The sequence below is a fragment of the Sciurus carolinensis genome, chromosome 14, assembly GCF_902686445.1.
Source record: "Sciurus carolinensis chromosome 14, mSciCar1.2, whole genome shotgun sequence".
Classification (NCBI taxonomy): domain Eukaryota; kingdom Metazoa; phylum Chordata; class Mammalia; order Rodentia; family Sciuridae; genus Sciurus; species Sciurus carolinensis.
The window spans coordinates 37,660,131-37,731,063 of NC_062226.1; the positions used below are offsets into that span (position 1 = coordinate 37,660,131).

The following is a 70,933-nucleotide window of genomic DNA, read 5'->3' on the forward strand; positions in this document are numbered from 1 at the left end:
ATTTATGTGCTGTTGAGAAAAAAGTGTATTCATTCTTTGTTGGATGGTATATTCTATATATGTCGGTTAAGTCTAAATTGTTGATTGTGTTATTGAGATCTACGGTTTCTTTATTCAATTTTTGTTTGGAAGATCTATCTAGTGGTGAGAGAGGTGTGTTAAAATCGCCTAGTATTATTGTGTTGTGGACTATTTGATTTCTGGAATTGAGAAGGATTTGTTTGACGTACATGGATGAGCCAATGTTTGGGGCATAGGTATTTATGATTGTTATGTCTTGCTGATTTATGCTTCCCTTAAGCAGTATCTAATGTCTTTCTTTATCCCTTCTGACTAGTTTTGTCTTGAAGTCCACATTATCTGAAATGAGGATGGATACTCCAGCTTTTTTGCTGTGTCTGTGTGCATGGTATGTTTTTTCCCATCCTTTCACCTTTAGTCTGTGGGTATCTCTTTCTATGAGATGAGTCTCTTGCAGGCAGCATATTGTTGGATTTTTCTTTTTAATCCAATCTGCCAGTCTATGTCTTTTTATTGATGAGTTCAGGCCATTAACATTCAGGGTTATTATTGTGATATGATTTGTATTCCCAGTCATTTGACTCATTTTTGTTTTTTGACATGATTTGGTTTCTCCTTTATTTGGCTATTCCTTTAGGCTAGTTCCTCCTGTTGCTGATTTGCATCATTGTTTTTCATCTCTTCCTCATGGAATATTTTGCTGAGAATGTTCTGTAATCCTGGCTTTATTTTTGTAAATTCTTTTAGCTTTTGTTTATCATGGAAGGATTTTATTTCATCATCAAATCTGAAAGTAAGTTTTGCTGGGTATAAGATTCTTGGTTGGCATCCGTTTTCTTTCAGGGCTTGGTAAATGTTGTTCCAGACCCTTCTAGCTTTTAGGGTCTGGATTGAAAAATATGCTGACATTCTTATTGGTTTTCCCCTGAATGTAATTTGATTCTTTTCTCTCACAGCCTTTAAAATTCTGTCTTTATTTTGTATGTTAGTTATTTTCATAATAATGTGCCTTGGTGTGGGTCTGTTGTAATTTTGTATATTTGGAGTCCTATAAGCCCCTTGTACCTGGTTTTCCATTTCATTCTTCAGATTTGGGAAATTTTCTGATATTATTTCATTGAATAGATTGTTCATTCCTTTGGTTTGTTTCTCTAAGTCTTCCTCAATCCCAATAATTCTTAAATTTGGTCTTTTCATGATATCCCATAATTCTTGTAGATTCTGTTCATGATTTCTTACCATCTTCTCTGTTTGATCAATTTTGTTTTCAAGATTAAATATTTTGTCTTCAATGTCTGAGGTTCTGTCTTCCAGGTGTTCTATCCTATGGTTATGCTTTCTATGGAGTTTTTAACTTGGTTTATTGTTTCCTTCATTTCAAGGATTTCTCTCTCTTTTTTTTTCAGTATCTCTAACTCTTTATTGAAATGATCTTTTGCTTCCCATATTTGCTCTTTTAACTGTTGATTGGTGTGAGCATTTAATGCCTGTATTTGCTCTTTCATCTCTTCCTTCAATGCCTGCATTTGCTCTTTCATCTCCTCATTTGCTTCCCTGAATGTTTTAATTATGTACATTCTGAACTCCCTTTCTGACATTTCTTCTGCTGTGCTGTCATTGGGTTTTATTGATATAGTATCTAGGTTTGTGGGACATTTTCTTCCCTTGTTTTCTCATATTGATCAGATATCAGTGGGACTCTGAGATATTGCAGATTTCCTCTATTGGCTTATAGTGTACCTGTAGATTTCCAGTATATCACCTCCCAGCTTCAGTAGTCTGAAGCCTTGGAGGAACTTGATAATGCAGTGCTTCTGAAGAAGGCTGCCCCTAGGCTGCTACTGGGTCCAGGGCTGGGGGCTGGTTCTGCGTGGAAATCCTCTCACTGGGCAGGCCTGCTCTGAGAAGCTGGCTGTAGACAGGGCCTGCCACCACTGGAGGGAGCCGGGCTGCTTGGGGAAAGCCTCTTGCTGTCCTGCCTTGGTCCCAGAAGCCACCTGCGGGCCAGGGCCCGCAGCTGGGTTCAGGGCTTGGGGTTTGCTCTGTGTGGAAAAGCTCTCACTGGGCGGGCCTGCTCCAAGAAGCTGGCTGTGGACCCCGCCTGCCGCCGGAGGGAGCAGGGCTGTTTGGGGAAGACTCTCGCTGCCCTGCTCCCAGAAGCTGCCCACTGTCCGGGCCTGCCACCCGGGCCTGCCGCCCGGGCCGAGCTTCACCCGGTGGGAGAGACTCACCCTGCGGTTCTGTGTTGGTCTGAGTCTCTCAATACCTCCCCTTCTTGAATCCTGAGTTCTGGAGCGATGGGAGATGCAGTCACCCTCTAGTTCGCCATCTTGGATCTCCTCCCTTTTTTCAGTTTTTTAGATTGTAAAGTTAAAATGCTGACTTAAGATTTTTCTTGCTTTTTAAAAGAATGTAGGCAATTTCAGTTATTACATTTTCTTATGAGCACTCCTTTCATTGCATCCAATAAATTCTGGTATGTTGTATTTACATTTTCATTTGTATCTGAGTATTTTATAACTTTTCTTGTGATTTTTTTTATTTGATGCATTTGTTATTTTCTGGTATTTTCTTTAATTTCAATATTTTGGTGAATTTACCAAATTCCCTTCTCATATTGTGTTCTAATTTCATTTCATTAGGGTCAGAGAACACTCATTGTATGACTTTAATCCTTTTATTGATACTTGTTTTCTAACTTAATATCTGGTTTAGCTTGGAGAATATTCCATGTGTACTTGAGAAGAATGTGTAGTTTCCTGCAAAGTGGAATGTTGTGTGCATGTCTACTAGATCTAGTTAATTCATAGTGTTGGTCAAGTTTTCTGCTTTATTATTAAACTTCTGCTAGGTTTTCCCATTAATGAAAGTTAAGGTATTGACATCTCCAACTATAATTGTTGAGTTGTTTATTTCTCCCTTCAATTCTGTCAGATTTTGTTTTATATATTTTGGGGCTCTGTTGTTAGATGCATATGTTTATACTTTTTCTATCTTGTTAATGAGTTGACTCCTTTATTATAAAATATCATTTTTAATCTCTTGGAACAATTTTTGTTTTCTGATATTAGTATAGCTACTCTGTGTCTTCCCTTTTACTCTTTAAATAGGTTATCTTTTCCCATCCTTTAACTTTTAACCCATTTGTCTTTAAATCCAGAGTGTGTTTCTTGTATATAGCATATAGTTGTATTATTTATTTTTAATTTATTCATATTTAATGTAGTTACTGACACAGTAAGATTTATGTCAGCCATTTTGCTTTTAGTTTTTCATGTCTCCTTTTTCTCAATTGCTCTCTTACTCTTTTTTGTAATAAATATATTCTGGTATGTCATTTTAATTATCATTTCCTTTCAAATAATTTTTAATTGGTGCCTTAAGGATTACAATTATTTTAATTTATATTAATTTTCTTAATTAGTCCTAATAAGTTTTATCTTTATCTTAACAAACATAGATTAAGAAGCTAGCTTGAACTAATACTAACTCCATTTCAATAGTATATAGAAACTTTGCTCCTATATAGCTCTATTTCCTTTACCCTCCTCTGTTCTCTTTTTGGGCATACAAATTACATCTTTATACATTCCATACCCATCAATACATATTTGTAAATATTATTATATTTAGGTGTCTTTTAAATAATATAGGAGAAAAAGTTACAAATAAAAATACATTTATGCTATCTTTTACTTTTACCTCTATAATTACATTTACCAGTGCTCTTCATTTCTTCATGTAGATTTGAGTTGCTGTCTCGTTTCCTTTATTTCAACATGAAGGACTCCCTTTAGTATTTTTAATAGGGTAGATTTGCTAGCAAATGATTCTTTTAGCTTTTGTTTATCTGGGAATGTTTTGACTTCTTTTGCAGCTTTGATAGATAGTTTTTCTGGGTATAGAATTTCTCCACAATTCTTTGAATATATCATCCAATGCCTTCTGGTTGCCATGGCCTCTGATGACAAATAAGCTATTAATCTTATTGGAGACCCCTTGTATGTGATGAGTCATTTCTTTCTTTCTTTTTTCAGGATTTTCTGTCTTTGTCTTTTGTGTGTGTGTGTACCAGGATTGAACCCAGTAATGCTTAATTGCTAAGGCACATCTCCAGTCCTTTTCATTTTTTATTTTGAGATAGGGTTTCACTAAGTTACTTAGGGCCTTCCTAAGTTGCCAACACTGGCTTTGAACTTCCATTCCTCTTGCTTCAGTCTCCTGAGTCACTGGGATTACAGGTGTGCCTCTTTATGCCCAGCCTGCCTTTTTCTTTTGACAGTTTGATATGCTGTGTCTGGCTGTGGATCTCTTTTTATTTATCCCACTTGGAGTTCATTGAGCTTTTGGGAGTGTGTAAATTAATAAGGTTTTTCACCAACTTGGAAAGTTTTCAGTTTTTATTTCTTCAAATATTTTTGGTCTTTCTCTTTCTCCTCTTTTTCTGAAAATTCCATTATTTGTACATTATTATGTTTGGTAGTGCTCCCTAGGTATTATAGACTGTCTGTTTCTCTTTTCTTTTCCCTTTCTGTTCCTCAAATGGAATAATCTCAATTGACCTATCTTCACATTCAGTTATTTTTGTTATGCCTTCTCCAATTCATTCCTGTGCTATTGTCAAATTTTGCATTTCAGATCCTGTACTTTTCAACTCCAGAGTTTCTGTTTGATGATAAAAAGAATTTTTTTTTGCAGCGTGGATTGCTCCTTATTGATAATCTCTGCTTAGTGAAACATTGTTTTCACATTTTTCTTTAGTTTTTTAGACAATATTCTTCAGTTCTTTGAACAGATTTTAAGTAACTGATTTATAATCTATCTAGTAAGCCCAAGTTCTGGGCTTCCTCTGAGTCACTTTTACTGATTACTTCCCCACCACCCTATGTATATGCATAGGACACGTTTTTGTTTATTTCTTTCAGTTTTTGTTGAAAATGACCTTCTAAATAATATAGTGTGGCATCTATGGAAACCAGAGTCTCTCCTCTCTTCAGGGTTTATTGTTGTTATTGTTTGTTTGTATAATGACTTTCTGAACTAATCCCGTAAAGTCTATATCATTTGTTGTCTAGGGCCAGTGAAGTGTCTGCTGGTTAGCTTAGTGACCAGCCAATGATTGCATAAAGATTTCATTAAAACATTGGAGTGGATGAGTCTCCCATTTCTTGTTGAGGGAGTGTTAATACACAGTATACTTCTGGCACTATTTTAGAGTTACTTGCTGACATGCAGGACACCACAGGCTCCCAGTCACTGTGGAGCACTGAAGACAAAAGAGGGCTGTTACACAGTCCTCAGCTGCTCCCAAGTCCCAAACCTGGGGGAACAGTTATAGAAGCAACAGAGCTAGATCTTCTAGGGTATCCTCTTTTTGTACAGTGAATCCTTGTTGATTATGTCCTGGTTTCTGATTGTTATTCTGCACTAGAGTGTCCCTTTGTTTAATTCAGTGTAATCTCTAATGCCTATCCCCACCCCCTAGTTTAAATCTGGCTAAAGAGTCCCCACTGCTTCCCCAGCCCTCTTAGGCCCACCTTCAATCTTCATTCCCCTTCCTATTTTATCACTCCAGGGTAATGCTTCTGGAGTATCTTTTCCTAGGATCCAGAATGAGGTGCAGTCTCTCTCATCACAGTTTAAACTGAATAACTGCTTCTGCAGAAGTAGGTTGAAAATTTCTGGGTTTTGCTCTCTTTGAGCCAACTATCTTAGGAAGCATTTAGTCTTCTGGCTCCCAGGTGTCTTTTTTTTTTTTTTTTTTTTTTTTTGGTGTAGTGTTGGGAATCAAATCCTGGGTCTCACACATGCTAGGCAAGCACTCTGCCATTTAGCTGCTGAGCTACATTCCCAGATCCCAACTTACAAGTATAACCTGGTCTCCCAGGTCTATGTGCAGTTTTCCATTCTTCCTAGACAATTTCCTACAAGCAATAATTTTTGGAATGAACTAGAGCGTCACCTTTGAAACAGCTTCATATAACATTAGTGGTTTGGGGCCTGCAAGATACAGGAGCCTCTGGCACTGATGGAGCCTAAGGATACCTAAATAGACACATCTCAGCTAAGGAACAAGCTTAGATCCTATAAACATGCTCTAGGTATTTATAGGTTAAAGCAGTGAGGATAGAAGAAAGATTTGATTGGACACCCAAGAAGCTTCCATGTGAAGGGCCTAATAAAGTTTCAGCTAGGGAATGATTCAGGGAAGAGTCTGAGGCATAGATAGAAAAGGGGCCCCAAAGGCATGCAGGAAGTTACCCAGGTTTTAGGGACTGATTCTTAAGAAGAGACAAAAAAAATTAAAAAATTACTTGTCACTCAAGTAACGGGTCATGAAATGACATTAATGTGTTCAGGAGAGAACCTAGACCAGAAGGAACTGGAAAATATCCCGAAGGTTTACTTGGGCAAGAAGATGAGCAAATCTATCAGAGTAGGTTCTTATAGATATATATTGTTCATGGCTTGCTGACAACAATATGCTGTACCTTCTTGATAAGTCCTATAGCTGCTTGGAAACTAGATTTTTGGTACCCTCAGTGAATCAGGAACACTATCTGCATGTCTATCGGAAGTTTTTCTTCCTTGACTCAGGAATTACACACATACTAAAAGTCCAGATGTTATGGTTTTTAGTGTGGAAGAGATAGAGCTTAGCTTTCAAGGTCTTTGAATCCAAAAAACAGTTAAATTGATAGAAATCCTCTCATGGCCCCTTCCCCAGTCTAGCTTTCTTTCTCAGCCACCCTGTTTTAAGCATAGATAAACTGAGGTTGTTTAGCTCCTTGAAAGAAAGTCTTAGGTAGGTTGGGAGATTAACACCATAAAAAACTCATTCCGCACCCTGGCATAGTCCTTTCCCTGTCCCCTCAGCTGTGAGCAAGAAAGTCCAGAGGGCTGGTCATGGGTTCACAGAGAACGCTCAGTTCAAGGAAAAGAAAAGACAAATTTTTTGGTTCATGATACTGGTATCATGGTTAAACTTTGTTGGGGATAAGAGAGACAGTCCAGAGTCACCCAAGTCAAACAATAGCATGACATGACCCAAGAGATGAGAGTGGAGTTGCATCCCAGCAGACTGCAGCCATGGAGGAGCAGTGCCCACAGGTGGAGGTCAGAGAGGAGAGGGTCTGAAGGGGCTCACCACATCTTTTCAGAGTTTCCTCTTTAGGAGAAGGATATGGAGACTTAGGAATTCTTTCAAGGGACAAAGATGCAAGGGAGAAATGAAGTCCAAGGAGATTTCCAAGGTTCCTAAGCCATAATTGGAAGATGTCCTGGAGACAGTGAGCTGGATGTGTCTAGTAAACTGAGAGGTCAAAGGACTCCAGCGACCAAAAAATGCCCCTCCCCAAGAGTGCCAGTGGTCCAAAATCCAGAATGGCCGTGCCTTAAAGAGAATATTATTGTCATCCAAAATGAACAAATAATTTTTATAGTTCTGTCATTAGAAAATTACACAAAAAAATCTAAAATATTCAGGGACTTGTGTGAGAAAACTTAATAAAGGGGTTTAAAGAGTAAGCCCATTCCCCTGCCACATCTTCTTTACTATCTTGACTTCTCTACAGCTCTGTGTATATGTGTGTGTATGTGGGTTACACAAATATTAACGGACCAGTAAATCCCACACAGCCTCTAAGTTCAATTTGCAGGTAGAGCTGTAGAGCTGGCCTCAAGGCATTCTCCTCGAGTGCCCCTTACTTCAGATAACCTGATTTCTAGGGTCTCCTAATCCCATTCCCAGTGTTGCTCCATGAAGACATGAAAATTTCCCAGGTCCTGTGTTTCCATATGAGGGTCAGAGGGAGAAGTCTGGCTTAGTGGACCCAGATTCCAAAACTTCAGGCCTCCAGAAAGAGCCAGGACCAGAATGTAGCCTTGAATAAAGAGAAGGACTACCCTAGGAGCCACAGAGCAGAAGAGCATGAAGTAGGGGATGCAGGATTGGGGTGTCCCTGCTCAGGCCAGGGGATTAGGAGACACCCTTGTGAGCAAGACCCCTTGGTTTTCTTCTGCACTATGAGGAACAGCCTGTGGCAAAAATAGTTCATATAAAAGGATGAGGAGCCTTTTTCAGTGACTCTGTCCTGGGATGAAAGGTGAGGCAGCAAGGCCACAGTAAAGCCCAGTCAGTGTCCACTGCTGTGCAGGGCCAGGCTCAGCTGCAGACGACACTGCCTTCATGACACTGGGGACACTGAGCTCAGGAGAACCTAACTGTCCTGGGTCTGATTCTGGGAATGCAGGCATCACACTTGGAGGAAGGACAGTCATAGGAGGAAGTCCAGGCCCAGACAGCTCCTGTGGATGGGCATTCTGCAGCCCCAGGGGTCCTTCCTACCCAGACCCAAGGGAAAGGACAGGGACATCATCACAAAGGTCACTCAGGTTTTGAGAGCCAGAGTTGTCTCAGCAGGAATCAGCAGGTCAGATACCAGAACAGATATCACTAGAAAATTGTGAGGTGCAAGGATCAGCAACTATGATCAGTGCCTCCCATGGGGCCCATGTCCCCAACCCAGGCTCTGCCAGCTCTGGCCAAGGATTCCAGGAACCTCTAGCTACCCTTTCTGTTGCCTGATCTTGGTCTCTGGAGATGTCTCTCTTTTGGTCAGCTACAAAGTTCTCCTCCATCCCCTCCTAGGAAGAAAATTCCTCAAATTCACAGAAATTTTAGACAAGAGAAGAAAATCTATTCAATATCATATTAATATATTTTCAAAAGAGGATGGTCCCTGTTTCTTATGACCAGGGATTTTTTTTTCTTCCCAAATTGTCTGATTCTTCTAATACCTGAGTGGTATCTTCTATCTTTCTTATGTTTGGGTACCTGTTTTAGAAATCCGAAGAGTCTGAGTTTAGAGAAAGGAAGGAATAATCCTCAGCTTTTATCAAGGGCCTGCTTGGGCTTCTCAAAGGTGGCCTGGACCCTGAAGGGAGGTTGACAGTAGCACTGCACACCTGTCCCCATCTCAGGTTAGTTGTTCCTGCTCAGAGGCCATATTTTTAAAATATTTTATTTTTTTCCATAATACTGTCATTACAAAAAAATACAAAAAAAACTACTATAAAAACATTCAGGGGCTTGTCAAAGTGAGAAAACCTAAAGACCCCACCCCAGGACTGGCTAAAGCAGTCTTCTCCCAGCTCCTTCACTATTTGATTTTTATACAACTGTGGGAGTGGGGTGGGGTCACATAGGCATAAAAGGGCTGGAAATTCCCCACACAGCCTCCAAGAAGGATAAGAAATAAGTAGCTTCACATATCATAAAAGTGGGATTTGGAAGTTTGGGGTGGCTAGGCCCTGAGTTCAGAGGTGTGGGGAGAAACATGTGACCCTGAATCTCTTGGTGGGAAATAGCTGCCACCTGACCCCAAAGCTCTTTCCCTTCCTGATGAAGGCTGGGAGATGGGCCCTGCACCACCTCTTAGCTTCATACCTTAGACCCCTCTTCTTCTTTCCCTCTGCCCTTGAACACTCCTCAAAGCAGCTGTAAGGACAGAACTTCCAGCTCTGTGAAGTGTAGCCTGAGCAGCTGTCAGGAGGCTGCTGAGGGCCGGTTCACCTCCCTGTCCCAAATGAAAAGTGTCTTGTGCTCAATGGCCCTGTTCATGGTTTGCAGACTGTCCCTTCCTATCTCCTGTCCTCTCTATCTCCTGGAGAGGCACAGACGCTCAAGGGCTTCATGTGCATGAATATGTGTGTGATAACCTTGGACACTATGGACCTGGGAGTGGGAGAATGAAAGCAGTATCCTTTCTATCCTCTTCCTCCCCCAGCAGGAGGAAACCAAAGGGAAGGGAGAGGAAAGGGATTAGCAAGGCCAAGAGGGGAAAGAGGACATGCTATTTACAGGCATGGACAAGGAATCTACATCTTCAAGTAGCACTCAAGTCACTCTCCAGCCACTGAAGTGGGAACTGGATTCAAAGCTAGTGACATGAAAATTGACCCCTGGCCTGGGCTAGCTCTCCCCACCTCCCTCCCACTCCCCCAAAGCAGCCCAGCTCTGAAAGGGGTCAGGAATAGGAACATTTTCCTGAAAACCAGTGGTTTTTTTGCATTTTAGAAAAAGTTGCCAGTGTCCAGTGGACATCAAGCTGGGTGCACATCGGGTGGGGTGAGTGTGGGGTATTGCTGTGGTAGACTCTGAACTAGCTGGGGCAGAGCCTAGGAACAGGGTAGGTGCTGCTTCAGGATCTGTCGTGTCTGTGGTGTTAATCTGTCTGGGAAACGAACTTTGAATTCCACAATGAGGTCTCCCCGCTGAGTGGGCACCTTGGGGAAGGGAAGGCCTTCCCCACGGAGTCTCTTCACGGTGCCTGGCTTGATGACATCATTACAGGGCAAAGGGATCACTCGGCCATCAATGGTGGGAATGTTCACGGTGCAGCCACACAGTGCCTGGGGAAAACAGAGAATGAGGAAAAGGTGGGGCAAAGTTCATGGGAAGGGAGGAGAAAGACTGAAATGGGGGAAGAAGGTGTGACATGCCAGGAAGGTAGGGAATGTTTTCTGTCACCCACACAACACACGCACACGTGCGCGCACGTGCGCGCGCACACACACACACACACACACACACACACACACACAAAACCTGAGCAGGTCCCACCTCTTTGAGGCTGATCAGGGCACTGTAGAGCACATTGGTGCCATCTCGGCGGAAATGTGCATGGGGCTTGTCTTTGAGTACGAAGACAATGTCAGCAGGGATGTTGTCAGGAGTGGCATCACCCTCTTTGGGGAAGGTGATCTTGGTGCCTTCCTTCCAGCCACGCTTGATGACGATGTGCAGGATTTTATCCTCAGTGCGTACAGTTCGCCCATCAGGGTTGAGGCGCCGTCTAGTGATCTTCATGCGTTTGGTGGAGCCATGGTAGATCTCTTCCAGGGACACCCGCAGCTCATGCACCACAGGTGGGTCCTGCACCTTGCGCCGGGGGTATAGTGGTTCTGGGGCTCTCCTTGGACCCCTACTAAGCCCATTGAAGCCAAAACGACCAAAGGCACCAAATGGGTCCTCATCTTCATCCACATCCATGTCATCTGGATCAAAGCCACTAAAGGGCCGAGTGGAGCGGCTGCTGGCAAAGAAGATATCGAAGGGGTTGGAGCCACCAAAGAAGGAGGCAAAGGTGGCATGGGGGTCCCCATGAAAGGTGTAGTGAAAGGAGCCACTGGAGCCACCTGACGTACCACTGCCGGTCTTCAGGCCTAGAGGGGAGGAGAAGTTAGGGGCATTGTGGCCCATCCTGGCCCCACACCAGTCACTTCCCTCTGCCCTCAACTCCCAGTTCTTGGGCCTAGAGAAAGAAGCAACCTTTAACTCTGAGAGGATCAGGCTAACAGTAAGAAAAACTTCTGGCAAGATTAATTTCTACTCTTAATTATGTATTTAAGAATAATGTACATCTTGAGGTTCGAAGAGGCTGGATTACCCATTAGATGAAAAAGTCAGAACTAGGGGACTTAGAGGATGGACTTTCAATTCTGTCACCTTTTCCATGTACTCGTGGCCCAGAAATGTCTCACAAAGCCTTGAGTGGCTGGTCTGGTATCACATTACAAGTCATACCTGACTCCCAGACCCCTGCTTATCTCCAAAGACAACAGCAAGAGGCAATCAGACAGGATTTGACCACATAGGGGGTTAATAAGTGACCTGCCCCAGATGAGTTGGGGAGACAATCTGGGAGGAAACCCTAGTAATTAGCTTCTAGTAATGCTTCCTCTTTCCTTGACTCATGCCAAATGGGAAATTAGAAAGACTCAAAAACACAGGAATGATTTTTCTACAAGTTTTCAAATATTTTATTCTTAAACCCTGCTCATAGTGTTGCATAGCTCCAGGGAATGTCATTCACACAGTGCAGACACAGACTACAATGGGAATGAAGCTCCTGGAGTTATGCAACATCAAGCCCTAGACCCCACACCTAATGTAGACCAACCACCATGCATGAATGGCTGGCATCTTGCAGGCTGTGACCCCAGGTGCTCTCTCTTGAATCATGTCCTATCTAGGATTCAGAGTCCTGGATGGCACCTTCGTGGGTGTGGTGGTGATGGTTATGGAGGTCCTGGGAGCTGTGTGGAGGGGATTAACATTGAGAGCTCATCCAGAATATGTAGACTCCGGGGTGGGGCCCAAGCTAGAGGAAGGGTTCCTTCTCTTTGAAGTCTTTTATCTAGAATTTCAATTGGTCATGGAGGCCTGAGCCTAAATTAGCCTCATTTCCTGGGACCACAAGGATAGATTTGGGTTTCATTAGAGGGGCCAGGTGGCAGGCAGTTCAGGTACTTGCAGTAGCCACCCCTTCACTTCTCTGTCGAGATTTAGGATCTGTTCTTTCCTCCTATTGAGGAGCTATCAAGCAAGTTCAAAAAGCTTGGCAGAACTCAGTGAGAGAGGGAGGTTGAACTGATGACAGCAGGAGGGGGTAATTCTTCCTGCGGGATTCCTCCTTTACCACCACCACTCCCTTTTCAAACTAGGAACAACTTGTCCCAACCCAGAGCTGCACATAGAGTCTGTGTGCACAATTGTTCTGGATGGCTCTTGCGGAGGGGGCAGAGTGGACAAAAATACAGTCAACATTTCCAAGGCTGCCTCTCCTTTCCCAGGCCCTCATGTAGCCTTAGGGGTCCTTGGGATGAAAATCTGCACCAGAACCTGGTGTCTGGGCTGATTCTGAGCATTACTCTGCACTTAGGCTTGGGCATGCTGGTGGTGGTGGTGGGGTGAAGTTCAGGGTAGCTCTCCCAACTCCCGCCTGCTTCCTAAACAAAGGTGAGGCTGAGTGGAGGAATGCATGCAATTCCGAGACAGGTCACATGGTGGCATGGTGTCTGCACAGCTTCCCTCTTTCCCACCCCTACCATTCCCATCCCTCCACCCCGGAGGGATGGGAATGCTGGGGAGAAGGCTGGGGACTCCAAGAGATAGCTGGTGAATTTGGGAGTTTGTAAATCTAGGAGGCAAGCAGAAAAGATAGAGGGAAGTAGAAGCATGGAGAATGAGAAGAGGGGGTTGGAAGGACTGGGGCACACAAGAGGGTAAGGGTAGAGAGGAATGGAACACAAAGCAAGGAGAATGGAAAAAGAAAAAAAGAACATTCCTTTGAGTTCCTGCTTTGTATCAGGTACAGTACATACCATTAGCCCATTTCATTTTGAAGATAGGGTGGGGAGGGTGAAGAGGAGGAGAATGTGAAAGAAAGGTGGGGAAGAATGATAGTTCCTCCCAGGAAGGAGAGTCCTCAGCTGTGACAATGTCTCTTAATATAGCCTGACAGGTGCCTGTGGCTGGCGGGTGGCAGGCAGCCCTGAGGGGCAGGCCCAGAATTAGCAGCTACATCATGCTCGTGGGATGTGCTGGGAGGGGCCACCCTCTCAGAGCCTTTATTTGGGCCTTTCCTGCCACCCGCCCTGTGCTTGGCCACCAGCTGCCCCTGGGAGGGGGTGAGATGCCAGTAAGCAGTTCCCCTTCCACCCTTGGATCCCTGCCACTTCCTCTGGGAGGTGAAGCTCCATTTCTGTTCTCCTGGCCTAAAGTGGGCTGGGGTGGGGGAAGGGAAGGGGACAACCATTTCTACTCAGGGCTCTGGTGGTTAATCCCCAGGCTGCTTAAGGGCCAGACTTTTATGCTGATGAATGTAAATGCTCTGTCCTCAGAGAGCCACAGGCACCCTTTCCCTCACCATTCTCATCAGCCAATGAAGCAGCAGGGACTTCAGGCAGGACTAATAAGGCTGGGAAGGAAAGAGGGAGGGGGGAGGCCTCTGGCTCCTGCTTCAGACCTCTCTAAGGCCTGAACTAGAGTAGGGTAGAGAGAGGCAGTAAACTGAGACTAGGTAGTGAGTGGTCTCTTCTCTCCCTTGGGTGTCAGTATTAGGAATACTTGCCACCTTCACCCCTGCTCAGTTCTTTGCTATTAGAGCCAATTCACTCAAACACAGGGGTCCCTGTTGGGCTGCAGTGCAGCCCTCTTACCTTCCTCCCCGTACTGGTCATAGAGGCTCCGTTTCTTAGGGTCACTCAGCACATCATAGGCTTCTGCAATCTCCTTAAACTTCTCTTCAGCATTGGGTTCTTTGTTCTTGTCTGGGTGGTACTTCAAGGCCATCTTCCTATAGGCTTTCTTGATCTCATCCTCGTTGGCCCCAGATGGGATCCCAAGAATCTTATAATAATCTTTTCCCATTACAGCCACTGGACCGGCACTGGTCTCCTTATTTCTGAAAGAAACCCAGGGCCAGTCCTTGGTGCCTTTCTTCTCCACTCCTCAGCCCTGTTCTTAATGATCCTGCAATTCCTAAATGACTCCCTGTGTGACCTTCAGTAGTAGGTCATGCCTGTTCTGTGGGTCTCTCTCTCCCCATCTATAAAATGAAAGGTTTAGGCTAGATGATCTCTTCCAGTTTTGACATCCTAGATTCCATGAGTCCTTCCTCAGCTCCTGGATTTTCCAAACAGGAAGCTGAAGGTTATGGCCCACTTCTTAAGGCTCGGCTGAGGCCCAGGCCCTTGGGCTAGACTGAGGACCCCCGAGGTCCTTCTGAGTGAGGTGGCACCGTGGACTGACAGACCACACACAGAAGCTGGCGAAGGTCAGTGCACTGGGTGAGGTCACCTGAGCATCGTGGTCTCCTACGCCACACCTCAGGCACAGTGCCCAGGCTGAGGGCAGCTGGGGCAGTGGCACAGGACCGGGAACAGGCCTAGGTCTTTGGCCAGTTGTCCTGGACAGCCAGGCTGAGTCAGGGTATGGGTGTCTGGAGTATTCTCTGCCACTGAAGACCCCAGGTCTCCCTACCCGTCCCCCAGCCTATGCTAAGTCTCATGTGTGAGTCAGATCACAGGGTGACTCACAGTCTTAGGAAACTGCTGTTTCCAACACCCTCCTTAGCAGGGGGTGGCAATGTCCTTCCCCCAGTGAGGGCAGCAGTTGCCTTTACTCATTTCCCAGTGTCTACACACAAAGCTGTGTGTAAAGACTTGTCTGTGCTGCCTGAACACCAGTGTTTGTGAATAGAAGTGTCTGAGGATAGGGCCTTTTTAAACCTTAGCAGCTAGGAGACAGTTGGGCATTCCCTGAAAGTCCCTCCTTCTCACCTGCCCTTGTGGTTTAGAATCTGGCCCCGTACTAGACCCACACTCTCCTGATAAACCCTTTTATGTGGGGTGCAGGGTCATCTGTTACATGAAGAAGAAACACAGGGCTCTTATTCTTCTACTTGAATCTCCCCTCCCCCCATTCATGCATCTATGTAGGATATGAAGGGAAGGTGCTTTTCTATATCTACAGTTATCTGGGGGAAGGATCAGAAGCCATTCTCTTGCCCTTCCGAAACATGGCCGACCCTGTGCCAAAGCCAGGAGAACCAGAGTCTTTCTAGCAATGTCCTGGGCTGGCAGCCATAGCTGAGACCTGCTTTTCTGACTGCTTCAAAGCAGTGAAGTATACAGGGTGCCTGGCAGGAGTGAGGACTGTGACTTGGTAAGGGGGAGGCCTCCAAGGCCCCAGGTAGGCAGGGACAATGGCCTTAGCTCTTGCCTCCACAAAGCCTACTGAAGGTGGCTGGATTGACTCACGGTGCTGGGAGTCACTTCACTCTGATGAAGAGAAGGCACCATAAAGACGCTCCCCCATTTCCCCACACCAGCATGTCACGTCTGTGGGGGAGACTGGTGTTGGGGGAGGCAGAGAAGAAAGAGCATCTGGGGGAGGGTGGCCATTTTCAGAAGCAGCAGTAAAAGCCGTCTGAGAGGGAGCGGGGTGTGGGGGGGTCTGCCATCTCTACCTCAGCCCACACCTTTCCTCCGGAATTGGGAAGGAACCCCAGAACATCAACAGGGTGCCCCAGAAAACTATAGCAGCTACTAGGCAGAAGGCAAGTCAGAACAGCTCTCCAGTCCACCCACTCTCCTTTTGCTGTCCCTGCGTTACCTTTTCACCCGGCCAGTGTCCTTTCGGGCACCCACCTGCTAGCTTTTACAGACTCATAATTCTCTTGCCTCCACAAACACAGGGCAAACTCTCTCAGAACCTGCCTCTTTTTCCTCCTTCTCCTTTCTACCCTCCCTCACTCCCCCTACCCACAAGCCGCGTGGTACAATGACAAAGAAGCCCCATGGTATGGCATTGCCTTTGATGGAGAAGAATGAGGAGGATTTAATGTAGAGGCAGGAATGAAAAATGGGGAGAAATGGCAAGAGGGCCTCTTGAGGTAATAGGGAGGTCTTGATGGAGGGGGGATAATAGATGACAAATGGAAATGACAGAGGGACAATGGGTTATGAGGGGTGGAGAGCAAAAACTGTAGAGAGTTGTGTTGGAGGAGATGTTTGTGAAAAGGATTTGAGAGAGGATATGAATGATAGGGGCGGAATTCATTCACAGGTGAGAGAGAAGGGGGTTCTTACATGTAATTGAGGATGAGATGAGGAAGCAAAGAGGGGATGGAGGGGTATGGCTGATGTGGAGAATTTGACTTGGTATGGGTATGAGCGCCCTTCTCAGGAGGGACTTACCGAAACTTTACAAACCCATTCAGCGTCCACGCTCGAAGTTTTAAGGGCTCCAGCTGAATTTTAAACATCAAGCTGGCTAAGAAGTCTTCTCCCCAGAAGTGTGGGAAGCTCCGGAAAGCTCCTCGAGCCTGTAGTGGGGGTGCTGCTGGGGGTGGGCAGGAGAGCACTGTGCGCTTAAACATGCCCAGCCAAGCCCCTCACCTCTGATTGCTCCACCGGAGCCTGCTTGGAATGCTGCAGCTCTGGAAGCCACCTCCTCGGATTCTCAGAGGCCCTTGCCCAGCAAGGCCTGTCTGGTGCTGCAGGAGCTGGACCTGATCCCCAGGTGCTGAGAGTGAAGGCGGAGGGTCCACTGGCTACCTGCTGTCAGGTGCAGCAGTGTCTGGCTGATTGTGAATGGCTGTATGGCAGTGTGACAGTGAGGCTGGCAGTGGCAACGTGTGCTTGTGAGTGGTAGTGTATGTACCTGTGACAGGTGTGATAGTGAGGGTCTGAGAGGCAGCGAGCTCCTATCTGGGGAGGACCCAAGTCCAATACCCAAGAACCTACTCAATGAAGTCACTGACGGGGAGTCTCCTCCCCCGCAGATGGGCGGGGAGGGGCGGGGCAGAGCAGAGCCTGGCCAGGACAAAAGGCGCTGCGGGGAGAGGAGGGGAGGGGGTTCCGACCGGCGGAGGAGGGGGTCGGTGATGTCACCCGCGCTGGCTGGCTGGCCTGCTCAGAAACGCCTCTGCCCGATAGAACCCAGTTCGTCCCGACCCGACCCGACCCGACTCTCCCGGCTCAGAAACTGGCTGGCGGGAGAACCAAGCCTAGGGTGCGGACGCCGAGCACCGTGCAGACCCCGAGTTCCCAGTCTCTGCACCCCCACAGAAGAGCCAATGGGCCCTCGGTGTCCCAACCCCCGACACCAAGACCCCTGTCTCCGTGACACCCCACTCCCGGGACCCCTGAGTCCTGGCTCAGCGCCCTCACCGGTGAGGAGCTGCGGGTGCCTCCGCGGTCCGTCACACAGCCGCTGCCCCCTCCCCCGGCTCCGGTTCCGCCGCCTCCACTCGGGACAGGAGTCGCCTGCCCGCCGGCCGCAGACAGCGGGACCGGGAGCCCGCCCCCACGGCTCCGCCTCCGTATCGTCGATTGCGCCGTCTGCCCGTCACTCAGCTAAACCTCTGCTGTGATTGGGCAGCTTTCAACGAGCGGCTCAGTGTTAGCCACCCCTTCTCCGCCCCTGTCACCCGGCCACACGCGCACACATTCCGGGCAGTGATTGGTGTGGGTCTGATTGGTGCCCTCTGGGATCAATCAACCACACCTCTTCGTCATCTCGTCGTGTCATTGGTGAAAAGGATAGAGGGTGACAACTCCACGCGCCCTTTGATTTTATTGGTTCGTCTGTAGGACTCAGACCTCTGCTGGGGGTGCAACTATATTAGTCCAATCTCCGGTTTGAGAAGGTGGGACGTACTGGTCATCGCTCGAATCCCGGGAGAACCTTCTGGAACTCGTGCAACGTCAAAGGCAGCCTTAAAGGAAAACTGCGCCCACCAGTTGGCGGTGGCACTGGGCATTCTTTCCTTTCTCCGTTTAGGCAGGAGGCGGGGGCGGGGGGAGAAAGAATAAAGCACTCTGGGAGGTGTAGTCCCTGGACCAGGGCTAAAAGGTCATCCGAGTTACCTGTCTTCCTTGGAACTGTGAACCGACCGCGACCTGACCTTATTTACTTACTTTTTATTTTATTTTTTTGGTGGTGCTGGGGGTCGAACCCAGGGCCTTGTGCATGCAAGGCAAGCACTTTACCGACTGAGCTATCTTCCCAGCCCCCCTGACCTTATTTAGTTTACTTTACTTGAACCTGGGGTTGACCTGACATGGCCTAACTGAATCTCAAACTTGTAGAGTTTAAGTGCCCTTCTACTCTCTCCTTTTATCAGTAATCTGGCCTTTTGCCCCAGGAATGGCACCTCTTTGATTCTCTTCCCTAGTCCCCTTTCTTCTGTATAGTCCTTTCACCCTCCTTCCCTTCTGAGTAGCTGCTTCTCACCTCCACAGCTCCCTTTTCAGGCTGCTTATAATCAACCTTTCCTTTTACTTCCTTTTTGAGAGTTTCTGAATATTAGCCCCTTTTACTTGCCCCCTTTCTTATCCCTTATCATCTCCTGTCTGTTGTCTGCCCACCCTCTTTTGTCTTGGCCTCTTTCTTTTCCTCTTTTATTCCTTTCTCTCTCTCTCTCTCTCTCTCTCTCTCTCTCTCTCTCTCTCTCTCTCTCTCTCTTTCTCGTCCTATTCTTAATCCTACCTCCATATCCCTATCTCTGGTGGTCTCCCTTATCATAGTTCCCCCTTTACCTTTGATGTCAGTACCCCACGATCCCCTTTCCTAACACCCTCAGACTCTCTCATCTCAGCCCCCCCACATTAAATCATTAAATCTCAGTTCTAGTGTCCCCAATGCTCAGAGCAGGCGGGGCTGCGGAGGCGGTCGCCAGCGGAAGCCGCCGCTCCAGCAGACACGGAGCCTGGCGCCCACGTTACTGTCTCCCAGGCCCATCTGTGCTCGAGAGAGCGGGGGTGGGGAGGGGGTAATCTGGGGGTGAAGAGGGGGAGGGGATTCTTGAGGGGTTCAAGGAAGGGCCTGGGAAGAAGCTCTTATCACTTTCCTGTGTTTTCCAGAGAGAGTTTAGACACCCATGAAATCAAGCAAACTGGATAGAGCTGGAAAAGCAGACTTGGAGTACTTAGGCCACAGAATAGAGAATGAGAGGGGTCTAGGGGTCCTGGGGTCAGGTCTGCAGTATTCTTTCCTGGTCCTTCTTTTTAAGGGGCTCCCAAGTATAAAGGGTATGAGTTTAAAGTAAGAAAGGAAATTAGGGTAAGAAGAGGATGGAGAGGAAGTGGGGTTAGAGAGATGAGGAGGGGGTGGTGAAATGGGGTGATCAGTATGAGATGAGGGAGACATTGTTGAGGTAAGGAGGATGGAAGATGGGGAGGGGAGCTATGGTGGTAGGTTAGGAGGGGAAAGAATGAGGATGGAGAGAGAGGCTGGTTGGATGATGAGGAATAGAGGGAAGGGGATGGCATGAGCAGCATAATGATGGGACAGGGATGTGGGATGAGGCGGAATGAGGAAGGGAAAGGACAGTGAGCAGTGATGAGAGACTGCAAGTGTGACATGGAGATAGACAGAGTAGCATGAGGGAGCCCAGGACTGATGCTGGTTCTTCAGATCTGGGGGCTTTCACTCCCCTTCCCCCTGACTCGTGGGGCCCCAGGCTGTGGGTGGCTCCACTTTTTCCTATTCCAGTTCTGTCTCTTTTGCCTCCCCCAACTTGGTCTATGCCAATATGGAGGCAGAGTTTAGTCAGCAGCTCTTACCTGGCCCCAGCTAATGCTGGACCTTTGGGGTTGCAAGATTGTGCCCTCATGAGTTGACTTGAACTCTGTTATCTGCCTGGATTATTATTGCTGCTCTCTGTCCCATTGTATTGGGCATCTGGGATGTGTGTTAGGAATCAAGGTACATAGTGGCATAGTCTGTAAGAATGTGGGCCCTAGAGTCAGACTATGACTGTGTGAGGCTACTTGCCACATCTGTACCCCATTTTGTCCTTTCTAAATGGAGACTTGCAACAGCAACACTTCACAGCATTGTTGTGAGGGTTAATTAAGGTAATACAAGTAATGTACTCAGTTCTGAGCTTGTAGTTCATGCTCAACCAAGTTAACCATTATTCTGTGATCACAGATATCTGGGTGTGTGAGTGCATCTATAATGTGTGAATCTGGGAGTTATTTGTACTATTGTATTGGTAATTCAATTTGTGAGTGAGAGTATATCTGTATGATTATTTTTATATGGTAGTATATCTAACTCTCTATTCTTTGTTGTAGGTATGTGATTTTGTGTCAGGGTACATATGTGATTAAGTGGCTATGGAGGCATGTCTCCGTGACAAAGAGTGGGTGAAGTATGTGGTTGCCCAGACGCTGACACCACATCTGTCAGTATATGCATGTATCTTTGATCCAAACACCCCCGCTCACCCTCCCTCCTGATGGAGACGTCATAACCCTAGGTGTCCCTCACTTCCTCACCCTGAGGGAACCGGAACATGTGGGCAGGGACGGGGGTGGGTGCCAGTGAGGAGGTGTTTAGACAGGAGCCTATGTTCCCTCCCAGACTGTATATGGGAGGCGGAGCCCCCTATTTTGCATACATTTCAAAGCCTCCAGAGGAAGTGCTCCCCCCCTTTGGTCTGTTCTCAGTTCCCTGTCTTGTCACCATGGCAGCAGTTGCCAGGGGCTGCCATGGTTGCTAAGATCTGGATGTGGGATGCTGCCAAGCACTGTTGCCAGTAGAAACAGAGAATCCTGGGGTTGTGGGGGGAGAAAGAAGACTATTCCCATAGTTGCCTGCTCTGTTTAGTGACAGGATTGGCCCATGGTCCTGCTCTTTCCCCAAATTATGCTTATGATTTATATGTGATAATACACTGGCTGCTGGGGGTTTTATAGGAAGCTGGAACTGGAATTCCATCATTTGAAGAGAAAAGGGCAATTACCATCTTTAAAGTTAGCAAATCCTTAGAAATTAGTGATTGTCTCATTCTGTCCCCATATCCCTCATTCCTCTCCACTGGGAAATCCTTGCTTGAGTTCTCTAGTGACTGGGTGCTTACCCTCTGATGTTTTCACCTGGGAAAAGGAATGCTGCATTGACTCATTACCTTGGATACAGACTGACTCCTTCTTGTAGTCGAGACTCCTAGCACCTCTCCCAATTCGTACTTCGTGCTGACACTGAACCAAAACTTTGGTTCCACACTGAGTTATGGCCTGAGATGCTAACTCTGGTGATAGTTCAGGATGTGAAAGTACCCCAAAACCAGTGTAAGCCTAAGCCCTTTTCCTAGACATGACAAACCTAATTTTGATTCCAGATTACTTGAACTCATCCTTATTGTTATTATGACCCTGTACACTGTACATTGTCTGAGCACTTACTATGGATCTGACTCTCTGGTACTTTCAGGTTCAGAACCTACACAGATGGTTACCATAGGATTTAAGGAGGCTATTTCTTGCTTTGAGATGAGATGGCAGTGCTAGGAATGACCAGCAGAGGGCGTGCAGCATCAGGTTCTAGAGGCAAGCTTCCAAGAGCCCACCTGTGAACTACAGAAAAAAATATAGTTTTCAAGTTTTTGATGCCATGTGGCATGTTCTGTGGGTTCTTAAAGTTATGAACATATTTCCTCCATCTCAGCTGGGCTCAAGTCTGGGCATGTGCCAGAAGTTTCTTAACTGTTGACTGGCATGTCAGGTCTCAGAAGGACTCCATACCTGATAAGGTATCTCACTTCCAATTCAGCGTCTTCTGTTATGTGATTATACAGCTTTGCTGCCCTCCCTGGTATCCAATTATCTTTTGTTTTATTGAGGATAAATCTGCTTTTCTATAGTGTCACCTTTTTTCTTCATTTTTGAGACTACATCATCAACTTTATTGGCCTGCCAGTCATCTGTCAGACATCTGTATCCCTCATGTCTGCCCCTCTCCAGGGCTTGTGTCTTCATGGGTTCCTCCTCTGCTTTGTTCAGCTCCTACCACTAGGTCCATGTTCACTGTCATGGGTTTTAGTTTGTGGTACCTGGCTCTGATCAACTTTTTCCAGGAGTATTGATATAGTGTATAAATGAGTCAGTCTGCCTCCCTTCTCTGACCCTGAACTTCTTTCCATGTAGCTTTAGATTACATTGATTCATTTTTGGTAGCCATCTCATACAGTTCACTTGTACCAAGTTAAGACCACAAGCTCTTATCCCCCTGAGCTGCTAAATGAACTCCTGCCCATCTATACCTATTTTGATTTTGAAAAACTAAAGATACTTAAATATAAAACATTTTGACAAAAATTATGTATTTTAGAGCAATCTTTGAAATCTATGCACTTGATGTTTACTTAAAGGTAGGTCAAAGAAGAAATGAAGGTCCCAGATGGCTTGGCTGTGACTTCAGCACTTTGGACAGAGGCCACTGGCAGTACCCCCAGCTATGTCTGGGACTGTGGGAGGGTGGAAGATGACATTCTTAGAGCTTCAGATGAAGCATAAATCCTTGCTGTTCACTCAGTGCCTTACAATGTTTAAAGCTCTTTCCTATTACCAATCTCACTCCATCCTCAACTCAACTACCAGCTCAGGAGGCAGACAGCAGGGATTATTTTCTGGATTTTTACAGATGAGGAAACAGGTACAGCAAGGTCAAACTCCAAACAACCCTTGGAAAGGGTGGTGGGGTAGAGACAGCACACTAATTACTCATGTTTAGTAAATTTAGCAGCCACTGTTTTCCTTTGGGGGATGAATTTCCCTAGGGATCGAAGAGTGCATTTGAGTTGGATCTGGACAAGGTGGGTAGAGGTTTGTGTGGAGCAAGTGGCAGCTGGTAGGAGGAACAGTCCTTGGAGGGGCCTAAATCTCCAGCCAGGGTTGCAGGACTGAGGATGGGGAAACCTTGTTCTGGTCCACAGAGACCCAATATTTATGCCTTTTTTTCTGCCCTGATGTTCAGCTTCACTGTCTGGAAACAAAGAAAAGAGGCTTGGTGATGAAAAGAGGTAGGTGATGGTATTAACCTACCTTTGAGTCTGATGAACAATGTTCCCCATGGGAAAACTTCAGGGAGGGAGGAGACATATGGGAGCCCAATGAGTAAGTGGGGTGAGTTGTCCAGGTGGTGAGAAATCTGTGACATGACTACAGCCTGGTTACCTGTTTAGGTCTATTCTCAGGCACAGAAGGGGTGTGTCCTAGCCCACTTTACAGCCATTCCTTTGAGGTGTACTTTGACAGGCAGCACAATAAAGTGGCTAAGAACATGGGCACTGAGAACTGACTACTTGGTTCCTCCACTTCCTAGCTGTGTGACTATGTAAACTTGAGAAATGTAAAGTGTTCATATTACTCATCTGTAACACAAACCTTATAAGATCTGTTGTTGTTTTGTGGTGCTGGGGATGGAACCCAGGGCCTTGAGCTTTCTAGGCAAGCACTGTACCACTAAGCTACACCCTTACCCGCCTCATAGGGTCATTTTGAAGATGAGTGTGAAGTACTTAGGATTCCCCAGTGCATAGTACATACTAAAATGTTAGCAATTACTTGTTCTTGGAGCTTCTGTGGCTTTGGAGGTAGTGTCAGCATCTGGTCCACTACCTAGAGATGCTGAGGAACTGGCTATTCTCACCAGGTAAAGGGATGAATGGGGATTTCATAGTCCTCCAAAGGTCTTCCAAACCTAAGTTTTCCCAATACTATCATATTACTCTAAAACAGTGTATAAAAATGGGGAGGATTCTATCATCCAGGGAGGTCCCAGAAGTTCAGGAGAAAACAGCCAACTAGCTTCCCTACTTTGTAGTTTAGCAGGAACTGGAAGAAGTGTCTAAAACTAGCCCTTAGTGAGGAGGGGGACAATACATTGCAGACAGGCTGGAAGCCTTTATTATCTCTTCTTTGAAAATTCTGACTTTTCCCTTCAGTACTCTCTGTTGCATTTCCCTTCATGTCTATATGTGTGGTGCCCCTATACACACCCATCATTTGATTCTTGGGGAAAGTCAGGGCCAGGAAATCTCTAGAAAGAAAGCCACAGTAGCTCATCTTATCCCCAGAACCAGGAATTGGTCAATGATGGGAAACCACAGAGAAATGGCCTGCCCATTTCCAGGTTTCCCAAACAACAGGAATCAGGAAGCCAAAATAGCATCACATTCTTTTTATTATGGTTTCCGCTGTGCCCAGCTTCTAGGAGCTCCTTCTTGGAGTGCTGTGAAGGCTGAGCCATGGGAGGGGCATGCAGCTGTAGATGGGAAGACAGGGCTTGGGAATGTTTCCCCTTAGTTTACTGTCAAGTTACCTTCTGCAGAGAAGTAAATGGGAAAGGCATGAGGGACCACAGGGCATTGGGTCCTCCACTGTTACTCAAGTGCTTTCAGAGATCTCTCTCACAGCCTATGTTTGGCTGGGAGACAGATCATGGACATCCCTAATAGCTGGAAGCTAAGCTTGAAGGCCTTTGTTCACCATGAATATGGGAAGGCCAACCGGTGCTATGCAAACTGAAATGTGATTGAGCTTCTTAATCATTGGTTCAGATGAGACCTGACCCCCTCTCCACGCTGTGGGTCACTGGGGAATGCAGCCCAGAGGGAAACGGTTTTTCCTTAGCTGGTTGGGACTAGTGGAAATTCTGCAACTATATCATTTTCTTTTCTTTTCAAGGTTGGCAAAAATGGTGGCAGCAGGAAAACAACATCAGGGAAAATGCTTAGCCCCACTCCACCCCAGGGTTGAATTGTTGGGAACAGGCATGATGCACAGATAGGGCCCACTCAGGAGATCTCCATTGTCTGGGCTGCAGCCAGGGGCTGAAAGAGACATCCTGGGCAAATTCAAGCTAACTGCCAAGGATCAAGTAGCAATTTTATTCCACTGTAAATACGGAAATACAAAGGAACTTCGGTTACAGATACTGCCAGGATTACCTGAAGTTCTGGCATTGAGAGTGTCCTGCCTTTTAGTGGCAAGTCAGAAGAAGTCATGTGCTGCATAATGACATTTCAACCAACAGTGGACTGCATATGGTCCCATAAGACTATATTGCCTAGTAATGGCATAGCTATCTTGGTTTGTGTAAATACATGCTATGATGTTTACATTTGAAGAAATGACCTAATGACACAGTTCTCAGAATGGATTCCATTGTTAAGCAACACATGACTGTATACACCTGCCTTTCAGCAGGTCTGAAGGGGTCATGCCTGCAGGAATGCTATGGCCTGTGGTCAGTTCTCAGTCCTGCCTAGAGGTTACTCTTGGCTCTGGGGTGGTCATGGCCTGACCTGGGCCCTGCTAGACAGATTATTATGAGTCTTTCTTTTGGTGTTGGGGCTTCCTGGCACCACTCTTTCCAAAGCTGTGATGCCTGCAATGGTTGAAGTTGTGCTTTGGGCTAAGAGGCCTAGGTGCAACCCTGGGGCTCACTTCCCAGTGAGGTACCCTCTTCCCAGGCAGTTTAAATTCTATGCTTTCCATACTGATGAAAGAAATGGGGGAACCCTAAGATTTGGCCATTTAAGCAAAGCGGGGGTGACATCCCAGAGTACCAGGGTCAGAAAGATGGGTAGCCCATTGCTTTGCCTGAGGGTAGAAAGAGGCAATGTATTCATGGTTTCTACTGCAATTGTCCTCAAAGAAAGAGCACTTGAGAGCTGAATCAGTATCTAGGAGTGAGGAAACTGCTCCATCCCTAGGATACCATAGGGGACACTGCTCAAATATTCTGCTGGGGAAGGCAGGCTTCAGGAAAGAAGTCAAACAGCAGACCTGGATAGCCACTTCCTCAGTGATCCTCAGTGTCATCCAGATGCCCCTTTATTTAAATAAAAGTGTGGAGAAGAGGACAGCTGTGTGAAAAACAGGCTTAGGACAAGTGATCTTCAGGGGAGCACATGTGTAATCCATGGATGCTGTCTAGGTAGGTGGTACCTGGGGAAAGTACTGGTCTCAATTTTCAGCAGCCAAGAAGAAAAGACTGAAACATTTTCTCATTCCCATATTAGAGCCAGACACTATTTTTTGTACTTGGCAGAATTTCAGACAACCACAGTGATGGAAATCTTAAAGAGGGAATGGGTCTTGCTAGGTTTGAACATCTCCACATATACTGCAGAGGTACACTAGGGATTAGGACACTCCAAAGGGAGGTTCTGGACAGAGGGGTTGGATGGAGCTTCTGCAACTCAGGACTGGGGAGCAATGGACCCTCCCTTTGGTAAAAAGCTAGATGCTTACACAGAAGAGACCAGCCTTCCTTGTGTGGTTTTCTGCTTCTGAGAACTGTTGTGGATTTGAAACCCTATTCTTTGCTAGGGGCAGTGTTCCCTAGGCCCTCTGTAGCAGGCTCTTCACCAAGGAAGCCTGCTGACTTCAGATAGGGAGAGGGGTGATGCCAAATGGGCCTGCTCCCATTTTTCAAGAACTCTGGGGCATGCTCTGCAGGCCTTGGGACACAGCTGGCCTGGTCTGGCAGTCTTTCACACTCACTCACAGAGAGCTAGAAGCAGCAGCTCTACAGTGGTGGGCTTCACCTTCATCTGTGAAGGATTCAAGAAGCAAAAAGATGGACTTTTAGTTCCTGTGACAGATGAAGCAGGAGAAAAAAAAGAACTGTTCAGCTCTCAAAGCCCAGAGTTTGTCTCTACTTAAAATGTCTTATCTGTGAGACTCAGCAGCCCATAGCTGGTATACAGGATGACTTGCCAGGAGAGTAAGAGCCCTTGTGTTTAACGTGCTTTAATCTTCTCAGTGAAAAATACCAAGTCTGGCAGTTTCAGATGAAGTTCTTGGGTCCAGGAGTCATGTGCTTGCTTTCCTTTTTGAAAAATAAGATTGAATAATGGCCCCTAGGACTGATCAGTCCAGGGCATATGGCTGACGAGTATTTACAGAGCTGTGGGTTTCAAAATGTTCAGGGCCATATATATACATTAGTCTCCTATCCACTTCATTTCAGTCCTAGAGAATCCATCCCCAGCAGCTTATCACCCTTCTTCTAGATGAAGCCATTCCTACAGAAGGAAACTACATAGGGCTCTTACCAAGCTCCTGGTGGCAGCTTCCCACTTTCCTCTGAGTATCTCAATACTGAGTGGTACTCCTTCTTCTGTAAGCACCCAATTTAGTACAAGTGCCATTGAGCATCTGCATGACTAAGTTTAATTCTCTTTTGAATAACTCTTGGTAGTCAGATCTGACTACACCTAAGTAATTCAGTTGGAAACAGAAATCTAGAACCCAGACCGGGGCTGACCCATACCACAAATGACTTGAGAACTTGATGATGAGAACTTGGGAGGAAGGCTGAGGCTGGCAGGCCAAACTTGGTGCCCTTTTGGTAGGCTCTGCTTGTCCCTAAAGTCCTCTCATGCCCAGGCCCCAGTATAGAGGGAATGACAGAGAACAGTGGGGAGGAGCAGCAACTGAAGCCACATCTCAGCAATGGGGAAAAGGAGAAACTTCCTCTTTCTATGAGGTTCTACCAGGACCTTCCCTGCTTGAGAGAGCTGAGGTGCAAATCTTCACAGGCCCCAGTTTTCTCCTATCCTTATTGTCAGGATGATTGAAAGAAGTCCCTGCTTAGGACTACTGTAGAATTGCTCTCTCTTGGGCTGTGGAAGAGGCTGGCTTTGTTCTCCACACAATGGCACACTCTTCTTGGGCTATGGCTGAGTTGAGCTGGAACAATCGAAAAGCATGAGCCCTCTCCTCTCCTCTTCCATGCAGACCTTGTCCTCATTGGTCTCTGTGGTAGCTGACTTGGGTGAGGCATCTAAAACAGAGGGTTGTGACTCTTGCCAGCATATTTGTTCCATTCAGGTCCCTCAGGTTTTGGGCCATGAATTAACATCTGAGAAATAGGGGCCAGGAAAGCTCACCTTGGGGTTTCACCATTCTGCTAAAGACTTTTGAACTTGGATGACCTGGCTGAGAGACTCCTAGAATTCTGTGTGTCTGAGAGATGCTGTCTCCCTGTTTTCCAGTCAGGATTCCATAAGGCGCTGCCTTCTCTGTCACAAAGAATTAGAATCTAAATAAAATAGTGGGTTAAACGGAAGTGATGATTTTCAACCATTTTTTCCATCTTCAACATACCCCGGGGGGACATAACGGATACCTACTAGTGTGGCTCACCATACAAGGAGTTTTCAAAGTGGGCAGAGCGGGCCCCTCAGTACCCCCAGGAGGGAATGTGAATCTAATATGCCCCCTTGTTCGTAATCATTTGGCTAGATTTTTATCTATTGAAAATCAGAACTGGACAAAAGAAGAAATGAGTAGTGACCTCTTCATCCATACCTGGGGTTTTGCAAAGGGATTTTAGTTCTTTTTGGAATAAAAAGAACCAGCTTAACTGATATCCATGTGTGTGATATTCATGTGACTGATATCCATATGCACATGTACACATTTGTAAGCATGTGGTGGCAGGTCCAGTCTATGATGTGAGGGCAGGGGGATGGTCCAGGAGTGGATGCTGCCACAACTCTCGAGGATTCTCCCTGTGGCAATGTGCTAACTGTCTCTGTGAGGGGAATGGTGATTTCAGTGCCATAAAACTTAATGACAAATTAAGATGCTGGCAGTGCCCAATCCCCATGAGTCTCAGAGCCAGAATTTGGTGGAAGAAAGGGGAAAAGGGAAGAAGGGATAAGATGCCAGTGGCTCTGAACCAAACTTCTCTGTGCCATGCTATCCTGGGGGTTTCAGGTGAATGGCTGCACTGTTAGGGCGAGCAGCCAAGATGTAGACAGCATTCTCTCGCAGGAAGGTGGGCCAGTCCACAGATCTGCAGTAGAAGTAAATACATAAGTTCATGAGGCTTAATGCAGAACCCAAAGGCTCATAAGACCTAATTCCAATGGGAGCTTGGTTTGAGTTAGACAAAACTCAGGAAAGTCATATCTCATGCCTCTCATGTCTGACTGTGCTACCAAATCAGCATATCAGCTGGCTGGCCCTAGAGATCTGGGGTCAAATGTATACTCCTGGGGTCTGATGGCTGTGGAGGGGGCATCTGCTATTCTTCAGTGGCTGTGGGTAATGCCCTCTCTTATTTATATGAGTGTGTGTGTTAGGGAGAGGAGGGTAGAGAAAGTCAGGTGAGGAGATTCCACTCACCTGGATTCGTGCTCTGCAGGTAGTAGGGCCTTATCCTGACTCTTGCTGCTGCTGCTGGCTGGGCTGCTGTCTGCTATGGGACCCACGTGGCTGATACTGCTAAGCACAAGCACATATGGTTAGGAGTGGAATAGTGAAAGGCCTGACCACTTCCAAACTCTGGTGAACCCATGGCTCTGTATATGCCTGGTCATGCTTTTCTTACATACGGCAACACAAAGGCCACCCTGTGAACTGGTCAACAGGAATAACAATCCTCTGCCTAATGCACAGGAGGATCCTCTCCTGACTGTTGGCATGAAGAGCAGGAAGGTACCTTTCACACCAAAGGTCATTGGTATGGAAAAAAGAGAAGGGAGATTGAATGGGGGCAGGGACTAGAAAGGAGCAGACCTCACACCACAGGAAGGAGCCTCTATGAGGTGTTTGCAGAACCAAGAGTGTTGGGCCCAGCGGCACTCTGCCTCACTGATAGTGTTCCCATTGCCCCGTGCCAGGAAGGTGGCTCGGGCTCGTTCCCGCTCCTTGACTGTCAGAAGCCTCAACAGTGAGTTCTGGGGAAGAAGAGACAAGTTATGATCGTACAGATGAAAAAATCTTACAAACTCCCAAGCCACAGAGAATCCTACTTCCATTACCTAACATTTGCAATCTCCCTTGGAAGTTCCTAGAGCTCTTCTGGTAGAACCAACATTTTTAGGGGAGCCCAGTGCAAACCAATCTTCCTTGGGCAGTTTCCCCAGCCTGGGCACAGATCACTTGTCATTGAATGGAACCTGAATCCATTCCTGATATTGGTTCCTGCTCAGACAGTATCCAGTGCTCCCTGAACTTGCCCAGAATGCTTTCCAGGCCTCTGTCACCCAGTATCCCATGGAAATACACACCAGCTGCCCCTCACCTGGGGACGCAATTGCTGCAGGAGTAGTAGGGACTCATGGGACAAGAAGTCAGGCCACTCTATATGGCCTCGATGTTCAGGGTCCAGGGCTGCAAACTGGCGGGCTGCCTGCTCCTCTTGCTCGTCACTCAGTGCCCTTTCACTGTCTCCCCGCTTTGCTGCTTGGTGGCGGTAACGAAGAAAGTCCTCCAGTGTCAGGGAGCAATCTGTGGGAGGCATCTCTTTTTTTTTTTCTGTACTTGGCATTGAACCCAGGGCCTAACACATGCTAGGCAAATGCTCTACCACTGAGCCACATACCCAACCTTTTTACTTTTTATTTTTTATTTATTTTTTTTGCGGTGCTGGGGATTGAACCCAGGGCTTTGTGCTGGCAAGGCAAGCACTCTACCAACTGAGCTATCTCCCCAGCCCTTACTTTTTATTTTGAGACAGGGTCTTACTAAGTTGTCTGGGCTAGCCTCAAACCTGCAATATTCCTTCTTCAGTTTCCTCAAGAGCTGGGATTACAGCTATGTACCACCATGCCTGGCCCAGAGGCACCTCTTGCTGGTCATGCCCACCCTTACTCAGCCTTAGGCATCTTCACTCATTTCCAGGATACCTTTAGTGCCCCCACAGCCATAGTCTTGTTAAATCTTTGCTTCTCATAGCTAGGGTAGCTCAGGTTGTGCTGTGGGTGGGTGCCTCTGCTGGCCAACAACTCAGGAACAAGGACCCATTTACCTCCTATCTCCCAAATCCCAGAATACTCTATTCATGCATAATTCATCCTAGAGAGGATGAAGAAGAAATATGGCCGCCTTCCTCCTGGTAGCACTGGCCAGCCTTACCAGGGATGACTTTACACTGCTGAAAGGTCTCTGTTAGGCTGTACATTTCTTCTTCAGTAAGCAGCAAGTTGAGGTTGTCCTGAAAAAGAGAAAAAGCTGAGTCAGTGGCCATATACGTTAGTAAGAAAGAAATGCCAAGGATCAAGAGGAATGGAAATAGTATTTCAACTGGAAGGCAATCCAAGATCACCTAATTCCAGCTTCCATTAAAAATCAAGGAGACTAGGCTGGAGATATAGCTTAGTTGGTAGAGTGCTTACCTCCCATGCACAAGGCCCTGGGTTCAATCCCCAGAAAATCAAGGAGACTGAGACCCTAGGAAGAGGAAAGAACTTTCTTGGACTTGGCTAACTCTGGGGAAGAATCTTCTCCAGAATCCAGAAATCCTGACTTTAGCCGAGTCCACTTTACTAAAATGCTAGTTTTCAAAATTATTTACTGAGCTAACCTTAGGGTGTCTTGAAAGTACCTTAGAAAGCTGCCGCAGGGGATAGGGAGCCAGTGAGTGGGCAGAGCTTATCAAAGAGAGCAACTCCAACTTTATACATTTTATTTATCTGGCTTCTGTATTAGGTTGTACCCAAAGAATATTTTAGTAAAAAAATAATTCTAGCTCTGTTCTTAGTAGATTGTACTGCTTTAAATGAATCTGAAATGGTTTTGAAAGAGATGCCATCATGATGATTCCTATAGCTAAAAGAATTTTTTGTGGTGCCACAGAAGTTTTAATTCCAAACAAGCATTGATATCTTGTTGTTGTTATTACTATCCAGTCCTTAAAACTGTCTAAGATTTTAAAAGAAGAGCAATTTCACCCCTAAAATACCAGCAGAGAACAGAAGCAGATATTTCATTAGTATTCATTTGTGGATTTCATGAAGAAACCAGTTTTTCAATAAACATTTATTGAGCACCTTGTATATGCTGGGCACCACCATGGTATGTATGCAAGACTGTGAGATAGTGTGGCTGGAGTAGAGAGTATGTGTGAGTATGTGTGGGGTGGGGTGCAAGGAGGGGAGGTAGCTTGACTCTGAAGCACCTGAAACGCCCTTGATTGAGTCTCTCAAATTAGGTTCTTGTTCTAAAAAAAAAAAAAAAAAAAAAAAACTAAAAGGAAAGGGGGGAGGCCCCAAAGGAGAGTGCCATGTTCAGATCTCTGACTGCTGTGGGAAAATGAATTAGATGGGCAAAGTCTGGAGGCACGCAGAGCAGTTAGGTGGCTACTGCAATAGTACAGGTAAGAAATGATGAGTGGCTAAACTGACATGAGAACAAAGAGGGGAGGTGCGTGAGAAATATTAGAGGTAGAGTCAACAGAGTTTGGTGACTTACTAGATGTGAGCTATGCGGGAAAGAAATGAGATAGGACTGAATTGGGGGATGAGATAAGGAACGGAGGAAGAGCAGGGTTGGGTAGAAAGATAAGTTCATTTGGGGGAATGTGGAGCATGAAGTACCCGTGAGACATCAAGATGGATAAGTCCAAGCAACAGGAAATTTAAGTCTGGACACACAGAGAGGGAAATCATTAGTGTTTCAATAGGAAGAAGTCACCCAAAGAGAGGGAGTATAGTGAGAAAAAAAGAGTGTTAGCAGTAGAACCCTGAGACACACCAGCATTCAGAACTGAGACAAAAAACTAAAGATACTGAGAAAGCATGGTCTAAGAAGGCTGCAGGAGAATCAGTAGAGAAGATGGTACTGCATACTAGGTAGAGAGCTGTACAATGTAGGAGGTCATCTTAACAATGGTAATGCAACTGTGGTAGGTTTTTATTGAGTTTCTAGCTTTTCTAGTTTCCACAGCTAATAATAACTCTCCACAAAATACACTTCAATCCTAAGAAAGTGAGGGAAATAAGCACTAAATACTCCAAAAAGATTACATAGGAAGATGCCTGAGAAAAGGTCTCAAGACTTGACAATTAAGAGATCACTGGTAATCTTAGGAAAAGCCAATTCAGCAGGATGATGGATGCAGAAGTCAGATTGTAGGTGACTCAGGAGCTACAAGGAGAAAATGAAGTTCTTTTAAGAAGCCTGGCTGTGAAAGGAAGCAAAGAAGGGATGAACTTGGAAGAAGCCTTTGTATAAAGACTGGAGGAAAGTGGTGATAATGTTGGTAGGACTGTGACAGGAAGTTAGGAAAGGAGAGGTGCATTCCTGGTAGTAGGTAGGGGACACTTTCAACCCAGTCTCATGCCAGCAGCACAGTGCAAAGCAGAGTTGCTAGGCGAAAAGACTGGAATCTCAAGGGGTGGTAAATGGTACTAGAGAAGGTTGTTTGTACAGTTGGTTCTTCTGTGGCATACTCTAATGGGGAAGGTGGTTAAGCAGCTGAAAATAACTGTTCTATAATTCATTTTACAGACAAGCCATAGAGAAACAAAAGTGGCAGATCTCTTTTCTTCTAGGCAGTAGGAAGAAGAGGGCGATCATTCCACGCTTCTTACTCTAAAATAAGAGAATAATATGAAGATATCTGCAGCACAATGTATAAGTAAAGAGTTGAACTCTATTCAGTTGTGGTGAGAAATGAACATGAATATGACTTTTAATGGAAACCTGAGATTCTATCCATTGAAAGTTGGAAGGCATTTATTATAATTTGCAGAGTTCTGAATCAATAGAGCTTTGTAATTTAGTTCACATAACAACCACTTCAGAGATGAAGAACAAATGCTTCTAAGAGCCAGGTAGTATGTCAAGTGAGGATCATGGGATTAAATAGATTTACTGTGATAGAATCTATTCCTTTTGGAAGCAAGCTGCTTAGGAGCTCAGGTTGGTGTTCAGGTGAGTACAATGAATGACAACTACACACTATTAGAGGAAGCATTGCTCTAAGCAAAATTACCCTTGAGTAATTAGGATCTTTCTATTGGTCCACCCCTAGCTCCATGGTTCTCAAAAAGGGGTGATTTTGCTTCCTCCAGGACACATTTGGTAATGTCTGAAGACATTTTTTGGTTGTCACAATGAGGGTTGTGTGCTACTGACACGAAATAGAAGCCAGAGATGCTGTTAAAATATCCTATAATGCATCCGGCTCCCACAACAAAGAACAATCTAACCCCAAATGTCAAAAGTTGAGTTGAGAAAATCCATCCTAGCTCTAGGACCCTTGCTTGTATGTACTATTAAAAAAACCCTTCAGGTCACTGCCTAGAAACAAGTGTTGTAAGATTGGGCCTTCAAGGAAAGTGCCAAGTCCTCTTCTATGCAATAGCCCACTGTCCTTGCAGTCCAGGCTCACACAGTAGTGGCAGCTCCAGCCTGTTTCTGTGTGGGCCATCTCAGTCACTTCCGCTGCACTGTCTCCTTGGATGTAGCCCATGCGGCGCAGGCAGCCATCATGGAAAACCCTGGTGCAGACCCGGCACGGGAAGAGGCTCTCAGCTGTCCAGACCTCACAGATATCACACATTTCATCGTTGACAATCTGGGGAAAGATGGCAGGAATGAACAGGGGATGAAAGTTCAGGCAGCAAGATCCTATGGCTACTAAGCACAGAGTTACCCTTATGGGGGCTGAGTCTCTCTGAGACAGCCAAGAAGATCAGTTCCAACTGAAGCCACTGTTAAGGTGACAGAGCTGTCTTCCTGGTGGATGAGAACCAGGTGGTTCTTCTAGCTGCTTAGACCTTTGTGACTATGCTTCTGAACAGGCATGCTATTAGCATTTTTAAAAAGAGCAATCTGTTGTGAGTGATTGTCCAAGGCACTGTAGGACATTTAGTATCCTTGATTTTCTTGGCACCAAACACCAGTAGGAACTCCTAGTCATTGTGACATCCCCTATCTCCCCCTTTCCAAATTTCCAAATGCTTCCTACTGGGGTTAGTACTAAACTAATACTTTTATTTTTGTGGGAAAAATTTAAAGATTGTTCTGGACTCAGCTCCATCTTTCTGGTTTTAAGTCTTACCTCACCCATAACAGATCTTTCTGTCCTGCTCCTTGGTCATCAGAAAGGCTAATATTGAATAATATTGTCCTAACTAGACACTCACAGGCTCTCTGGGCTCCAAGAAGATATCTGGAGGCTTGTCATCATCTAGCTTCCGAGTGGGGCGGATGAATGCAGGGGGTGTGAACCGACTGGTCCTTTCAAACTCCTCAGGCTCCACTCCACGCCCATCTCGCAGCCGTTCCCAGGCTGCACGGTTGACACTGCTCTCTTCCTGGACCACCGGGGTGCCGGCCTCAGCTTCTTTCTCTTCCAGCACCTCCTGGACAGAGCCCTCTACAGTACCACGACGAGACCCTGGTAGCTCACCCATGCGTCGGAGGGAAGGCCTGTCTCGCAGCCCATCCTTGAAGGCAGACACAGCCAGGCTCACCTTTTGTACCTGTTCTACTGTCTGCCGCTTGGACATCAACACCCCCATGATTCTGTGGACAAAAAGCAGAGGGTACAGACTCAGTCAATGGCTGAACATGTTAGGCTAATCAGTTTCAACCATTATGGAAGCAGTGATTGCTATTAAGTGGTGTCCCCCTCTTCTAGACTTAGTAGCATGGTGGAGTGGAGAGAGCATGTGTTGAGGAGTCAGAGGAGCCAGGTGCAGGGACACATGCCTATAACCCAGCGACTCAGGAGGCTTAGACAGGAGGATCGAAGTTCAAGGCCAGCCTCAGAAACTTAGCAAGGCCTAAGCAACTTAGTGAGACCCTGCTTCAAAATAAAAATGTAAGAAGGGCTGGGTATATGACTCAGTGGCTGAACACCACTGGGTTTCTGGTACCAAGGGAAAAAAAGAATTAAAAAAATGGGAGTCAGAGGATGTTTGTTCTACTTCTTACTGGCCCTGTGACTTTGGTTTTCCATATATGGAATTAGGGATGTATGCTCAGCCCACTTCATGGGGCTGTCATAAGGATAATGTAAGAAAATGGACTAACAGTGCTTAGTGAAGTGGAAAGCACTCTACATATGTGAAATGATATCTCCATCTTCCTTTGCATGCTAAAGCAAATTTGTCCAGGAGTCCCAGTCCTCTATACTGAGATGGTTGGAGACCTCAGAATTCAGGTTTCTTCTCTATTCCACAAGAAGACTCAAGGCTCAACGCATACCTGCATGACACATTTCAGGCCTTCAGACTGAAGAAAACTGCCTCCAATAAGCGTGGTACACAATCCACCCAAGGACAGCCGTCATGAAACGCCACTATTAACCAGTGAATGAATTCCTATTTTTAGAAGACTCCTGAATCAGATAGTAAGGAAACTGCCATCCCTATGCATGTGGTCAAGGATAAAAACAGTACTCTGCCCTTCTAATTTGTAGTTGTCTTTTTGTGGATCTCTTTGTCTATCATATAATTTGGTTTATTACAAACTCTATAATATTTTTCACTCTTCTAAGGCTTCCCTAATGTCATTCCCACATTTTCAGCTTTTTTCTGAACTGTTTTTTTTTTTTTTTTTCTTGGTTCTGGGAATTGAAAGTAGAGGTGCTTAATCCCAGAGCCACATCCCCAGCCGTTTTTATTTTTCATTTAGAGACAGGGTCTCACTAAGTTGCTTAAGGCCTTGCTAAATTGCTGAGACTGGCTTTGAACTTGCAATACTCCTGCCTCAGCCTCCTGAGTCACTGGGATTACAGGTGTGTGCCACTATGCTTTTTTCTGAATGGTTCAAGAAAGGTCCAACTCCTTTAAAAAGAAATGTTATTTCTGCCCTTCTCTGTGGGACTGAGTATAGCACTGGAAAGTAAGGACATGATATGGCACATTGCAAAGCTGGTCTGCTACCTCCTAGTCTAAGGAGCAGTAGTGGAACTCAGCTGGAGAATACTTTAAGTGGAGGAGAGTCCATTTTAGCTTTACCTTCAATCCATTATAATGGAGGCTTATTAAACAGTATTAGGACGAGGCACTAACTACTCATCATAGGAAACAGAAAAAGGAGAACAGCATCTCACTACTTGAGCTATTTAATATCAAAATTCAAAGAAGTCAAACAAAACACTGGGAATATCTAAAAGAGGGTAGTCACAGTACCAGGGGTCACAGTGGACCTTGAGGGATGGGTAAGAAGTTCACGTGCTTGTTTGGGGAAAAGATAACAGTGGGTAGGAGAGGTGGAAGCATTTAGAAGGCTATGGTCCAGAAAGAGTTAGAGGGTTTAAACTGAAATTATGACAGCAGGAATGATATCAAATGTATTACCATGGAAACAGAATTAAGGAAACTTAGGAGTAAATCACTGATTAGATAACTGATTAGATGAAGGGTAAGAGAAGAGAGGGCAGCTTAAATTGAATAATGAGAAGAGTGGTAGTGTCAGTTACAGAAAGTGGGAAATAGGAAGGAGGAATAATTAGGTTGGATTTTGTGCAGGCTGAAATAAAGTCATCCCTGGGACATACAGGTATGTACCATCTTATTCCTGATTAAAATTTTTCAGTGCCTTTCTATAGCTTTTAAGATCAAGTCCCCTAAATCTATCCCTTTACCATGGTCTGTGAGGCTCTGTGCAGTTTGGTCTCCCTTCTTTTTAAAATTTATCTTATTTTTATTATTATTTCTTTTGTTGTAGATGGACACAATACCTTTATTTTATTTATTTATTTTTATGTGGTGCTGAGGATTGAACCCAGTGCCTCCCAGTGCTAGGTAAGTGCTCTACCACTGAGTCACAACCTCAGTCCCCTCCCTTCTTTTTTCTCTGTATTCCAACCATATAAGCCTTTTTTCAATCTTTATTTGCCATGCTCCTTCTATCTTTGGGAACTTTGAATACCCTTTCCCATTAGTGCCTATTTATCTGTCCAGCTCAGCTCAAGTATCACTTCCCTGGGAAAGTCATTGCTGACTCCAGTCCAGGTTCGAGTGCTCACAGTACCATGGCCTTTGGCTATGGAGCATTTTACCTTTATCATTACATATTTAATAGGATGATTATCTGATCAATGTTAGCTTCCTCTATTATATTGTGTTATCTTGCACAGTATCTAGCTCTACTGCCTAGCAAGGTGTCTGGAACAGAATAGATGCTTGATAAAACATTTTCTAATTAATTAATTCATTGTGAAGAAGTCTTGTTTTTTTAAAATAAAACCTTATATATATATCTGATGACAGTCACATATTTTCCCCCAGAAACACTGCTTATATACACCAGAGTGGTGCAGATTTCTTCTCTGCCATCTACTATTACCAAAGAAACCCAAGAATTTATAAACTGACAGACTGATAAGAAAGGAAAGACCTACCTCCCCCATTTGTAAATGCATAAAATTGAAGAATATAGCTGAGGAATATTTACTTTGAATAAGAAACTCTCTTACAGAGTAGTCAGAGTAGTGGTAAAGGTTCATTGAGCAAATTTAGGAAGTCATGCTTTAGTGGACAATTAATAAATTGTGATTAAGAAATCCTTTTTTCTTTCAACTGAAAATAAACATTGGACACTAAGGAAATGGTTAATTTATGGTACCAGGGAAGTCTTAAACAACATGAAAAACAGAGGTAGAAATATAATTATTGATGTGGAAAGCTGTTCAAAATATGTGATCATAATGAAAAAAGCAAGTTATAAAAAATGCTATATTTTTTTTTGTACTAGGGATTGAACTCAGGGGCACTTAACCATTGAGACACATCCCCAGCCCTTTTTATATTTTGATTAGAGTCAGGGTCTCGTTAAGTTGCTTAGGGCCTTGCTAAGTTGCTGAGGCTGGCTTTGAACTTGCAATCCTCCTGCCTCAGCCTCCCGAGCCACTGGGATTACAGGCACATGCTACCATGCCCAGCTTATGATTTAACTTTTTAAAGACTCCATATATATATTTTAATCTTTTTGTTATTATGTATTTTCTAATTCTCCTACATTAGACATTAGTCATATACATATATATATGTAAAAAACAAACATCCTAGGGTTGGCATAAATCTTACTGACTGTTTCAGATCTGCTGTAATGTGGTCCAGAATACACTGCTTTATTGGTTGGGGCTTTAGGTCTCTACTGTTAAAGACTGTATTCGAAGCATATATTCTTAAGCATTTAGAATGCTATTTTTAAAAATATTATTTTACAAGAACCAACTGACCTAATGAGGGTATACAGGCAGGGTGAGGGTGGGAGTGGAAAGGAGAGTATATTAAGGTTTCTGCTGAGGTTTTGAATTGGGGGTTCTTGAAGAGGTTGGGCCTATAGTCCACAGACACTGCCCACTTGCTTCATGGCAATGACTATGCTCTATGGTGTGGCAGGAAGGAAAGTCCCCAACTTGCAGTGAAGGCATGTGAAGAGGAGAATGTAAAACTGACACACAACCCTTCATTGCATATTTTCAATATGAGCAATTACATTTTCCAGAACCACTAGGTTTTCTTCAGAAACCTTAGGTGGTGTGTTTTTCAAATTTTTTTGACCATGACCCAAAGAAAGAAATATATTTTATGTGCTCTATATACATATGTGTTTACAGAACTGTAACTGAACCCCAAGGTTTGTAGAACAATTCACTTTTACTACAAGTGATGCTACCTGATATTTTCTATCCCATTTAATTTACTATCCTGATAATGACTTTCTATAACAGATTACAAAATAGCAGAGCTTGACAGTAACCTCTTGGTTCTGGGGGTACAGATGGTATTAACTCTCCAAATAGGTAGGTGCAGCCTCCTCTCAGAAGTTATATCAGAAGTTTTAGGGAACAGTCCTCAGAGTTATGTTTATCAGAAACAAGGTATGGGTTGGATTTGGGAGGTTGATTTCATGAATTAATAGATTTGAATTTGCAAATTGAAAACTCAGCTGTAGGATCATTTAAAAATTTTTATTAAAGAATTATGCTTTTTTGAAATTTAAAGATGTTCACCTATAAAGACAGAGTATAAAGAAAGCTCTGCCCTTGACATGATGTCATGCAAGATTAACAGTTTATTTAAGTTTGTCTTAAGAATCTTTGTGGTTGGAGGGTCTAGAAGAGAGGAACAGTTACTACCATAGCTTTGCCTAAAAAAGAACCTGCTCTATGATAAAATATGAGAAAGACTTGATTAGTCATTGCTGGTTTCAAAGAAAGAGGAAGGAGCCATGAGCAAAGGAATGCAGATGAATTTTAGAAGTTGGAAAAGGCAAGCAAACAGACTCACCCCTAGAGCCTGTGGAAAGAAATGCAGCCTTGATACCTTGATTTTATCCCAGTAGGACTGTGCTGGACTACTGATCTCCCAGAACTGTAAGATAACAAATTTGTGTTAAAAGAAAGGAAGGAAGCAAAGAAGGGAAGGAAGGAAAAGGGAAGGAGAGAAAACCTACTGTATATAAGAGGTTGGTACTCTGATCTGTGGGCCTATGTAAAATAATATTTATTGGGATGTTTTAAAATCTCAATAGGGAAATTACTGAATAAACTGCGATACATTCAAACTATAAAAAAAGAGGGAAAGTTGATTTTAATTTTTAAATACAAAGACCAGAGCAATGATTCTCAAATGGTAAACTGGATTCTGGGGCAGGTTACAGGGTACTACAGGAGGAGTAGAGAAGTGGGTTGAAATAGCATATCAATTATAATAGGTATTCATATTTGGAAAACATATTAAAAGTCATCACTTTTTTTGTGTAACACAGAATACAAACCAGCAGAGCTTGACAGCCTCCTTTTGGTTTCTGGGAATATGCAGAAGGTAAAAGCTCTCCAAATAGTTGGGGGCAGTTTCCTCTCAGAAGTTATATCAGAAGTTTTAGGGAACAGTCACAAGATTTATGTTTATCAGAAAAGAAAGGCACAGGTTGGACCTGGGAGGCTGACGCACAAGAATTGCAAGTTCAAGGCCGGCCTCAGCAACTTAACAAGATCCTGTCTCAAAAAAGATTAAAAAAAAAAAAAAAAAAAAAAAAAAAAAAAAGGCCTGGGTTGAGGAAAAAGTTCAGAAATACTTATCTGGAGATCTGGAAGAAACAAACTAAATTCATTTTTTTTAAAAATATTTTTTTAGTTGTAAATGGACACAATACTTTAATTTAATTTATTTATTTGTATGTGGTGCTGAGGATCGAACCCAGTACCTCACACGTGTAAGACAAGCACTCTACCACTGAGCCACAACCTTGTCCCCTAAATTCATTTTTCCAGGAATAATTCATTGGAGGAAAAGTAATAGCATGCATTGTGTTCTTATCATTTTTTTCAGATGATATAATAAGAATTATTGAACAAAGGCTAGTCAATTAGGAGGGTTACTTTACAAGTGAACTGACTCATTAATAGTGTATCAGCAAATCAACCACAGACACTTCCCCAAACACTGCAGCACTTAGATTGGCCCTGTAAGGATACCATTAATGTCTGTAAGGATACCAAGATTGCTACCAAGCTAACCCAGTTGTTAATGATGCCAGGACAATGGTTTGGGGAGTTTACCCTTAATGGAATTTCCGTGAAGATTGAAACTGATATCTGTTAGCAAAACAACCAAACAAATATAAAAACAAAACAAAAAACCACTTTTTAGTCCTGACCACAGGTTCTCTGATCACTATTATTCTTTTTACTTGAGATGGCTCAGTTTTCTAGACTACTTCAGGCCTATAAGGGTAGAAAATGTAGAGCAGAACCATGAAAAGGAAATCATCAAAATCCAAACAAGACTCCAGATAAGTTTTTTGTTTTCCTGTAAACTGTGAGGATACAACAGAATTAAGACTTTAGAGTGAGGCTAAATCCCTTAATGCTTAATGGAGAGGATTGAAACTATATACAAAAGACACCTTGATTAAAAGTGAGTGTGCTGAAATAGCTAAAATGTGCACCTGGGGTGTTTGAGAAATTAACACAATCAGCTCTAATTTCTAGACAAACAAGTGGTACTGATTAGTGATGAGTAAAAACAAATGCCTGGTGAGAAAATCCTGGCCTCTCTAGTGCTGAAGAAATCCTAGGAAGAAGAGCAAGTGAAAAGGAAATCAAGTTATCAAGATCCTATAAATTGTTCATAATGACTACTTCTTTGGCTGGTGGGTGGAACTGGGGTTTTCAGCTTCCCTAACAAGGATAAAAAGATAATGTCCTAAGAGTGATGTGACTATCTAAAATTTGTGGCATAGAGACCATTTGGGGAAAAACCTTGGGGAATAAGAGCAGGTGCTAGAAGGAAGAATAGGGCCACTTGACTACATGAACTAGAATAAATGAAAACAGCAACCACAGTCTTTCTTTCAGTAAGAGAAGGCTGTCTAGATGTGTTTGTCAGGCAGTAAGGCATATGTTGGCAGCCTGGGATGTGTGTGTGCAAGACACACGCATCCTCTGCAGAGTACCTACTTATAATGAAATGGTATTATTTATAAGGGCAAAGACGTGGGAGTGAGGAGGAGAGGTTGCACTACAGCAGGAGCTGGTGAAGAAATAGGGAAGGCAAGGCAGTTAGGGGATCTCTCTTCCCAGGCACTCCCTATAAAGCTTCTTAACTGTGGAGACCTGAGGAGCAGCCCTCCTAAAAGGCAAGAGTTGCCTCATTCAGCATGCTAAATGTAAAGTACATTTACTCATTTTAATCAGATTCTTGATATGGGAATGGCAAATGTTTGAAAGGCTCAAATGCAATTAAAAGGGATTTCCTGAGCTTATGAGGGTTTCTCCAGGTAGGAACAAGGCAAAGAAACTCTGGGGAGGTGGGAGGTGGGGAAACAACCAAAGAGAATATGTTAAGCAAGAGGGAGAAAAGTCTAAATGGTTCCCTCGGCCTTCCACAGAGCATCCATTCTATAAATCTTTGTTGAATGACTGTTGCAGAGATGACTGAGCAACATAAAAAGTTTATTTGAGATCATGATGTTAGTACCCTTTCTCTTAATCAAAGTTGACCAGAAACTGGAACTCAATTCTAGAAACTGTGCAGTCACTTCATCTCATCACATTCACTCTGCTTTCCCAGAGGTGGAGCCTGAATGGTGAGTCAGGGCTCACAGGATGAGAACAGGTACCATACAGCAACTAAGGGTGATTTTTCTGACTACAAAGGAGAGTTATGAAATTTTGGGATTTAGCTAGTTTCCACAACCACAGGATAAGACAAGAAAGACTAACATTACCAAAGTTAACAGTTCCCTAAATTTATGCTGTGTCCTGTGGACAGTAGCCTGACCCACAGGAGAGTAGCTACCTTAAGGGCACAAACAGGAAGCTTGAAAATGCATCTCCTCTGTCCTGGTTTTGAGCAGGAGAAATTTAGCATGAATGACATCTACACATACAGGTGAAAAACTTCAAAGTGGTCAACAACTGGTTCCTTGAAGCATGCGAATATCTGAGGAACTGAGAGTCTTAGGGAAAGCCACATACTTAACATAGAATATCCACAAAAGTACAGAAAACCAGCAGAGCCAAGGTCTATAAAAATGAAGAATGCACAGCACAGAACCTGAGTTCACTGTGCCCATCAGTTATCAATTCCAAGACTTTAAACAAAAACCATCAAAAAGAGTCCCTTACCCTCTGCTGATCTTTGAGGAAATCCAAGCCCCAAATGGTCCAGTTGTTCTCCACTGACTGGCTGTTTCTTTAGGAATCCAGTGCCTCATTACAGTGCTCTTGGTGACTGTTCCTACTCAGTCATTCTGTCATCTGGCAGTAGCCTGCACACTATTTTTAGATTTCACATCTGTAGGCACTGAAGGGGTCTACCTAGTACCTCCCCATTTCCTTCCATTTACCTCTGCTTATAAAGGGAGACAGAGTCATCCCAAACTGCATAGTTTTTTTTTTTTTTTTTCCCCTGGGATTTCTAAGGAGCAGATGGGCTAAAGATTGAGTAAAACTGTCTTCCTGGCCTCAGCTCAAGACTATGAGGCATGAGGGAGGTCCTGCTGCTGCTTAATATTTACTGAAAGCTCACAAAGCTCTAATATACACGCGAACAAAATTATGGAATGATCTTCAGCCTCTGGGGGACTGGGCTGACTGAGTCTTCATTAAAAGCTACAGTGCTGACTTCCCACAGAAGCAGAGCAACAGTTAAGGAACATCACACCATCAGTGATTGGCTGGTGTGACTGCACTTAGCAAGCAGAGCTTTTCAGCAAGATGAAGAGGCACTCCCTGTTTCTGCTGTAGGTCTCCAAAGCACAGATTCAGTCCCATTTAATGCAGTTATTATACTTCGATTATCACCATTAACTTGTTTGTTGAATCTACAAACACTTGCTGAATGCAGCCTACTATGTGTCAGGCATAGATCAACTGCTAATAGCTGTTGATAGAATGAACAAATGGAACCTCACTCAGCCTGTGAGAGTGCAGTAAGTATGTGCATGTGTAGGGGGCATAAGTATAGGATTAAAAAAAAGGTGTTGCTTGAGCTAAATTTTGAATGTGAGTGGGCGTTACCCCAGAGGATAAGAAAAAAAAAAAAAAAAAAGCATTCCAGGAAGAGGTAAAAACACATGCCAAGGCATGGAGCTATATGGGGACTCCATCATGACTTAGATGATACTGAAGCCAGCCTGGGTGCTGGATAGAAATAGATGAGGAAACCTGTTTTCACATATGAATTAGCATCAGCTTAAAGAACTGGCTTGAGGTAGTATTCTTAAAATATTTGTGTAGAAGGGACTATTCATTTGAATTTCAGGCAGTAAAACAAGAACTCAAGTAAAATGGATTTCCTAAAACTAGAAAAAGGTATACCCTGAAAAGTCTCAGGGCTTAACTAATGAATACACTTCTTAGGACCCAACAGGACCCAACAGAAAACTCTTCAAAACCTATAAGCTGGTAGGTGGTAACTGTAGTGAATCACTGGAGTTTTCTCTATGGGAGATTCATAAACCTCAAAAACAACCAATCTCTCCTCCCTCCAAAAAAAGCCAGTTACTTAATGATCTTAATTCTGTTTTAGTGAGAAAACCCTAGTAAGAGGAAACATTTACTAAAACCAATAGAGATCACATACACTCACATATATACACTTCACAAACTGTAGCATTATATCCAAATACAGAGTTGTTTCATATCTTTCACATTTATTGGAAGACAAGAAGATGACCAGCTCACTCAAAGCATGTGGACAAAAGTTATTTTGGCAGGGGGCTGGAATATGGCTGCCTAAAGAGGCACAGAATAGCAGTTGAGTTGATGCCTGGAAAAGGCATACTGTATATTCATTATGGTAGATACTCTGTAAAGCTGTATTTCCCCCTTATTGTCCCTGTTCTTTAGAGTAAATGGTTAGAGAAATACGGACTGATTCTGTGGGAACTCCTCAAGGGCAAGAACTCTCATACAGCATAGTGCTGGCAAGTAAGTAGCACTTAGTGTGTATGTGGGTCTCTGAGGGGATTGTTGGAACTGGGGTGGAGAATGGAGAGAGATACAATAATGGAAATGCAATCATGTTTCCATTTGAACACTGATAATCTAGGTTTATTGGTCCAAAGCTGGCAAGCAATTCCTATCAGAACTTGGTCATTAAGATTGAGGGGTGGGGGCTGGGGCTGGGGCTCAGTGGTAAAGTGCTTGCCTGGCACGTGTGAGGCACCGAGTTTGATCCTCAGCTCCACATAAAGATAAATAAATAAGATAAAGGTATCATGCCCATCAACAACTAAAAAATATTAAAAAAAAAGAAAAAGAAAAAATACCCCAAGATTTGAGTGGTGGAGTAGACAATGATATCTTCACCAGAAATAAACAAATCAGCCGGGTGTGGTGGCTCAGGTCTGTAATCCCAGCAACTCAGGAGGCTGATGCAGGACAGTCAAGGCCAGCCTTTGCAATTTAGTGAGAGCCTGTTGCACAATAAAATATAAAGGACTGGGGATGAAGCTCAGTGGTAGATTGCCCCTGTGTTCAATCTCCAATACTGCAACAAACCCCCTCACCAGCAAAAAACCCAACCAATTAATAAATCAATTTGGGAAATGAAGATAGCAGAAACCAAGCAACATTGCTGGAGAGAAACATGTGGGACTGAAAGATAATAGATTCTGTAGCTAAAGAGAGGGGAAACTATTTGCATAAATATGATCCATTTAGGAATAGGTGTACTGGAAAAAAATGCAAGGAGTGAGGGAAATGGACCTGGGTGAGTTTTACTATTTCTGTTCAAGGAAAAGGAAGCACTGTTAAAAACATGACAAGTATTGGAAAAAGAAAAACCATAAGAATGTGATCAGAAAATAATGTGGAAGATCAAAGGTTGAGAAATCCAAACAATAAAATCCAGACACATTTGTGCATACTCCAATGAAAATGTGTGAGCCATTCTCTTTGTGTTTTCCTTTGGAGAGAGCATTTTTGAGAAGATTAAGGTCACCTGCTGACTCCTTCACATACATTCTAAGATGATTTAATTTGCAGACTCATACTGTGATTACAGGGGAGTTAGGGACTATTCTTAGAAATTTTGAAATTTTAATGTTTTATCCAATGCTAGACATCAGGAGATGGTATTCAAGGTCCAAGATTTGGGGAGCACTTAGATCAATCAAGCAATTTTCCCCCAGGGTCAAGAGGGGTGCAATACCAAGAGCCCTCAATAAAAAGCAATTTAGGAATAACACTGCAAGGAAAAAAACCCTCTGAATTAGAGTAGAGATACTATTTGTAAACTTAATGCTTCTGATTTTCTTTAAGAACAGTATATACCCTTGTTTATTTTGGTCTGTTAAAGTGAGGAGAGAGGGTTGAAATGAGAGGTTTATAAACAACTTTATAACGGAGACATGCTAAACAACATAAACCTGTGTCAGAGTTTACTCTGCTAAGCTGTGCAAGAGGTACCACACCCATCCTTTAGGCAGTCATCAAATTAAAAGACAACTAACAATTTGTAAACTAGGTTGTTCTTTCTCCTTACTAACTAGGTCTCCTCACTATGTAATCCCAGGAGACAATGGAAGCCAGTTTTATTAACGGAGGATGTCTCTAGGTTTGGATCTGTGGAGGAGAAGAAAGGGAACAGGAAAAAATTTCCAGAATGGCTCTGCGGTGAATTCCATTGCTTGGCCCAGAGTCTATCGTGGAGCCCAAAATTAAGCCCTTGGAATTGAACTGGAAGGAAAATGTTGAGGGAGCAAGACAAGGGGACATCATTATGTCAGGTAGAGACACTTTGCTCCCTAGACAACAGCCTCCCAATAAGCCTTCCTTGGTTCTCACTTTTCCTCCCCTCCTCCTAATCCTCATGCAGAGGCATAGTTATGCAAAAGTGTCTTCAGTGGTATTTAAGGACCAATGTCCACTGGTATGCATAGTGAGAAGGCCTTAAGGACAGTGTGCACACTTTCTTAAAAGCAATCATGTCTTTCCTTCCTCTTCTTGGAGGGTTCTGCAGCAGAGAAGGTAGCCTCAGGACACTCCATCCTCTGAAGGGTTTCTCTAGTTTCCCCGAGTAAATTCTAAGACCATACCAGATGCCCTTCCTAGATCCAATCACGTCCACCAGAGCCACCTCCAGCATCATTACAGTGGGACTGCCAATGAAGGAAGATACACTCTGAAATTGGGATTCAGTGGAAATTCATTCCTGGGGCACTTATCTCCAGCTAAACTGTGCTCATATATTTGTTTAATCATCACATTTATTGAGCATATAGTATTGCAAAGACCCATGTTTGGTACCTTAATGTAACTTATTAACAAACTTTCATTCTTTCTTCTGCTTCTCCTTGGTACTTTTTTTTCAAACAAAATCTGAAGAACAGATCTCATAGATTCCAAGCTTGGTGATCCTGGGCAAACTGCTAAAACTCCATCAGTCTTGAGTACCTAATGTTTAAGAGGGGGTAATTTCATGATGCTGTTGTAAGGATTATATGAGATGTTTAAACATACCTAGTATAGTGCCTGGCACACTTCAAAAATTCTTTGCATCCTTTTTTTCTTCCTTTAAAGGACCTTCCTTTTAGGGCGTGCCAAACTCAGATATTTCACCCAATCGTACTGCTTCTGGGTGGTCAGGCCCAAGGGCTCAGATCTCCTATCTGCTTCAGAAGCCTGGCTGGTCCTCCTCTCCCTTGACCCCTATGCTCTTATAGTAGCTTCTGCCTCCACTAAAGTCCAGCTTGGAGCCAAATGGGCTATCACAGAAAAATTCTTTTAGAGGAAGGTAGGAGCAGGAAATAAACAACCACCACACCCCCAGAGTCTCCACTCTGAACCATGCTGGGGGTGGGGGACCAGTGAGATGAAGCCCCCTACAGGAGGTCAAGGCCAAAGTCCTTGGAGCAATGGTAAGTTACTCAAAGATCCCATGGCAAGATTCCCCTCTCCTCAGTCAGAGGTTCTTTCTTCTAGGCAGCTCTAAGGCACAGTCTAAGGTCCTCCTTAAGCGAGGGGCCCCTCTGTAGGGTCCACCACCACCGCACAGGCTCCTGGGGGCTGCCCTATATTCCCACAAGGTCTTCCATGGAGTTAACTACAGAGACCACCCTAGCACTTGCTCCCCAAATTACTCAGGTCTCCCTGGGGACAGTGCCCTCCGCACTGGGGCTGGTGGCCTCCACACTGGGTTACCCCATGGCAGTAAGTGCAGAGCGCCCTGGGCGTCTCCATCCACACAGAGCGTCTCCCATGGGGGGAGGCAGCGGCCACTCTAATTTAATCCACTTACAGAGGGACCCCTTTGGGGGCGCTCACACTGGCACCTCCAGAGTCCAAAAGGACAGTCCGGGCCCGCAGACCCGCCCCCTGGGTGACGGCGCGGCCCCCGCCACCCCCGCCCCCGCTTACCGGGGCCGTCCGGGTGCGGCACTCGGGTCCCGGGCTGGCGGACTCTACACTGCTGGCCCGGAGCTGCCCACGGCCGCTCCGGCGCCGAAGTACTGGGCCGAGCGCCGGGAGCGGGCGGCGCGGGCGGCGCGGCAGGCTGAGGCGGCGGCGCGCGCGCCCTGAGCACACCCACCGGCCCCGCGCGACTGCGGCGCGTGCGCCCGCGCGAGGTCCTCGCCGGCCGGTGGGCGCGCGCCCCGCCCCGCCCTCCTGCGCCTCTGCGCGGCCTCGCGGCTCATCCCTCGCGGTGGCGGCGCTGAGCGCGGCTGGGGCTCGGAAGAGCTGTTGGCCCAGGTGCCAGTGGGTGCCCCCTCGAGCGGCCGGCACTGCGGCACCCGGACTGCGCTAGTCCGGTCGCCCTCGGCAAGGTCAGCGCCAGCCCGCAGGAGGCGACCTGGGAGGGGCAATGCGGGGGGCTGCGACCGCTCACCCCTCCAGCTAGTACCAAGGCGAATGCGGGATCTGAGTGGATATTGCCACCAATACGTGCTTGGGGTAGGGAGAATGAGTCATTTAGCGGTACCAATAAGCCGCCCACCCAGTTCTCCAGGCTGACAACCCTGACATTAGGGCACTTACTTCGCGGTACCCACTGGCCTGCCGAGTGTCCAAATGAGCCTTCACAAAGTCCCTCACTGGCCCAGCCCGCCTGTGCTCTGTTTGCTGAGATTATTGTCTTCCATCTCCACCAGCAAATCTGGGCGGTCATGTAACCCACTTTTGCTGCAGTATCCTCAGCACTCAGACTATTCAAACAGCCAGCTTGTCAGGAGGCCAAAGTTCTGAAGACTATAGTGTGCATTACCACAAATTCCATGCTTTGAAAAGTCCCTCAAAAAGATCAAGTCATAAAACATCTAGCGATTAATTACAAGGAAATTATTGAAGATATGCACACAGGCCCAGAACGCTTTTATTAGGTTAATTGCATTTACAGTTTAACATACCTTCATTTTCTTGTGCATTCAATTTATATATCTCAAATGTAATTCATATTATTTGTTGAGCATCTAGTATTTTTTCCCCACCTTGTCCCAGGTGCTGTGGAAGAAACAAAGGAACTCATTTTATCTGGAATGTGGAATTTATCAATAGGGGGTATAAGGTAAGTATAACACTATTAAAATTGCTATTCTATCACTTTAAAACACAAAGTGCTAGGTACTATTTTAAACATCTCAAATATATTGTCACTGATTTTCATATCATCTCTTTGAGGGACTGTATTGTTAATTTCTACATTTCTCTGCTAATGAAATTGAGCAACAGAGAAGTTAAATAATGTGCTTAAGATCATATAACTACTATGCGATGGCAGTGAGGTTGAAAACCAGATATTCTGACTTGAGAGTCCAAATTCCTACCTTTGAGAATTAATGCATAGAGATCTAAAATTAGTACTTATTTTTGAGGAGGCTCTTTTTTATTTCTTGTTGTTAAACTAACACTAACGATCAGACTTTCCATACAGTCTGGAGGTCTCCTAACCTTAAGAATTATGTTGGACCAACAATTCCACAGGTAGAGTTTTCTGAACTGTTTTTACTGTTTTATTTTTAGGCCGTTTGACAGATCTACAGAGAAAAGGAGACTATAGTAATATTACTATAGAAGTTTATGTTGATTAATTCCTTCATTAAAAAATGGTGTATCGCGTATTGATAATATGCCAGGCATTGTGCTGATAATTAGAAGAGGTGTAAATAAGAATAAGACACAGTACTTTCTCTTAAGGAGCTATAATATCAATCTCAGGGCTCCACCCTAATAATCTTATCTAATCTTAATCATTTCCCCAACTGCTACCTCTACACACTGTAGTCAGATTAAGTTTCCATTCTCTTAATACATTAACAATGTGGGGATTAAATTTCAACAAGTGAAGCTTTGGGGACACTGAAGCCAAATCCAAACCATATCATCTGCTTAGAGTTTGTATCTTTAGGGCAACAACCCCTTTACATCCATTCTGTCAACACAAGCACGGGGATGGGAGATGGGGGACATTCTTTTTAATTAGAACTGAATTTCAAAAATCTTGATATGAGACTGCTATGGTAAAAATCAAGGAATCATAGTTTTCATTAAAGAGTTCAGGGTTTTCCATTTGGAAATCTTTCCTTATTTTAAGAAGTAAAGGTAATAGGGATATCCATTTATCCTCTCTTCCTTTCCTAAAGTCTCAGAATATGAAGGAATTCTCCTTATGTAGGTGATCAAATACTCCAACTGTGTGTGCCTTTGATTCTGTTTCCTTTTTCTCCTTGTTCTGCTTAATCCGTCCTTGTTCTGAATCCTTCATTCCCCTTTTCTTATTGACTTTTTAAAAATTTCAGCCTATAAATCTCTCTTATCCTAAGAATTTTTTTCTGTTGACTTTTTGTCCTATTCCAATGACTGTGTGCTATGGTTTGAATATGTCCCCCCAAATTCATGTATTGATAAATTAATTCCTCAATGCAACAGTGTTAGGAGGTGGGACTCAATGAGTGGTAATTAGGTCAGAAGGGCTCTGTCCTCAAGAGTATGGTAATGTAATTATCATGGGAGTGAGTTATAAAAGCAAGTTTCAGTTCCCTCTTGCCCTTCTACCACAGGATGATGTAGTACCAAAGTTCTCATTAGATGTTAATGCTATACTCTTGGACTTCCCAGCTTATAGAACCATGAGCCAGATAAATTTGTTTGTTAGAAATGACCGAGTCTGGGTTATTCTGTTATAGCAGCGCCAAATGGACAAGGATATTACCCAATCTCTTTCCTTCTTAAACACACACACACACACACACACACACACACACACACACCTTATTGTTTAGAACATTTTTAGATTTACAAAAAAGTTACAAAGATAGTATACAAAGATAGTTCATACCATATTATTAACAGCTTATATTAATTTGTATGACTCATTTGTTAATTAATATCGATACGTATTATTAACTAATGTCCGCACTTTCTTCACATTTTCTTATATTTTCCTAATGTCTTTTTTCTGTTCAAGTTCCCACACAGGTTACAGTGTTACTTTTAGTCACCATGGCCCTAGGCTTCTCTTGGCTGGTACGGTTTCTCAGACTTGTTTATAATGACCTTGACATTTTTGAGCACTACTGGCCCAGTATTTTGTAAAATGCTCCTCTATTGGAATTTATTTGATATTTTCCTCATGATTAGCTGGGGTTATAGATTTTTGGGAGAAAGACCACAGAAGCAAAGTGTTGTCATTACATCATGTCATGGGGACCTGTGGCTTATCACTGTTGACGTCAACTTTGATCCTCTGGCTGAGGTAGTGTTTTATTAGGTTATTCCACTGCTGTATTCTTCCCTCTCTCTTCTTCCCTTTTTTTTTTCTTTCTCTATTCTTTGGAAGAAAGACACTATGCATAATATACTTAAAAAGTAGAGGAGTTAGATTCTACTTCCTTGAGGATGGAGTATCTACATAAATCATTTGGAATTCCATATGGGAAATGTGCCTTTTCCAATTATTAAATTCACTTTAAAAACTTATGTGTTATAAAATTCACTCTTTTTGGTGTACACAGTTCTGTGAATTTTAACAAACATGTTCAGTCTTGTAACCACCACCAAAATCAAGATGTGGAAATGTGGGACTATTCTATTACCCTCAAAATTCTTTCATCTCTTTCTTTGTACCCAGCTACTGCCCCCATTCATGACCCTTGACAGCCAATAAAATATTTTCTAAACCTATTGTTTTTCCTTTTTTAGAATGTTTTATAAGTGGAATCATACAGTATATAACATTCTGATTCTGGCATATTTCATTTGTTATAATACAAACTGTGGTTCATTCATTCATCAGCTGAGGGACATTAGGGCTGTCTAGTGTCTGGTTTGTGGTGATTATAAATAAAGTCAAGTAAAACATTTATGTACAGATTATGTGTATGATAACTTTTTATTTCACCTGGGCAAATATGATTACTAGTGGTATGGTAAATGTGTTTGACTTCATAAGGAACTTACAAAGTGTTTTCCAAAGAGGATGTATCATTTTTCTTCCCAGTCAGCAATGTCTGAGTGTTTCAGTTGTTCTGCATTCTCTCTGGTACTTAGTGTTAACAACTTCTGGTTTTGTTTTGTTTTTAGTCATTATAACAATTAGGTATGGGTATCTCATTGATTTTCACTAAATTTTCTTAGTGATTAATAATGTAGCACTTTTCCCCCTGTGCTTATGTGCCATCCATTTAATCTTTTTTGTAAAATGTCTATTAAATTCTTTATGTCTATTTTAAAAATTTTGTCTGATTGTCTTATCATTGAATTTTGAGAGTTCTTTATATATTCTAGATCAAATTCTTTTTCAGTTATGTAATTTACAAAATTTTTCTGCCATTCGCTGGCTTTTTAAAATTTCTATTGACAATATCTTTTGTAGATAAATGTTTCAATTTTATGAAATCCAGCTTATTAATTTTATCTTTTATGGGTTGTGCTCTTGGTGTTATGTGTAAGACCCCTGCCCAACTAAGATCACAAGATTTTGCTTTACGTTTTATAAGAAGACTTTTATAGTTTTATTGTTTACATTTAGGTCTTTGATCCATTTTAAATTAATTCATGCATAATGTATGAGATATGGATTCATTTTCTTTATTTTGTATATGATGTCCAATTGTTCTAGCTCTTTTTGTTGAAAAAACTTTCTTTATTGAATTGCCTTTGCACCTTTGTCAGAATTGAGTTGGCCATTATGATGGGGGTTTAAATATGTCCAAACCCATCAAACTGTATATTAAATGTGTTCAATTCTTTTTATATCAATTATACCTCAATAAAACTGATAAAAATTAATTGATATTTGATATTTGTGTGGGTCTATTTCTGGATTGTGATATTTTGGTTTTTGACCATGGTTCGTTCTTGGCTTATAACTTCCTCCCCATAGTGGGAAAGTCAAATCTCCTGCTTTTAACTGGCTATAAAGAAACTCTCTGATGTACCTTGTCTGATAGTAAGTTATAAAACCCACCTCATTTTAGAGGGATTCTATCTCACATTCTGGAGGAGGGAATGCTTCACAGAGAGACCAAGAAGAATCTGGACAGTTGGGCCTTCCTTGGTTTCCTTACCAAGTCTCTTAGCTATCATGCCTAAGCAACAAAATTTCCATAAAACCCCAGAAGGACAGTTTGAAGAGCTTCTGTATGGATGAACATGGGAAGGCTTTCAGGAACGTAAACCAGGACTGTATACCCCAACTCCACAGGATAGAAACTCCTGTACTCAGGACTCTTCCAGGTCTTGCCCTGTGTGTCTCTCCATTTAGCTGCATTTAAAAAAATATTTTTTAGTTGTAGATGGATAACTTTTATTTATTTTTATGTGGTGCTGAGGATCGAACCTAGTGCCTTATGTGTGCTAAGCAAGTGCTTTACCACTGAGCAGCAACACCAGCCCCTAGCTGCCTTTAAAAAGTTTTTTGGTATCCTTTAAGACATCCTTTATAATAAACTTTATAATTCTTTATATAAGGATTGTGTTTCCCTGAATTCTGTAATTCACTCTAGCAAACTGATTGAACCTGCACAGAGGGTCATGGAAATCCCAATTTGTAACTGGTCATAAGTTCTGGGTCTGAAGTGTGGGGGCAGTCTTAGGGACTAAACCTTTAACCTATGGGATCAGATGCTACTTCCAGGTAGTGACAGAACTGAATTGGATAAGAGGACATCCAGATGGTGTCAACTGTAGGATTGCTTGCCTGCTGGTGGGGAGAAATCCACACATCTTTTAGGGTCACAGAAGTCTTCTGTGTTGATTGTTGGAGAGCAGAGGAAAAATAGACATTTCTCTCATGAACTCTACTGGTTTATTGGTTTGTCTCTGTTCTTTCACCCATACTACACTGTTGTCTTCCTTAGTGCAACTTTTAAGCCTAAAAAAATAAAAATCAGGTAGTATCAGTTCTCTAACTACTTTTTCAAAGTGTTTTTTGGTATCCTTTGCCTTTTATAAATTTTAAAATCAGCTTGTTGATTTGAACAACAACAAAAAAATCCTATTGGTATTTTAATTGGAATTGTGCTAAATCTTTCAATTAGTCTGAGGTAAATTGTCACCTTAACATTGACTCTCACAATTCTTGAACATAGTATATCTCTTCATTTATCTAGGTCTCCTCTGGCTTTTTTTTATTGCTTGATACTTTTCAATATATAGATCCTGCACACATTTTATTATATTTATACCTAAATATGTTCATTGATGACATATAAACATAAACATATGTGGTTTTTTTTTTTTTTTTTTTGGTTTTTGGTGATTTTGTGTATGTATGTGTGCTGGAAATTGAACCCAGGACTCTGTGCGTGCTAGGTACATGCTCTGCTATTGAGAGGTACAACCTCAACCCAAACAATGGATTTTTATATTGCCCTTCTATCCTGTGACCTTTCTAAACTCACCTATTATAGGATGATTTTTTTTGTAGATTCCTTGGGATTTTTCATGTAGATAGTTGTTGTTTTGTTTGTGAACAATTTTATTTATTAGTTTCTGTTTTGTCAGCTTTTCATTGTTACAACATATGCCTGAGACTAATGAAAGGAGGAAAAGGTTTATTTTGGCTCATAGTTTCAGAAGTTTCAGTCCATGGTTGGTTGGCTCTGTTGCATTCAGGCCTGGGGTGAGGCAAATCACTATGGCAGGGAGCACGTGGTGGAGCAGAGCTGCTCACATCATGGTAACCAAGAAGCAAAAAGGTAGAGGAAGGGCTTGGGTCCACATATCCCCTTCAAGTGCATGCCCCCATGATCTACCTTTTTTCCACTAGACGCCACCTCTTAAAGGCTTCCAATAGCACCAAGCCTGTAACATATGAGCCTCTGAGGAACACTTAAGATCCAAATGATAATAGTTTCTGATCTTTATTTTCTAAATTTCTTTTTCTTTCTTTATTTCTAGGACTTCTAGTGTGATGTTGAAGAAGAGTGGTGCAAAGCAGACATCCAATTTTTGGGGAAAACGTATTCAGATTTTTTATGTTAAGTATAATGATAGCATAATGATAACAGGAGGGACTTTTTTAGATGCTCTTTATCAGGTTAAGGACTTCTAGGAGCTGAGGGTGGTCTCTAGCCAACAGCCAGCAATAATCCAGGATCTTTGGTTTTATAATCATAGGAAAATGAATTCTGTCAACAATTTGAGTGAGTTTGGAAGTAGGTTCTTCCTCAGCTATATTAGTTTCCTAATGCTACTAGAACAATTTACCAAAATTTAGTGGTTTAAAATACACATTTACTATCTCATAAATCTAGGGATCAAAATTCAAAATGAGTCTTATATGGAAAAAGCCAAGGTGTCAGCAGGACCAAGTTCTTTCCGGAATTTCTGGGGAAGAATCTATTCCTTGCCTTTTCCAGCTTCTAGAGGTGACCTGTATTTTTTGGATCATGGCCCCTTCCTGTATCCTCAAAGCCAGCAAAGACTACTGGAATCTTCCTCATGTCACATCACTCTGGCTTCTTTGATTGACACATTTTCTTCTCTTAACTCTCCTGCCTGTTTCTTGTATAAAGACCCTTTTAATTACATTGGGCCCACTCAGATAATCCAGAATAATTCCCCATTTAGTATCTTTAATTTACTAATATATGTGAAGCCGCTGCTGTGGCTAGGATCTCAAATGTACCCCAAAAGACATTTGATAAAGACTTGGTCCTCAGCTTGGTACTCTTTGGGGGTGGGTGTGGAATCTTTAAGAGGCTGGGCTAGTGGGAGGTCTTCAGGTCCCTGGGGAAGTAACCTTGGAGGGAACAGTGGAACTCTGGGCCCCCCCTCCTCCCCTTTTTACTTCTTATACATAAAGTGAATGGTTTTAATCCATAGTGCACTCCTGCCATGATGTTCCACTACAGGACAAAGCAACAGATTCTTGTAAGAATCTGAAGATTTTCCTTTGAGTGGGTAGATTCTTGCAGAAGAGGGTTGATGCTCATGAAAGTGGGCATAGGATTTTTTTAATGGATTCTCATGCAAGTACATGGATCCTCATGGGAGTGGGTACTTGTATTTGGTAGTTAAAAACATGGCTTTCAAATCACACAGAATATACAATTATTTATGTTTTTCTATTAATAAGAGTCATCCAGTGCTAGTCTTTGGGCTGGGCCGTGATAATAGCTACCTGTGCTAGAGTTTCTACACTAAGGGCAATTTAATCTTATGGGGAATTCAGATGTCACAGTAATAATATACATGAATATAGTGTTCCAAAATTTGATAAGTCTATCAAAAATGTAAAAAAAAAGCAAGAATGAAATGAGACCACAGAAAATAGCAAATTTCTGCTTGAGACAATCCAGCAAAGAGTTATAGATGAGATTCCATTTAACCTACATACTACAAGATAAGCAGTAGTTTGCAAAGGGAAATGAAAAGGGGGAGTGGAATTGCCATCAAAAGAATATAAACAAAGGCATAATTTTTCAAGGAAGCATGGTATATTGGGAGAACAGTTAGAAAATTGGTATTTTCCCATAGAGGGTATAGAAAGAATAGTTGGCAAAAAGGCTAGAAGAATGGTTTGTTTTGTTATATAAATGTGCAAATCTGACTATGTTGTTTCTTTATTGGATCCGCATTACCCATGGATAATGAAATGATGAAAAATTTCAATGCTTGATTTATTAATTTCTTGCTTAGTGTAAAGTGGTGGTCTAAGTTGTTAGCACTTTGCAATTAACTTCATCTTCCCAACAACCTTTCTTTCCTCCATTATACAGTTTAGGAAATTGAGAAATGAGATATAATTTGTATGTTTGGGGCAACTTAAACCTTACTAAGGAGATATGTGCATTTAATAAAAAGACATAGAAAGAACCTATATTGGGAATAAAAATGATAAAATCAGAAAAAGCCAGAAGTAATAGGATTTCTGGTAAAATTTGATACATTTTAAGGCTTATTGAACTCTTATTCCTTATGAGCAAAAAATCATAATAGTTGAAAGTAATTATGTAAATAATTATTTTATGAATCCTAGGTCAGGTTGGGAAGATTTCCAAATAACACTGGGAGCATTTCTATTCAACCATCTAATCAGTTGAATGTTCTCTGAGTTTACCCCAAATACCAGATAATGTAAGCATATTCTAGTTTATGGTACACTTGGCCAGACCCAAATCATAATGGAGTACATAGGGTTTATTACTTATAATTTCATCATTATTAAATTCAATGAATTTGAGAGTAATTAAACACACTTATCTCCTAGTAAAATCAATATGTATATATGTGTATATATATGTAAGACAACTTATTGAGTTGTAGTGCAAACATGAGAAATATGACTTCTAAAATAATGCAAAATATTAGAAGGTTATGGTTAACAATAAGTTTAACATCTGTGACAGGAAATGATCATTTTGGCATAATGAAAACAATGTGAAGTCTGAAGTCATGAAGAGTTGTGTTAGAATTCTTGTGTCTCAATCACTTTCTGTGATGCCATTGCATTGTCTGTAACATTCTGGGCTTCTATTTTCTAGTTGGTTAAATTGGAAAAACAGTGCTTAACTTGAATGGTTTTTCCAGCTAATTATTAAAATACACAAGGATTCCAGGAAAATCGCTTTTTCATATTATGAGCACCCAATTATACTTTCCATCCTTATTTCATATAAATATGATATGAACTGAGTAAATAATCAAAAGAAGTACAAGGTATATTGATTTCTGTTTTGACTAATGTTCATATACAAGTTATGAAAGTTAGGAAGCATGGCAATGTACAAAATAGTTAAAATAGAATACTAGGGTTTTTGAAAATTAGGTTCAAAATAAGTAGGCATATAAATTGGGAATTTTTCACTTTTCTGAAAAAGAGAGAACTTGATAGAAACATATCTGTTTTCCTCAAATTCTGGGAAGGTTCCATGCAGAAGACCCATAAGTCTGTAGAACACCAGAGGAAAGGGCTAATACTTCCTTAAGGCTTCTGAAATAGGTTCTGTGACTGTACTAGGAAAACCAAACATGTAATGGACTGTCCACACAATGAGTAACTATACCTTAGAGTATTCAGTTATCAGCTAGAAAATTATCTTTCAGGATGGCATTTAGAGGGAAATTGAGGCCTTTTCTATTTATAAAATCTGATGTTTCATCAAAAGCTCATTTGGTTCTGATTAAAACAAACTGTGAATTCAGAAAGTGGTATTGAATTTTTATTTTATTGCACACATATGGTTAACAAAATTTTTATTAAGAAACAAATTCATGAACTTCATGACTTGATTTATTGTGTATGGTTATATAGTTTTTGCCTAGTGTCATTAGGTTTTTTTCACTCTGAATTACCTTGAAAGATTCTAATGTGGTATTTTGGGATATTCCAAATATGTTTTACGTTTGTTTTCCGATTTGATTGTAATGACATGGCAGGAAACTTTTGCCCTAAAGAGGAGGAGTCAATCCATAGAAGACAGAGGGCAATAGCACAATAGGACCAGCCAATAAGTTGCAAATATCTCATAACACCTTCTTGCTGATGTGCGTTCCCTGGAGTACCTCTATTCTTCCCTGCCCTGCCCCTTATTGTGAATTAGCATCTGCGTATCAGAGAAAACATTCAGGGTTTGGTTCTTTGGGATTGGCTTATTTTACTTAGCATGATATTCTCCAGTTCCATCCATTTACTAGAGCACCTACATATATGGTTTAGGATTCCCCATCTGCTCCATATATGTGTTGGCTGTGATAGGGAGTGTGAGCACCTGGCTGTGGTGAGAGGAGAACAAAACCTCCATGAGCTTATGTCTCTCTGTTCATGCTTTTAGTTACTGATCTGGTCTTCTCCACATCTACCCTCTTGCACATGCTCTGTCCCTTCTGGCTGGGAACCCATGATGTTGCTTTGAGACTTGCTTGCCTGGTTCAAACATTCTTCATGCACAGTTTTACTGCCATGGAATTCTCCTTGGCTGTAACTATTGACTGTTATGAGGCTATCTGTGACCCACTGTGCCATGCCACAATTCTCACCACAATCACATTGCCAAAGTGGGAGTAGACTTCTTTTCTTCACATCCTACCATGATTAAGAAGCTACCCTACTACTGAACCTAGATCATTGCATACACCTACCGAATTCACAGCTGTGGTTGCACTGGCATGTGTGGACACAGGAACCACCAAGATTTTTAATCTTTTTTTCATTTGTTCTAATTAGTTGTACATGACAGTAGAATGCATTTTGACACATCATACATAAATGGAGTATAACTTCTCATTCATCTGGTTGTACATGATGTAAAATTACACGGGTCATGTAATCATATATGCACATAGGGTAATAATCTCGGATTCATTCTACTATCATTCCTATTCCCATATGTCTCCCCTATTTCCACTCCTTTCTGTCTAATCCAAAGCACCTCTATTCTTCCCTGCCCTGCCCCTTATTGTGAATTAGCATCTGCGTATCAGAGAAAATATTGAGACTTTGGTTCTTTGGGATTGGTGTATTTTGCTTAGCATAATATTCTCCAGTTCCATCCGTTTACCAGCAAATGCCATAATTTCATTTTTCTCTAAGACTGAGTAATATTCCATTGTGTATATATACCACAATTTCTTTATCCATACATTTGTTGAAGGGCACCTAGGTAGGAACCACTAAGGTTACAACCTCAGTTTAGACTCCATCATTAGTTGCTGGGATACATTTTTCATCACACTGTCTTTTATGTTCTAATCCCCTGTGCCATCTTTCATCTTCCATCACAAAGAGGCAAATCTTAAAGCTCTAGGCACATGTGACTCCCATGCCTGTATCATCCTCATTTTCTACTCCACAGCTGGTTCGTGACCCACTGCTTTGGCCACAATGTGGTTCCCCCAAATTCATATCTTCATTGCCAACATGTACCTTCTCTTAACCCCATTTTTTATGATATTAGGCAAAGAAAATTTGAGACCATGTCCTTGGTTACCTAAGGGTAAAATTTGCTTGATTATGCTGAAGTTGTTTGCAGAGATAGGAACAGAATAGGAAGAGAAAAGGACATAATTGACCCCTTCCTCATAATTAACATTATATTTTTTTCCCATGGAAATTAGATTTTAAAAAGAGTGTAATGGGGAATAATATAATAGAAATTCCCCAATTTTAGTGAAAGTAGTGATTGTAATTTTTTGTGTGCACCCAAATTTTAGGGAGCCTATTTAAAACTTGGTGAATAGTAAGTTAATCTCCTTCTATTCATTATTGCTACCAACCTGTGGTGTAACTAGGCATGGTAGCTTACTTTCAAATAAGGAGTGATTTGAAAAGTGAAAAACCCATGAAAATCTCAAAGAATTCCCCATGGGGAATCTGTAATTGAAAAATTAATGATCTGGAGACTGGAGTTGTAGCTTAGTGGTAGAGCACTTGCCTAGCACATGTGGGGGCACTGGGTTTGATCCTCAGCACCACATAAAAATAAATAAATAAAACAAAGGTATATAAAAAAGAAAACCTAATGATCTCTGTCAATACTCTATAGAAGAGGCAATATACTGATTTGATATCCTCTGAATACATCAAACAATTTTGCATATATTCATAAGAACTGACGTCCAGGACAAGTTCTCAAACAGTAAATAAAGAATGGTTCAACATTACAATAATCAAGTCAACAAATATTTAAACCCTATATTGCTTATGGGATATTTCCTCTCCACCAAGAGTAACTTGTGCTTGTTATTATTATTATTATTATTATTATTATTACCTGAACTAACATATGACTTCCTTAGACTTTTATTACAGAGTCTTTTTGAAAGCAAAACTGCCTGACAATAATAGTTATGAGTATGCCCACAGCTTATTTAGACTATTGAGCTTGATTCAGATATGCTGGTCTTTGGGTATCACATGCCATTGCCTTTTGTTAAAGGAGGAAATTATTATCATAAATAACTCAGTTTAAATTTTGGGGTGATTATGCTATAGGAAATATTGAAAATGAAATTATTAAAAAGAATGTAAGTATTTTCACTGGCAGAATCTGAGGAGTTACTCCTTTAAAAACATTACTCCTTCCTTCAGTTCTTGGCTCACAAAGATGAAAATTATTTCAGAGGCACTCAATAAATACATGCTGAATCTCATTGAATTGATGTTATCTTTACTAATTTACAATTTATAAAGTATTTTTTGTACCTTCTTCTTTTCCCACTCTTTGCTTCTATTGTCTAGTAGCTTTTTATAGGTAGATGCCTGGGCTTCCTTTCTACCTCCTTCTTCCTTAGGCTCTATAAAATACCATTGTTGAAGCTTTTGTTTCCACAAAGGCTACTTAAACAGTTTCCACAGAAGTTTTTAAGGCATTAGGTTTTAATTCCTACATCAGTGCATTCTCTACATTAGAATCAGTTATTCCTCTAAAAATTGTGTGTGTGTGTGTGTGTGTGTGTGTGTGTGTGTCTGTGTATGCTGGAAAACTTTGTGTCAGACTCAAGCAAGATCCAGGATGGCCATACAAAGCCTTTTCTCTTGTTTCTCTTATTCTCTTCCATATCCCTTGTATTCTTTGTCCTAGCCACAAAGAGCCACACCTGCATTTAAGCAATAGTTTTCTTCATACATTCCTATCTTTGCTCAGAATTCTCCTCTCTGTCCTGTATTTTCTTTTTTTTTTTTTTGCCAGAGGAATTTTTTTAAAATTTTAATTGTAAACAAATGGGATACATGTTGTTTCTATTTGTACATGGAGTAAGAGCATACCATTTGTGAAATCATACATTTACATAGGGTAATGATGTTTGATTCGTTCTGTTATTTTTTCCTTCACCCGACCCCTCCCACCCTTCTTTTCCCTCTATACAGTCCCTCCTTCCTCCATTCTTGCCCCCCTCCCAACCCCATTATGTGTCATCATCTGCTTATCAGCAAGATCATTCGTCCTTTGGTTTTTTGAGATTGGCTTATCTCACTTAGCATGATATTCTCCAATTTCATCCATTTGCCTGCAAATGCCATAATTTTATCATTCTTTATAGCTGAGTAATAGTCCATTGTATATATATACCACAGTTTCTTTATCCATTCATCAATTGAAGGGCATCTAGGTTGGTTCCACAATCTGGCTATTGTGAATTGAGCAGCTATGAACATTGATGTGGCTGTATCTCTGAAGTATGCTGATTTTAAGTCCTTTGGGTATAGGCCGAGGAGTGGGATCGCTGGGTCAAATGGTGGGTCCGTTCCAAGTTTTCTAAGGAATCTCCACACTGCTTTCCAGAGTGGCTGCACTAATTTGCAGCTCCACCGGCAATGTATGAGTGTACCTTTTTCCCCACATCCTCTCCAACACCTATTGTTGCTTGTATTCTTGATAATCGCCATTCTAAGTGGGGTGAGATGGAATCTTAGTGTAGTTTTGATTTGCATTTCTCTTATTACTAAAGATGTTGAACATTTTTTCATATGTTTGTTGATTGCTTGTAGATCTTCTGGAAGTGTCTGTTCATATTGTTGACCCATTTGTTGATTGGGTCATTTGTATTCTTCATGTAGAGTTTTTTGAGTTCTTTATAGATTCTGGAAATTAGTGCTCTATCTCAAGTATGAGTGGCAAAGATTTTCTCCCACTCTGTAGGCTCTCTCTTCAAATTGCTGATAGTTTCCTTTGCTAAGAGAAAGCTATTTAGTTTGAATCTGTCCCAGTTATTGATTGTTGCTTTTATTTCTTGTGCTATGGGAGTCCTGTTAAGGAAGTCTGATCCTAAGCCAACAAGTTGAAGATTTGGACCTACTTTTTCTTCTATAAGATGCAGGGTCTCTGGTCTGATTTCAAGGTCCTTGATCCATTTTGAGTTGAGTTTTGTGCAGGGTGAGAGATAGGGGTTTAGTTTCATTCTCTTGCATATGGATTTCCAGTTTTCCCAGCACCATATGTTGAAGAGGCTATCTTTTCTCCATTGCATATTTTTGGCACCTTTGTCTAGTGTGAGAAAATTGTATTTATTTGGGTTTGTGTCCGTGTCCTCTATTCTGTACCATTGATCTACCTGTCTATTTTGGTGCCAATACCATGTCATTTTTGTTACTATTGCTTTGTAGTATAGTTGAAGTTCTGGTATTGTGATACCCCCTATTTCATTCCTCCTGCTAAGGCTTGCTTTAGCTATTCTGGGTTTCTTATTCTTCCAGATGAATTTCATGATTGCTTGCTCTATTTCTGTAAGGTACATGATTGGGATTTTAATTGGAATTGCATTGAATCTGTATAGCACTTTTGGTAGTATGGCCATTTTGACAATATTAATTCTGCCTATCCAAGAACATGGGAGATCTTTCCATCTTCTAAGGTCTTCCTCAATTTCTTTCTTCAATGTTTTGAAGTTTTCATTGTAGAGATCTTTTACCTTTTTGGTTAGATTGATTCCCAAGTATTTTATTTTATTTTTTTTTGAGGCTATTGCAAATGGAGTTCTTTTCCTCATTTCCCTTTCAGATGTTTCGTTGCTTGCATACAAAAATGCTTTAGATTTATGTGTGTTGATTTTATAGCCTGCTATTTTGCTGAATTCATTGATGAGGCCTAGAAGTTTTCTGGAGGAGGTTTTTGGATCCTCTAAATATAGAATCATGTCATCAGCAAATAGTGACAGCTTAAGTTCCTCTTTTCCTATTCGTATCCCTTTAATTTCTTTAGTCTGCCTAATTGCTCTGGCTAGAGTTTCGAGGACAATGTTGAATAGAAGTGGTAAAAGAGGGCATCCCTGTCTTGTTCCCATTTTTAAAGAGAATGGTTTCAGTTTTTCTCCATTAAGAATGATGTTGGCCATGGGCTTAGCATAAATAGCCTTTATAATTTTCAGGTATGTTCCTACTATCCCTATTTTTTCTAGTGTTTTGAGCATGAAGGGGTGTTGTATTTTGTCGAACGCTTTTTCTGCATCAATTGAAATAACATGTGATTCTTATCCTTAAGTCTACTGACATGATGGATTACGTTTATTGATTTATGGATGTTAAACCATCCTTGCATCCCAGGGATGAACCCCACTTGATCGTGGTGAACGATTTTCTTAATATGTTTTTGGGTATGGTTTGCCAATATTTTGTTAAGGATCTTTGCATGTATATTCATCAAGGATATTGATCTAAAATTTTCTTTCCTTGATGTGTCTTTTCCTGGTTTGGTAGGGTACCCTCCTTTTCTATTTCCTGGAATACTTTGAGAAGTATTGGAATGAGTTCTTCTTTGAAGGTCTTGTAGAACTCAGCTGGGCTTTTCTTGGATGGTAGGTTTTTAATGGCTTCTTCTATTTCATTGCTTGATATTGATCTGTTTAAATTGTGTACGTCCTCCTGGTTCAGTTTGGGAGGAACTTATGTCTCTAGAAATTTGTCAATGTCTTCGGTAGTTTCTATTTTGTTGGAATACAGATTTTCAAAGTAGTTTCTCATTATGTTATGTATCTCAGTGGTGTCTGTCATGATATTTCCTTTTTCATCATGAATTTTAGTAATTTGAGTTTTCTCTCTCCTTCTCTTTGTTAGTGTGGCTAAGGTTTTGTCTATTTTGTTTACTTTTTCAAAGAACCAACTTTTTGTTTTGTCAATTTTTTGAATTGTTTCTTTTGTTTCAAATTCATTGATTTCAGCTCTGATTTTATTTCCTGTCTTCTACTACTTTTGCTGTTATTCTGTTCTTCTTTTCTATGACTTTGAGCTGTAATGTTAGGTCATTTAATTGTTGACTTTTCATTCTTTTCTGGAATGCGCTCCAAGCAATGAATTTTCCTCTTAGTACCACTTTCATAGTGTCCCAGAGATTTTGATATGTTGTATCGTCATTCTCATTGACCTCTAAGAATTTTTTTATCTCCTCCCTGATGTTTTCTGTTGTCCATGTTTCATTCAATAGCACATTATTTGGTCTCCAGGTGTTGGAGTAATTTCTGTTTTTTATTTTGTCATTGATTTCTACTCTCAGTCCATTATGATCTGATAGAACAGAAGGCAGTATCTTTATGTTTTTTTGCATTTCCTAAGGGCTGCTTTGTGGCATAACATATGGTCTGTTTTCGAGAAGGTTCCATGTGCTGCGGAGAAGAACGTGAATCCATTCGTTGATGCATGGAATATTCTATATATGTCTATTAAGTCTAGGTTATTGATTGTGTTATTGAGTTCTATGGTTTCTTTGGTTGGTTTTTGTTTGGAAGATCTATCTAGTGGTGACAGTGGTGCATTAAAGTAACCCAGAATTATTGTGTTGTGGTCTACGTGATTCCTGAAATTGAGAAGGATTTGTTTGATGTACAGGGATGCACCATTGTTTGGGGCATAAATATTTACTATTGTTATGTCTTCCTGATTTATGGTTCCCTTAAGCAGTATGAAATGTCCTTCTTTATCCCTTCTGACTAACTGTGGCTTAAAGTCCACTTTATCTGATATAAGGATGGAAACCCCCACTTTTTTACTGAGTCCATGTGCGTGGTAGGTTTTTTCTCATCCTTTCACCTTTAGTCTGTGGATGTCTTTTTCTATGAGATGAGTCTCTTGCAGGCAGCATATTGTTGGGTCTTTCTTTTTAATCCATTCTGCCAGTCTATGTCTTTTGATTGATGAGTTTAGGCCATTAACGTTCAGGGTTATTATTGAGATATGATTTGTATTCCCAGTCATTTGGCTTATTTTTGGTTTTTAAGTTGCCTTGGTTTCTCCTTTGAGTGGTTTTTCTCTAAGGTAGTTCCTCCCTTTGCTGACCTCCATTTTTGTTTTTCATTTCCTCCTCATGGAATATTTTGTTGAGAACATTCTGTAGTGCAGGCTTTCTATTTGTAAATTCTTTTAACTTTTGTTTATCATGGAAGGATTTTATTTCATCTTCAAATCTGAAGGTTAGTTTTGCTGGGTATAGAATTCTTGGTTGGCAACCATGTTCTTTCAGAGCTTGAAATATGTTGTTCCAGGCCCTTCTAGATTTTAGAGTCTGGGTTGAGAAGTCGGCTGCTATCCGTATTGGTCTCCCCCTATATGTAATCTGATGCTTTTCTCTTGCAGCCTTCAAAATCCTATCTTTATTTTGAATGTTAGGCATTTTTATTATAATGTGCCTTGGTGTGGATCTGTTGTGATTTTGTGCATTTGGTGTTCTGTAAGCCTCTTTTATTTGATTTTCCATTTCATTCTTCAGGTTTGGGAAATTTTCTGATATTATTTCATTGAATAGATTGTTCATTCCTTTGGTTTGTATCTCTGTGCCTTCCTCAATCCCAATAATTCTTAAATTTGGTCTTTTCATGATGTCCCATAGTTCTTGGAGATTCTGTTCGTGATTTCTTACCATCTTCTCTGTTTGGTCAACTTTATTTTCAAGATTAAATATTTTGTCTTCATTGTCTGAGGTTCTGTCTCCCAAGTGGTCTAGTCTTTTGGTGATGCTTTCCATTGAGTTTTTTATTTGGTTTATTGTTTCCTTCATTTCAAGGATTTCCGTTTGGTTTTTTTTGAGAATCTCTATCTCTTTGTTGAAATGATCTTTTGCTTCCTGCACTTGCTCTTTCAACTGATTCATATTATTATTCATTGCCTGCATTTGCTCTCTTATCTCATCCTTTGCTTCGTGGATCATCTTAATCATGTATAATCTGAAGTCCTTTTCTGACATTTCTTCTAACATAGTGTCATTGGATTCTATTAATATGGAATCTAGATTTGTTTGGATCATTTTCTTCCCTTGTTTTTTCATGTTGTTCATGTATCTTCCCCTCTAGCAGTGCAGATCTGGGGTATTGCAGATTTCCCCCTATAGGTTTATAGTGGCCCTATAGGTTTCCAAAACTTTTTCTTTAAGGGGAGATCAATATTAGCAGTGCCCAATTCAGACACTATGCAATCCTAGACCAAATAGCCCCTATGAGGACAATAACAAAATTGTCATAATAAATAGAATGAGTTCAAATATTATCTTCAGTAAAACAAACAGATTTGCAATAAGGTCTGCAGTTTCTAATGGAGGGCAAAGAGGATGCAGAGGGATGTAGAATGTGGCTGTTAATGGGATAAGAAAAGAATATACAGAAGTTTTAGAAAATAGAAAGGGTGAGAGTGTAATCAAAATAAATTGGATGTTAGCATGCAAAAAAGGGAGAAAGAGACTCTGAGGGAACAGATAAACAAAAGGAAAAGAGAGCAAGAAAATTTAAGAAATAAAAACTTAAATTTTTTCAATAAGGAGAAAAAAGAAAATCTACAGTATAACAGTCATATAGTAATGAAACTTCCCAGTGTTCAGTAGCCTGATGCATGAGAGGTACCTGACAATGAGCTTCAAGCCTCCAGCAGGCATCTCAGGATGGGATTTGCCCCACCTAAAGGTAGGAGCTACGGTTTCCAGGATTATCCAAGATGGCCACTGTGGCTTCCAAATGTGTTGGTGAATGGGGAGCTGCAGCTCAGGGTGTGGACGTGGTCGGCTGGAGGTCGTGGAGGTGGGATGCGGTTGGTCAGGCAGGGGTCCTGGAGGTTGGGTGTGTTTGGTGTGGTTGTGGGATCCTGGAGGCCAGGTGCAATCAGTCGGTCTGGGGTCCCGGTGATAGGGCGTAGTCAGTTGGTCTGGGGGTCCTGGTGGCAGGGAGCAGGCAGTTGATGTGAGGGCCCCGGAGGCAGGGAGTGATCGGTCGGGCTGAGGGATCCTGGAGATGGGGCTCAGTCAGTCCGGCCAGGGGTCCTACGGGGCCTGGCTGTTGTCTCAAAATGGTGGCAGCCACGTGTAATCAAACCTGCAGGTACTGTAACAGTGAACTCCCAGGCAACAGCAGGCAGCTGGTGCTCCACTGGCGGTCAGCGATCAGTTTGCTGACTGTTGTCGGACGATCAGGAGGTGAACCTCATGCGTTGGTGATGGATAGGTGTAAGGCAAGACGATGGACAGGCGAGAGACAGGCAAATGGCGGATGATAGTGAGCAATCTGCACTCAAAAAAGTCATCGATATACTGACAGACTGCAGGTGATCACAGCAGACAAATGGGGTAAACACCAGGGGATCGATAAGCAGTAAAAACTGCCTCACCAAGAAACAGATATCCTCTGCTTGAAACTGGAGTTATGGAGTGACAAGGAATGCAGCTCCCTCTAGTCTGCCATCTTGGATCTCCCTCTGCCCTGTATTTTCTGACCTAGGAAGAACAGGTCATTCTTCAAGATGCAACTCTTGCTTAAACTCTTCCAGCTTCTCTGAAAAATAAAATTGTTTCCTCAAGTTATGTTGACTAAAAACTCTCCCAAGCACTACTGTAGAAAATTTCTTGATATATTGTAGTTAACTCCCTGCCCCACTGTACTGGGGACTGAACCGAGGGCCTCGGGCATGCTTGTGCTCTACCACTGAGCACATCTCCAGTCCTATTGTAGTTAAGTCTTCTTTTAAAATATTTTTTTAGTTGTCAGTGGACCTTTATTTATTTATATTTGGTGCTGAGAAGTGAACCCAGTGCCTCACAAGTGCTAGGCAAGAGCTCTACCACTGAGCTATGACCCCAGCCCTGTAGTTATCTCTTAATATGCCTCTTTTGTCTATCAAACTTTTTCCTTTAGAGGCTAAATGAACTGGCTTTAAAGAGAGTGCCTGGCTCTAAAGAGAGTGACCAGGTTCATTATTCATCTCTGTCACTATCCGTGTATACTCAGGCAAGTTGCTGAAGTGTTCTAAGATTTGCTATTTCAATCACTAAAATGGGGATCATAAAATTTCTTTCCCCATGGACTTTAAAGGACTAAATGAGTGAAAGCATATAAGGCACTGATAATGGCACCACACAATAAGGTCTTAATAAATAGTTAAGATTATGGATTATCATAACAAGTATAACTTTATATACTTATTACATATCAGACTTTGTGATATATATAATATATAGTGTACATATGTTAATATGTGACTTTGTATACATATATGTATGTGGTAATTTAAATTATGTAATAATCACAGTAATAATCAGAGTAAGAATTAGTCTGAGTTTATAGATGAAGAATTAGGACTCACAGATTAAATAATATTCCCAAGATTGCATTTTAATTAAGTGGCACCGTCTGGATTTGAGTCAATACAAAAATACTTAATCCCATGTCTAGGGTTTATCTTTATTTTTGATTTCTGACACTTCTCAGTATTCTATGCACAAATATGTTCAATAAATGCTTTCTAAAGTAATGAATAAAGTTAGAAGATGTTTGGAGTCATTTGTATGTGTTTAGAACTTCTCTTCAGATGACAGTTATAATTAAATTATTTGAATTAAAATGATAAGGGTGTGTCTTTTAATGATATTTGATAAAATAGTAGAGGAAAATGATATGAGAGTAGGGAACGATCTCTTCCAGTTGAAAGAGAAGAGAATTCCCTTAGGAAATATAGAACTCTGGGACTCTTGCCAATGTATTAGCTGTTTCCTGATGATGATTTGCCAACTCTGGACCCTCAGACTGTATTTTCTTTCTTATTTGGAACTACCATTAATCATGAAGTTAAGTTATATTTTCTGACAAATATCAAGGTTGTTTATACAGTGGGTTTGGAAATGTCAACTATAGGGTTAATTCTTACAGGTTATCTATCCATGATTGCCAAATGGGAAACAATTGACAACATAAATTCTCAAAACCCTCCATTGAATTCTGAGAGAGAATATATGCAGTTTTTAAATATATATTCATGTAAAAATACTTATTTATATGCCAGGCTGTACTGGATTCAGATGAAAATGGACAAAAAGAAGTCTGTTTCAGGGAACTTACATTCTGGTGGAATCAAATAATACTCAAATGCATAATTACACTGGATATTAAGTGGTATTGAGAAATTAATAAGGAGTTTCTATAAGGGAACATAACATTGGATTTTGATCTTGTCTGGGGAATTAAGGAAAGTTTCCTTAAAAATGATATTTAAATTGAGCAATAAATGAGAGTTAACTAGCTGAGTAAAGAGAAGTCAGTGTCACAGGGAGAGAGAACGGGATGTATAAACAAGTGCGGATCTTAATATAGGATAGGGTGTCATACCTTCCAAGAACTGAAGAAGCCCACTTTGTGGTCTAGAGTACAGAAGAGAACTGAAGAGTGACCTGAGCAAGACTGTGATGGTAGCATGCGGGGGGCGGGGAA

The 70,933-nt window shown here is 42.3% G+C and overlaps 2 protein-coding genes across 8 annotated transcripts; both read right to left on the minus strand.

The window, feature by feature from the left end:
* Positions 1-7,438: 7,438 nt before the first annotated feature.
* Dnajb5 (DnaJ heat shock protein family (Hsp40) member B5) lies at positions 7,439-17,671 on the minus strand. Of its 3 annotated transcripts, XM_047525379.1 has the most exons (5): positions 17,542-17,624; positions 16,768-16,894; positions 14,026-14,270; positions 10,646-11,247; positions 7,439-10,434 (listed from the first exon to the last, which is right to left on the minus strand). In XM_047525379.1, exons 3-5 carry the CDS (start codon positions 14,234-14,236, stop codon positions 10,201-10,203), a joined length of 1,047 nt encoding a protein of 348 aa, XP_047381335.1. In that variant the 5' UTR covers positions 14,237-14,270; positions 16,768-16,894; positions 17,542-17,624; the 3' UTR covers positions 7,439-10,200. The 3 variants fall into 3 exon arrangements, with proteins under 3 accessions (XP_047381335.1, XP_047381334.1, XP_047381333.1); XM_047525378.1 differs by lacking the exon at positions 16,768-16,894 and having other exon boundaries at positions 17,542-17,671; XM_047525377.1 differs by lacking the exons at positions 16,768-16,894; positions 17,542-17,624 and adding an exon at positions 16,567-16,748.
* A 6,686-nt stretch (positions 17,672-24,357) lies between these two features.
* On the minus strand, positions 24,358-48,899 carry Phf24 (PHD finger protein 24). 5 transcript variants are annotated; one of them, XR_007104854.1, is made up of 10 exons: positions 48,743-48,899; positions 40,161-40,244; positions 35,058-35,439; positions 34,301-34,486; positions 31,042-31,120; positions 30,209-30,414; positions 29,701-29,861; positions 29,308-29,406; positions 28,065-28,975; positions 24,358-27,958 (listed from the first exon to the last, which is right to left on the minus strand). XR_007104854.1 is itself a non-coding variant. In XM_047523745.1 (9 exons), exons 3-9 carry the CDS (start codon positions 35,433-35,435, stop codon positions 28,879-28,881), a joined length of 1,203 nt encoding a protein of 400 aa, XP_047379701.1. In that variant the 5' UTR covers positions 35,436-35,439; positions 40,161-40,244; positions 48,743-48,899; the 3' UTR covers positions 24,358-28,878. The 5 variants fall into 5 exon arrangements, 4 of the variants coding, with proteins under 4 accessions (XP_047379701.1, XP_047379697.1, XP_047379700.1 ...); XM_047523745.1 differs by having other exon boundaries at positions 24,358-28,975; positions 29,308-29,403; XM_047523741.1 differs by having other exon boundaries at positions 24,358-28,975.
* Positions 48,900-70,933: the final 22,034 nt, after the last annotated feature.

Bases quoted from the DNA above. Each gene is read 5' to 3' on its own strand.
- Dnajb5 (XM_047525377.1), bottom strand. From the start codon at position 16,748: ATGTTTAAGCGCACAGTGCTCTCCTGCCCACCCCCAGCAGCACCCCCA. The intron at 14,271-16,566 runs GTAAGTCCCTCC...GGTTTCTTTCAG, and splicing joins AATGGGTTTGTAAAGTTTCG to AAATAAGGAGACCAGTGCCG. The intron at 10,435-10,645 runs GTGGGACCTGCT...TGTTTTCCCCAG, and splicing joins CCCTGATCAGCCTCAAAGAG to GCACTGTGTGGCTGCACCGT.
- Phf24 (XM_047523742.1), bottom strand. From the start codon at position 35,435: ATGGGGGTGTTGATGTCCAAGCGGCAGACAGTAGAACAGGTACAAAAG. The intron at 31,121-34,300 runs GTGAGCCTGGAC...TCTCTTTTTCAG, and splicing joins GCTGGAGCTGCCACTACTGT to GACAACCTCAACTTGCTGCT. The intron at 30,415-31,041 runs GTAAGGCTGGCC...TGCCTCCCACAG, and splicing joins GCAGTGTAAAGTCATCCCTG to ATTGCTCCCTGACACTGGAG.